At 37.7% G+C, this 72,089-nt stretch overlaps 1 protein-coding gene across 1 annotated transcript; it reads left to right on the top strand.

The window, feature by feature from the left end:
• The first annotated feature begins 12,291 nt into the window (after positions 1 to 12,291).
• LOC121416732 (probable serine/threonine-protein kinase roco4) lies at positions 12,292 to 71,622 on the top strand. The gene is made up of 16 exons (XM_041610192.1): positions 12,292 to 12,352; positions 22,070 to 22,134; positions 23,092 to 23,158; positions 25,390 to 25,454; positions 26,299 to 26,374; positions 33,879 to 34,000; positions 37,620 to 37,718; positions 40,038 to 40,139; positions 41,631 to 41,831; positions 44,982 to 45,095; positions 46,210 to 46,344; positions 46,695 to 46,901; positions 48,659 to 48,850; positions 65,772 to 65,910; positions 67,311 to 67,471; positions 71,503 to 71,622. Exons 1-16 carry the CDS (start codon positions 12,292 to 12,294, stop codon positions 71,593 to 71,595), a joined length of 1,899 nt encoding a protein of 632 aa, XP_041466126.1. The 3' UTR covers positions 71,596 to 71,622.
• Positions 71,623 to 72,089: the final 467 nt, after the last annotated feature.

Here is a 72,089-nt window from a genome sequence, read left to right as displayed (position 1 = left end):
TATCCATTCTCTTTCTTTTTAATCTAAATATAATCTATGTCTTTCAGGATCATGATATGAAAACCCTTTTATAACAAACATGATAAAGGAAAAACGCGTCTCAAGTTATACATGGTTCATTGCCGCAAATATACCAATCATCTTCGCTTGTTAATGTTTAATCATCAACATTATCACTGATGTTATTATTCGTATTATCATGTCCATTAATATCACTTCAAAGTTCTAATTATCACCATCACTGTTATCATCATCATTCATTCATTATCTATTTCCAATCGTCCTCCAGTATCAATTTTATAGTTTATATCATTAAAAAATATGAAAGATAATGGTAATGATTATGGTGATGTTGGTAATCATGAACATTAGATCCGTTATGTGAAATAATTTATGCGATTTTACACGCTAATCGCTCCTCGATGATGGTGAAAGGATTCTTTTTAATAGCACAACAGAAGTCGGGATGGTAGTTACTGCATACACGTACTTTAATACACTACATTATTACAAAAGATTCCCCATCGGGCGGGCCAACGGTCTTTTGAAGTAGGTTTATCTATTGAAATTACGACAATAATAACGACAGCGGATATGGGGAATTAAAGACTGTGAGCGTCTAGCTGTCCCATTGTTTTATGTGTCGAACCCGCTGAGCATGCTATTGTCAATGATTCTCTACTATACGGGTGAGTGATCTTGCTTTTTCATGATCATAGGCCTGGGCAATGACTAAGAACAGTTCGATGAGTATCAATGCCAAGCAATCCTGAAAGGTCAATAATGTTCAATTCTCTTGATGGAGAAGCTTATATCATGGCCCTATTTGCTTTTGCTTTTAGGCCAGTAAGTGTACTAACTAATATTAGTTATAAATAAATAATCACATTCCATCTATTTTAGAGTAATGATCTAATGCTAATATATCACTCTACATATCTCCCTGCAGCTTACGGCCCCATATCTTCACCCCATACAGAATTTTGAAGCTTAAATTATTGAACATAATGGCATCCTAGTATTGTAATGATGTAATCACTGCAATATAGATAAAAACATTAATTTAATTCTACTCACATTGATTTTACTTTAGAACAAATTCACCCCCTCTTCTATTTCTTCTGTTTCTCCGTCGTTATTCTTCTTTTCCACCTTATTATTCTTCTTGTTCTCATCCTTCGCCCCTTCTTCATCTACTCTTCTTACTCCTCCTTTTCTTTATCTTTTTTTTCTTCTTCATATCCTTAATCGTCTTTCATTCTTTTTTCTCCACCTCATTCTATTCTGCTGCTTCTTTCTTTCCTTCCTCCCCCTTTTCTACGTCTCATCTCTTCTTGTTCTTCTGCCCACCTGCCCTTCTTATACGTCTCCTACTGCTTTTCCTTCGTTCTTCTTCTTTTTCTTCTTGCATCTCCTTTTTTCTCTATCTTTGTTTTTCCTCTCCGTATCCTTACTCATCTCTCATTATTATTCTTATCCCTTGTTACTGCTCCCCAATTCTACATGTACGTCTGCTTCTCCTTGGTAATTCTCAGTCTTCTACTCCTCCTCCTCCCACCCCATCGATTTATGAAGATAAAATTCTAATGAAATAATAGAAATGTTAACGAAGATAATACTTATAATAGAGAAATGAAGATGATTGCGATAGTAACAGCGGTGATGACGATATCGATAACTATGAGAGGTTATAGACCATGTACAGCACAAGGTATCAGGAGCAATTTTAAATATGAATACATGACGATTTCGATACGAAATATTCATCATAAATCTAGATCTAGTACATTAATATACACTTATCTTTGTAGAATAATGAAATCGCCGCTCAATATCGATAATTCTGATGATCGCTAAAACATAAAAGCATACGTTGTACAGTGTATTATGATATTGCCTCAAAAAATACCTGACATTCGATGGAATTCTGTGCTTATATCGCTCATTTCTCAGCACTTTTACGATTTTTCTTTCACAGGGCTATTTGGCAAATATTTTTAATTTATACAAACAAACACTTCGTTGGTAAAATTCATTGGATTCTGATCGAACTAATTTTCTGATCGTTACCACAATTGGTATTTATCTTCAATTCCGAACATTACGTTTAATACGTTAAACCAATTAAATGAAGTTATACTTTGGTCTGTTATATGTTGTACTCTCATACCCCGAGAGGGGATCGATAGTGTGAATTAAATGTAAATCTAAATCAGGGGTGGATCCAGCCTCCGCCAATAGGGGGGGGGGGATTTTTTTTCACCCATATTTCCCGATCGGCCGCCCAAGGTTGATATTTGTTTATTTCTTTGAATTGGTTGTCCCAGTAGCGTAATGATTATTAAAGTTATTTTCTAAGTCTTCGCCTCATCTTATTCACTCGCCTTCCTCCTCTTATGTTTCCCCCTTCTTTTTTCTCCTCTCTTTTACTTTCTATCCTTTTTTTGCTCCGCCAATAGGGGGGGGGGGGCCCTATGTAAATGTAAATCCAACCAAGAATTGTGTCTATACAACCATGGACCTATTGCTGGTAGGTCCATGATACAACATAATGTCTAAAGGTCGGATCCATGACAGGGGGAAAAAATTAGGTTCGCTTTCAAGGGGGGGGGGCACTCTTCTGTTTTGGCTGCAGTTTGCATTACAAATTTTAATTGCGCCTCTCATAATGGGGGGGGGGGCAAGGGGCAGACCCCCCCCCCCCCCCTGAATCCCCCAGTGATAGAAGGGTACAGGAAATTTGAGGATGCTGATTCTTTCATGGCATACAATTTTCAAAATAGACGACCACAATTTTGTAAATATCCAGTCCACGCGCATGCGTGCTCTCATTCCGAAGACGCAAGTCATGAATTTGGGGAAAAAAGGTTTGTAACCCCCCCCCCCCCCCCCACCTGATCACGACCTCTGCGAGAACACAACTCTGCTTTCTCATGAATATTGATTTCGATGCAGAGGCAGAAATCGGGATGCGCACGCATTTGGTCAAACAACAACAAAAAAAGATTAATATTAATCGATGGCAGCCGTTTTTAACACAATCGGACATTGACGTCGAGGGACATGGAATCGCTTATCTGGAGAACTCCTCTCAAATTTCCGAGTTTTTTCCCATTCTTTCAACTGTATTTCCTCCATGTTTTTTCACCATTCCTCTTGTTCCATCCCAATATTATTTTCTTATTTCTCTCTATTTCCCCTTCCTTTTCTCTCCCTTTGACTTCTTAGTTTTCTTTTTCCTCTTTTCACAATCCCTTTTGGTCCCGCTTCTTTACAACATGGAGATAAAGAAAATTAAGAGACAATATGTTATCCTGGGGAAATGGTTGCCCGTCAAAAATTTTAAGAAACTATTTAAAACAGTTTCTAATAAATCTTTGTAAATCTTTGATCTATCTATGCCTAATAGTGTCAAGCTGTTCCGGTCATATTTATTTTATCATTCTATTTCCTTCGGTTTTTTCGGGGGGGGGGGGGGCTCTCGACACTTGTTTGAGATGCGAGTAATAATTAATATTCTAAGTCGACGTGAATTCTACGAATGGCTTGGGCCTACAAAACGAAAATATGTGGAGTCTTATTTTCCCACCTAAAACATCATGAATTGACTCTCTTCCAATTGCAAAAAAAAAGGTTTTCATGGTTATTGCAGCAAATTCGTAAGATCAGTAACGATTTATGACATGTGCGTGATTTTTTATTAAGCTACCGTGGCTTTATGAATGCACCCGAACTTCCATTATAGATGCGAACCACAGTTCAGAACAGTGACCCGAACTCTAGATCCGACAGTTATTATGAACATGATGAAGGCACACATTTGTTTTGGTCGTAGAGGGAGCTATTTAGAATAGATTCTTCGGCCTTTCGACAGAAATTAAGACTTGCAGGAAAGACGAACAAAAGAACGGTGGCATCAAAGGGCCTTTGATGGCGACCGTTCCTTTGAAGACAAGGGAACGTTGGGCGGGAAAGCCGAAGCGAAAACCCGGATGCGGGAAGAACGATAAAGAACGGTGCATGGACTTTTGACAAGCTACCTTATTTTCTCAATTGAGTTAGTTAACATATGGTCAATGAGTGTCATTGTTTTTGCTGTAATCCTGGTATAATCTGTTATATTAATTTGCTGTAATGAAAATAAGTTATGTATATCACTTAAACGGTTTGAATCGGACGATCCAGATGTTTTCAGTAAATCACAGTTTGTATCTCCCATGAAAATGATTGAGTAATTAAAAGTATCCAAGAATGATAACAAATTTTCATATTGAAGATATAAATGAACATTGCTATTAGGTGGTCTATACCAAGTAAGAAAAATGATTGGGTTAGAGAATTTTGGTCGAATAATTAATTGGATGATTTCTAAGGAATGTACAACATCATATTTAATAAGTTCAAAAGACAAAGAATTACGTATATACACGGCCACTCCGCCACCATTCCTATTTCTGTCTATTCGAACAAGGTTAAAATTATCAATATTTAGTTCACTGTCAAAAATAGAATCACCAAGGAATGTTTCAATTAATGCAAGAAATGAATATCGTTACTATGTAAAAACAATTTGATTTCATCTATTTTACGGAGAAGACTCCGGACATTAAGATGAGCAAATTTAAGGCCTTTTTCCTTTCAAACAGTCAACATTTAAAGGATTTTGAACATTCATTACATGGGTGGAATCATAATCAGATATATCATGAACATTTTGAATATCATTTAAAAAGTCATCATCAATACCAAAGAAGGGTAAGTGGTTAAAAAGACATTTCGAACATTCCCAATTAAAGAAATGGTGAGAAGGATCATTGTAAGTTTTAATACTTATATCAGTGCAACATATATCAACCCACTTTTTGCACTTTGTGCACTGTAATGCCCTATGGTTATTTTTTTTACAATTTTAAGGCAACTTACACATGAAAAGGTCCTAACCATATAACAATGCGAATATATATATATATCTAAAGTAACTTAAAAACAACAACAACAACTTACAGGATTAATTGGATTTTAATACAATTAAAGAAGAATGCACCAATGCATAAAAAGTCATTAGTTATACTGAATTAAGCATGACATTCATTCGGAAAAGGATTTATATCAAGTCCAATTCACTCTCTTCTTTGATGACACGTTTAATAGTCTTTCCTCCACTCGCTGGAAGGAGAGCTATAATTCGTCCGTCGGAAGTCCAGGCAGCTAGGACTTTTGTCAGAGCCTTAGTCTTTTTCAGAAGCTCTGCATTTTGCTTCGTTAGATCTTCGTCGATTCAAATTTTTTTCCTTTGAGGTTACGACGTTTTGATAGAATGAGACTACGAGTCCGATAGGAGACGAACTTTGCTATTATGACCCGTGGCCTAGTCAAAGACTTGCTGCTGCGAGTCACTCTACTTGATTGCGAGTCTGACGATTTCTTTGTGCTCAGACGATGTGATCTTTCAATGTCATCCTTGGGTATTGAGAGATTCAAATTTTCACGAGCAAGTCTGCAGATAAGGTCATCGGTGTCCTCTCCTTCGGATTCGGGGATGCCATAAAAACGTAGACAATTACGCCGACTGTATTGTTCTTGGTCATTCGCTGTCCATTGAAGCATATGAAGAGATTCATGTTGACCGTCGATGGTGTTTGATAGGGTAGCGATCTCTTTGTCCTTAGTTGGGGTTTGTTACCCCCCTACCCCCCCTTGTTTCTTCTCTGTTTTTTTTATCTTACTACTAGATCACCCTACGGCAACAATGAGCCTTTCGGACTCTCTTCCTGAAGAGCCTCAGGCGACCACTATTTCGAGGTCCAACACCGGGGTCTTATTCCCCACCACAGGTAGTATAGATAGCGAGAACAGAGTCAGAGCTCTCGTGGGCTCTCAAAGGGGTGGAACCGTGGACGTGCGTTCACGTGCCCCGCTTAATAAGGCCTTAACATGCCCGCACGGTGATGGCTAAGGCTTCCGTCCCGGAACCTGAACCTTTATCGGGGAGCGCTGCACTAGTACAGAAAACGGCGACTCCTCTAGGGCTGTTAGACCCACCGGCCATCGGGTCACCTAAAGACCGGGGGGAGAGCACGGGTCTCTCCACCACCCGGCAAAGACTAGGTTCGATGCCGCGTAAGACCCCGCAAGGGAGCAGCGGCAAAGGGCTGCCAGCCCCTAGTCGGAAGAGGCACCTGAGTCCGACCGTGTCGGACTCTCAATTCAATCTGACACCGTCAGATTCGCTCGGCTAGCTCTCCCCGTGGGAGAGCTCCGGCGCCGGAGCGACCAAAGAAGAAGAAAAAGAGATCCACAGACGTAAGCCCCGCTCCGTCGGGCGGTCTGTCCTCTGATTCTTTTGATGGCCAGGCCTCTCAGCTTCTCAAGCTACTCCAGAGTGCCTTTCAGCACTGCGGGTTTTTACCCCCAGGCTTGCCTGCTTCAGCCGACGGTACTACCAACCGAGCGGATCAAGCAGACACCGGCCATCCAACACACCGAGGTGCCTCTAGCGATTCTCACGAACCGCCGGCTCTCGAACCCACGCAGGCTACGCCCGTGAATGCTCAGGTTCGGCCTCCCCCGGAGGTCCGTCCCCGCGAGCCCGGCCATGGCACACGCCTACTTCCCTCGGGGCTCCGCCCGGCGAGGAGACGTGGGTTGGTTCCCCCTCTCTGGAGGCGGAACAGGCTGTTTCGGGGACGAGTCCAATCTCGATCCACCGGGTAGCCCAGCTCCCCAGCCATCGGCTAGCACAGCCCAGGACGCCATGGAGATCCTCCACAAATATCTCCCGCATATCTATCCGGCTAACGAGCCGTTAGAGGGAGATACGGGTTCTCTTTTCTTCTCGCAGCCGCGGAAATCCGCCCAGGGTATTCCGCTCACGAATGATTTCAAGGCTGCATACGAGAGGGCGGCCGCTCAGGCCAGCTTGCCGGCCTCCCAGGGAAGAAAACCGGTATCCTTTGGTAAGAGCTTTGCCTTCACAAAGGATGGCACCGAGGCGTTCTTTACCCCTAAGACGTTTTCCTCCCAGCTTGACCGCATCGGGGCACGTTTGGGGACCCGTTTCTCATCCAGCCATTTTGCTTCTGTTGAGAAACCGGATGTTAGGTATAAGGCCTTGACTCGTTCAGCCCTCAGACTTACAGCCTTTCTCGGAGCCTTGCTCGGCCTTCGAGCACAGTCTTCCGAGCTGGAAGTAACCGCACCAACGACGGTGTCCTTATTGACGAGGCACTCTTGTCCTTGGTAGGCGAGTTATGGATGCAACTGGCCTCTGCAGCTACTACTGCATCCAACTCAGGTATAGCTTGTGTCCTTACTAGATTGGGCATTGCGTCCAAGGACTTGCTCGAGTTCCTTCCTGGCGTCCCCCAATCGAACAAACACTTGTTCGGGGGCGAGGTTGCATCTCTTCTACAGGAAGAGATCGATGGACGCAAGCAGGCCTCTGGGCTTGTCAAGGATCTCAGAGCCTCGCGTCCGACGGCTCCACCCACGAAGAAGTCGATCTCCAAGGCTCGCCCTTCCTCTCGTCCAGTGGTGCCCCAGTCTCAACCCCGTGCTCACACTCCACCAAGCCGCAGAGCTCGCACTAGACCTCCACTGAGTGCCTCACGTGGTGGTCGGGGTAGAGGCAGCCGGCTGGCCTCCAAGGCTCCGGCTAAGCCCAAACAGTCTCTTTGATGGGTTTCCCCCGAGCGCTGGGACCGGTCAGCGGTCGTCTCCGTCATTTCCTTCCTGCATGGGAGGAAATAACGGACGACGCATTCATCTTATCCGTCGTGCGAGATGGATACTATATCGATATAGAGGCCTTCCCGCACGACGCAATTCGATCCGCCCCTTTGACCGTCCCCCCCTTCATCAGCAGTACATCGAAACAGAGATCGGTGCTCTGCTGGAGAAGGAGGCAATCGAGAGGGTCACAGACAGTCCTCATCTCTGTCTCTCCTCTAACTTCGTCGTCCCCAAGCGCTCGGGGAAACTCAGGATGATTCTGAACATGAAAATGATCAACGAATTCATCCAGCCAGACCATTTCAGAATGGAAACAATAGCTTCGATCCTTCCGTCTCTGAAGGCATCGGATTGGGCTGCCTCCCTAGACCTCAAAGACGCCTACTTCCACATTCCCATTCATCCCGCCTTGCGGGACCTGTTGGGATTTCGCTTCAAAGAAGCAACTTGCAGATACCGGGCAATGTCTTTCGGCTTACGCCCGGCGCCCAGAGTTTTCACTCGGGTGGTCACCGTTGTGACCAGATGGTTCCAACGTCTCTAATTCCAGTCTTCTTTCTAGACTGATGAGAGCGTTCTTCCTAAAGCGACCTCCGAAGAAAAGTCTGGCTCCTTCCTGGAGCCTCCCGATTGTGTTTGACGCCTTGGCTAAGCCTCCTTTTGAACCTCTGGCCAAGAGCTCCTTGCATGATTTGTCTATCAAGACTGCCTTTCTAATCGCTGTAGCATCAGGTCAAAGACGCAGCTCTATTCACGCTTTGTGCATTTCTCCCGGTCACATCTGGTGGGAACGGCGTGGAGTCCGCTTGATTCCAACCCCGTCCTTCATTGCTTAGAACCAGACTGCAACCTCTGGTTCGATTGAGTTCTTCCTAGCACCCCTTCCAGTTCTTTCCTCAGTTTCTGAAGACAAGGTCTGGTGCCCAGTCAGGGCTTTGAAGTGGTATCTGGATAGAACGAAGACGCTTCGCAACTCTGATCAGTTGTTTGTCACGTCACGCGAGCCGTATGCGGCAGCGTCGCGAGACACCATCTCTCGCTGGATCGTTGATGCGATCAAGTCAGCTGGTGATGATGCTCTCCTTTCTGACATTCGGCCGAAAGCCCATGACACTCGAAGTATCGCCACTTCTTGGGCTCTTTTTAATGGAGTCGCCTTGGACGACATTCTAAGAGCTGCCTTTTGGCGCTCTTCTAACTCCTTTACTTCCTTTTATCTAAAGGACATTCCTTCGGGAGAGGCCTTATTTGCCTCCTCTGCTCTCAAGGCAGCGGCCCCCGTGTCTTAATCTCCCTTTTGCGCACTTTTTTCTAGACATGCCTCCCTTCACGTGAATCCATGTTGGTCTAGCATATCAAATGGGTATATCCCAGTTATTGATAGTAAATTATGAAAATACCATGATTTTCTTATTTACGAGATAACTGGATATACCCATTTGAACCCTCCCTCCGACCCCTCGCCTTGTGTGACAACATGTCTTGCTTGCAGGCTCATGAGAGGAAATGGACGCCAAATTGCGCGATGATCTTGGGATTATGCAGCGCGCGCGCAGGAAAATTGTGTACTCTATATTCGGCACGCAGGTTCATTGTAATGAACTAGCAAATCAAATGGGTATATCCAGTTATCTCGTAAATAAGAAAATCATGGTAAGTATTTTCATAGTCCGACGCTGATTTAGAGTAAGGTGGCGCTGATTATTCTTGATTGGCGCCAGTGAGATGCATGCAGCGCACTGCTACCGGTGAAGTCGTTGGGAAAAAGGTAGTTTAGAAGAAAAGATAAGTAAGATGATATGACTGTGCTTTGCTGGGGTAGTCTTTTCTTTACTCTTTCTAATGATGTATCAGTGTATTAATTTTTTAAGCAGCGCCTTTTCTTTCCTTTATTTTTATTTTTTTCAAGCGGCGCCTTTTCTTTATTTTACTTTTTTTTTCATTTTGAGCGGCGCCTTCGGCGCCCCCTGCGCCACGCCCTGGATCCGCCAATGGGTAAGAAAATGGTAGGCCTTATAATTCTATTATTTATACAAAAAAATAGGAATTTAAAAAAATTCAAATTGCCAATTTTTTTCTAAAAAAATCACCCGTTTCATAATTTATCTTTAAAATATCCTCTTTAGAGCAGGAAATAGGTAACAGAAATTGAATATAGTATGACAAATTCTTGATAACAGTCACCAAGAGAATATTAATTATCATGGTTAGTTTTATCCACAGATCAGAAATAAAATCCTGAAGCTACCAGTAATAAAAATGTCTTTTTCCAAGCATGCTACTTGTCCACTGGTATAAAATTAATAGAAAAGGCATTTGATAAGGTTTTTAACCTGTAAAGCAAATAAAAAGAAATAAAATGTAAACTGTATTTTCAAAAGTGTATTAAAGTTACAAAACAGGTAGCTTGTCTACAGGCCAGCAGCCACCTCGCAGAGAATATATTCCAATCTGAAAACACAGAGGATACATAGATCTATTTTTTGTTGTTGACTGCATGTTCAACTTCTTGTTTTTGTTAACAATTGGAAGAGTCTAAAATACCCATCGAAGATATACAATTTAGTCATCAGTCTCATCGGACAATTTTTTTCAGTTGAGTGTTTAACTTAATTAGTTCAGTGTGTACATGTAGTGCCCCCCCCCCCTCTTTCCCTTCCTGTTCAGTAGTCTCCAGTCTTTGTTAACACAGGAGGGTGACCCAGGGTTCTACATTATGTTAGGTCATTAGGAGATAAAAAAAGGCTAGTGAGCAGTCTAGGCATGGCCTACCTCAAGCGAGGGTTCGTATAGGCTCCAATACACTTCGCTACCGCTACCGTCCGCTCCATCTATCCGATAGTGGAGCGGAGGGTAACGGTACCAGTGGTGAAGTATACTATAAAGGAGCCTATACGCAGTGGCGTAGCTAGGATTTTTTCCCGGGGGGCACTGGGGGTCCTTGCTTTTTCAGGGGGGGGGGGCACCGGCCATTTTTCCGGTGTGTGTGTATGTGTCACAAGGGCGGATCCGACTTTCGCCAATAGGGGACGGGGCCCGAAATTATCTTCACCTATATTTTCCCCGATCAGTCACTTCTTACTTTTATTCTTATAAAACAACATAAACATGAAATAATCTCATAAGCCTTATGAAAAGTGCGAGCGCGAAGCGCGAGCGATTTTTTTTTTACTTTCATGTATTTTTTCCTGAAAATTTAATTTTCTGGGCAATGTAATGTGTGATCCTGAACAAGATTCGTATATGTAACTAGATGGTTACTGCGAACGCCAATATATTTCAATAATGCGAGCGCGAAGCGCGAGTAAATGTTTTTTTTTACATTCCGACCTAGAAATTGGTCATTCTAATTTTGTATTGATAAATGGGATAGGTATGTAACTAAACAATTGATGCAAGCGCAGAGCGCGAGAGGAAGAAAATTGAGATTTTAGACCTCAAATTATCATAAATAATGCGATCGTGAATCATGAGCAGACAGTTAGTGATATTCTGATGTGAAACTGGATAATTTAAGTACATTTTAAATAAAGAACATGCAGGCTATCGCGCTTGTTTTCGATTTTGACCTAGAATCAATCTGGGCAATCTGAATACATTTGTTTAATGGAATATTATGGAATACACGTAGACAATATGAACTTGGCAAATTAAACAATATGACCACGCAGCGTGAGCTTAAAATGCTGATATGAAGACCATAAAACAGACATTTTACAGACCAATTAAATTTGGAAATGGAAAAAAAAAATAATGAAAGCTCGATGTCCGAGCTAAAATATGTTTTGTATATTGTCTTCAAAACTTGTTCATATCAGCCTATTGAACAAGATATGAATCTCATCAAACAGGCAATTCTGGCGCGAAGCGCAAGCAAAAATGTTACATAGTAACATGATTTGTTTTTTTGATTGCAAGTCTTCTTCCTCTTATTTCCTCTTTGTTTTTTTCTTCTATCTTCTTCTTCTCCTTTCTTTTCTTCTTTCTCCCTTTTTCTTTCTTTTTTTTTTGCTTTGCCAATTTTTTTTCTGGGGGGGGGGCACACCAAATCTCAGGGGGGCACGTGCCCCCAGGCCCCCGTAGCTACTCCACTGCCTATACAAATCCTCGCTTGAGGAAGGCCATGCCTATAGGCTCTAATATCTAGCCTATTTTTTATATCGTACCATATGCTATATTTAATATAGGCCTGGGATAGGCCCTAACTTATTCTTTTAGACACGTAACTTAGTTGAGGCCTAGAAAGTCTAGGGCCTGGCTCTGACGGTTAGTGAGTGACAGAGCTAGATAGACTCTAGGCCCCAACTAGAGGGTCTAGTCTATTCGAATCTAACTTTAGGCCTACACTAGATCTAACTTGTTAACCTTAAGGGAACAGAGCAAAAATATTATAGCGTGAAGCCTGCAGGGGGCATGGGGTGAACGCTAGGGCATGGGGTAATCAGAATTAATCCCCCATGCCGGATGCAGCCAGCGTGAACGGTTGTTACTAAGTAATTACCCCGTTCAGCATGCAAGCGGCAAGGGGTCAAAGCCAGGCGAAATTCAATTTAATCCCCCATGCCGGATGCAGCCAGCATGGGCCTCATTACAACCCCATTTAGCACGCAGGCAGCATGGGGTCAGATCATGGCGCATTTTCAAGTTAATCCCCTATGCCGGACACAGCCAGCATGGACACCCACTTCTAGGTAATTACCCCGTTCAGCGCGCAGTCGGCATGGTGTCAAAGTAAAATGCATTCAAAGCTAATCCCCAATGGGACGCAAGCCCCCCCCCCCCCCTGTTTACAGTGCTTGTCGGGCAGGTTCATTTCACGCCCGTCACATGTCTTTTTACACGACCCACTTCAGCTCCAAGTCCGATCCCGGGGCAGCGGGCCCACTGAAACCATTGGAACAAGATAGCTTCTGTGAAAACAGATAAATCAAAGAAACAGATCAGCGAAAGTTTGAGAAAAATCGGACAAATAATGAGAAAGTTATGAGCATTTGAATATTGCGATCACTAATGCTATGGAGATAGCAAATTGGCAATGCGACAAAGATGTGTGATGTCACTTGTGAACAACTCTCCCCATTACTTCAGTACATATTTCACTTGAATTGCCTCTTTTATCACATCTATCCATAACTCATACTGTTCTTTCTACATGAGGGCATGTAATACATATTTTTTAAGAATACATCGTGGATAAGAGTTTGTATCATCATAAGAAAAGCTAAAAGAGACATTTTGAGGGTATTTTATAGTCCACCAAAGGGAAAGTTGTTCATCAGTGACATCACACATCCTTGTCGCATTGCCAATGTGAGGATCTCCATAGTATTAGTTATTGCAATATTCAAATGCTCATAACTTTCTCATTATTTGTCCGATTTTTCTCAAACTTTCTTTATTCTCATTCTTTGATTTTTCTGTTTCTACACAATCCTATTTGTTCCAAAGGTTTCATTCCCCTTTAACTGGAAATACGTATTTCCAGTTCAGTTCCACGGCTCGCTTCCAAATAACTAAATAAAAATATTATGCCACCCTCATAAACCCAAAATCGGGAAGTGGGTAGGTATGTTTTTTTCTTCTGTTGTAATACCTTTGCTAAAGCGCTGAACCTATTAATAAAATCACAGATGGAACTACTACATTCAAACCTGTCCAAAAGCATATCAAAATACATTTTTAGCCTAATGGAAATGAATGAATTCAACGTTGACTAAAGAATCCCCCCCAGTGGACATTTCTTCCACAAGAAGACGCATGGTATTTCGGGTCTCCTTAAAAGAGAAAGAGGGGGGGGGGGGGGGGGAGATGAAGTGACTCCGTTTTCCCCTCATTACATTCGCGCATTCTGGAAAATATTTGATGTTGTATATAATTGCTCACTCCATGACTCTCCTGCATTTTTTTGTCGGAGTACCTCCCAGGGGAACTCGGCAAAGCAACAATTGTTCTGTCGCTTTCAGTTGATTTCATATTATTAATTTCCTTAGGTAGGGCTATAAAGCCCACTGATTTGATTCTTCATGCTTTATATACATTATTTCGTACGATAATAATTTGATATTATCCCTTATGAAGTGCAAAGGTATTTTCGCTTTCTTTTGTTTTGTTACATGTTAATGTTGTGTACAAGTCAGCTCATTGCTCGGGGGGAGGGGATTTTAATTTACGACTGGATACCATGCGCAAAAGGGATGTCTTTTTCAAGATCGAGAGTGTCAGAAAACACTGGATCAATGTAAAGGGTATATATTTCTATATTTCTACACGGTATAATAATCAAATAAATAATATCATGAACATACTACAGAGACGTAATTACTCTCGTCCACTCCAAGCTCCAATGGGTTTTGGAATAAATTACCACTCAGGCTATACCAATCCTGTATTCTTGGCACCATGTACTCTTGTGAGCGGCATCTTCATTCGACAAATTAAAATAATAAATAAATCATATTTTTTTTATAATAGTTAGAATTTATTTTTGTCTCTATCGTTTTAATCGTTCAATCTAAAAGTACAGAGGCGGCGGAGTTGGTAGGAAGTTTCAGTCCTCACCCCCTTCAGCAAACACGTACAAGTAAAAGCCAAAGTCTATATAAATTTGTGATTTTGTTGGCCGGTCCACTCCCTCTCACAATCAGCTCAACCCCTCTATTATAAAAAAACGCTCAACGGCCCCTGTTTTTTTTTATTTAAAAAATCAGATATTTTGGTTTTGATGCTAATCAGGGTAAGCCCCCAATGCGATTTTGTTTTTGTTGTAATGGGGGAAAACTGGCCAGGACGGTTGTTATTCTTATGTTGTCTACCGCTTTACAAACAGAACATCGGAGAGAAGAGACAAACAAGCAGCATGAGTGTAGGTCAGAACACTTCCATGGGGGGGGGGGGCTAAGTCAAACAAGAATAATTATAAAAAAGCTATCAGTTCGACAAGGGTCTGAGGACCGAGTTGTGACAAACAAAACGTGTTTTTTAAAGTAATCTAACCAAAAAATAAAGTCATGTTCTAATTCGTTCAATTAGATATTCATGGAATTTTAGCAAAAGCGCACTTGTCTATTCCCCCTTTTATCTCTGTCTCTCATTCTCTCTCGTTCGCCGTGACATCTTAGCATTTTTTTCTAGAATTGCCCTAAATGATTCTTCCTTCATCCTTATATGATTTTATCACCTAGGGGAAGCGCTTTTACAATATGAATCACTGATGGATGTTATAAGCACCTGTGTTGTCGGTAAATGAAACAAAGTTAGATACTGGATGTTGGTCGAAAAAAAGGGTATTCATAAAAGCTTTTTGTATTGCTAAGTACGAAAAGCATTCAACAGGTCGTCCTGCTGATAAACACTAATCTTCCTTTTGTTCGGGGCGTTGACCATCTGTATCCTGCTCTTTTCGGAAGGAATTTGTTTGAGTGGCCGCCCTGACATTCTTTTGTTTGGGTAATGCCGATATATCATGAACTACATGGACGTTTCCCTTTTGAAAAGAGCATAAGGTGAATGGTGTGCTAAACTGCTTTCTTTTATCCCTTTTTTCAAAATAATGAGAAGGATGATGGGGAGGGAAAACGTTCAAAAGTGCACCGAGATCAGCTCAAAGTACTAAGACATTACTCTCGTACAAGATTTTTATTTTTCTGAAAATACAATTAGATATCATTCTAGAGATATATCTCCTTGGTGAAACAAATAATAAAACGAAAATGGTGAATAAACGCATAGCGTATTACGTGACGATCTTGCAGAAATGATATTAGCGTATCTATCAGAACAACGATATGGATCAAATTACGTGATCAGGGGCATGTTGTAGAAATAGTTGCAATCCATCGTAACTTTGAAAATCATGCGTAACTTGATTTTCAACCAATCAACAGCGCGCATTTGGGACTTACGGTTGTCTTTTTTGGCTTACGTTTGAACGCAACTCTTTCTGCAACGGCCCCTGGCCTAGTGCGCGCGTACGTGCTCGTCACAAAACTTATTTTCCCGTCTGACTCCAACGAAAAAATCGAGTAAAGTCGAAATGATTTCCTTTTTTCAAGATTTTCCCTACGTAGGTGTATATTTTTCTTTTTTATTGAAATAGGTTTATAAAGAAAATAGTGGCAGAGGTTTTAGTACATAACGACTTCGAAAAAGTTGAAAAGCTCCATCGAATTAAACCAAACAAATCTTTGGCTTTTGTAGAATTCCGTCGTAGCACGTCGCACACAAATGGTTAAAATTTATCACGGCAACACGCAGGGGGCATGGTGGATTATTTTCTAGAGCAACTGGTGGTAGGCTGCAGGTGGAATGGTGGATTAAATTGGAAAGATTTTGCACGGTAGCACGCAGGGGGCATGGCGGATTGTTATTTAGAACATCCGGTGGTAGGCTGCAGGGGGAATGGTGGATTAATTTATAGAGATTAGACGCTGCAGCACGCAGGGGGCATGGCAGATTATTTTTAAGAGCAAGTGATGACCGCCTGCAGGGGGCATGGGCTTCTTAATTGGAGCGTGCTTGAGGGGGAGCCTGCAGGGGGAATGCTGTGATATTTTTGCTCTCATCCCTAAGATTTAGACTCTAGAAAGACTATTAAGCTGACTAGATTTAGAATTTAGAATCAATGTCCAATGTCATGAAGATGAATTAAAACTGTTTTCTGTCGTTGTTCATTCCACGCATTGTTTACATTCATCCGACAGCGGAACCTTAAAATCAATGTCCTTTGTCGTGAAGACTATTGAAAACTGTTTTCTGACGGTATTAATTCCATGCATTATTTGTCTGTGTCAGACGCCGGAACCTCCGGCTAGCTCTGCGGGCCTTGTACGGCTAAAGCAGCCGGAGAGTATCCAACCAATCGTTGCATAAAATTGACGGCGATAATAATTCATTTAAAAGATCTACAAATACTTTAATAGACGCTTTGAATTTTAGTCAGAACGTGAGATATATATGTTATCTATGATATAAAACAATGAAAATTGGATACATACCAAAATATGACTCTATCCCGTCAAAATGGGAAGCCGAAGACCATTTTTCGCAAGAACTGGCTGCGGCTGAAAAATGACGACTTATGCCAAGTTTATGCCTACAGGCTCGTTCGTGACAATTCAGTTTATGTATATCGCGTCATAACTTGACATAAGCTAAAACAAGGTGAGTTGTTGATATCGAAATCTGAAAAACTACTGACCTCAGACTTCACCTAGACATAAACCTGAAAATTAATAGAATAAATGAGTTTTCCTACTGATGTCCCCTTACATCAGCTCTTACAAATAACCCTCGGAAAGTATTTTTTTCAAGATGGCGATTGGTGGACATCTTGTGTTTTATTTGAAGATTATCCTTTATTGCAAGATTACAACATAAATTGAATCAACATACCAAATAGCTCACAAATAGCTTTATCATTCATGATTCTGGGGCAAAGGGTTCAAAAGTGAATATCTCAAGATTGTTTCATATGGCGGTCATCTTGGATTTGACCTGAAAATGACCTTATTGCAAAATAGATGGCAAAAATTGACAATACTCATACCCAAACCCTAAACAAAAATATAACTCATCATTCGGGGCAAGAGGTTCAAATACACTGTTTCAGAATGGCATCTGGCGGCCATTTTCGGTTTTCCTGGAGACGACCTTATTTTACGAATATTGTAATATAAATGAATTCTACACACACCTAAAATTAGTTATTCCTCATCATCTCGGGGCAAGAGGATAAAAAGTTTGGTTTTTAAATTGGCATCTGGTGGCCGTTTTGGTTTATGAAAATAAGCAAATTGCCCAAACGGCAACTTTGGTCAACCAAGCTGAATTCGTTCTACGACCTCATAGGAACTTGACTTAAAAAAATAAATAATCACCGTAAAGAACATTTCTAAGTTCGACTATTAACCAAGGTAAAGTTTTCAAAATGTCATCATGACCTGGTTCATGAAACTTCGGAATAAGGGTAATTAAGTTTTACAAAATATCCTGCCTGAGTTTAAGGTCACATGGCCAAGGTGAAAAGTAATTTAGGGTAAATGAATGTAGACCATTTCGGGGGAATCGAAATCTTAACCGAGGTTAAGTTTTTGTAATGTCATAACTCAGAAAATATATCGAGCTAGTTCATGAAACTTCAACATAAAAGTAACAGTGTATCACTAAAGACCCTGCCTCAGTTTCACGTCGCCCGCCTGACCAAGGTCAAAATTTACTGAGGGTCAATGAACCTAAACCATGTCATTGTTTTTTGAAATTGTCATCATAAATTTGAAGTATCTACTTCATGAATAAGACAAATTAAACGTTTTTGGAACATCTGTGAGTTAGAGGACGCAGGACCAAGATCAAAGGCCATTTCGGGTCAATAAACTTTGAAAATATTGGGGTTTTGGGGAAAGTATTATAATTACTATAAATTTTATGGATTTAGATCAGGAAACTTGTACATAAAAGTAACCATGAATGTCCTGTGCTCGTTTCAGTTCACATAACCAAGATCAAAGGTCATTTATGTCCTTAAAACGTTGGCCGTCTCCGGGGTATTTGAAGCTCTATTCCATAAGGAGTTTTAATTCACTTTGGTGTTTTTCAGTAAATTTATGTTTTAATTAACCACTTTCTTCTAACCACAACGCGTCGATTATGGGGGGGGGGGGAGGGGCAGGGGGGGCGATCGCCCCACAAATGAAAATATTGGGGGGCAAACATATCGTTTTGCCCCCCCCCCAATAATTCCGCATGTGCTAAAAATAAAAAAAAAGACTGTAATGTTACACAGAAATCAGCAAGCGAGATTGAGATACACAACTCATTCTTCGTCTACAATCGTGCTCAAAATGTCCACTTTTCAGATTGATATTCCACTTTTCAGATTAGAATATCAAAAATTTCAGCTCGCGCTTCGCGCTCACATCATTTCTGTAGCAAAAACCTATACTCTCCATGATTAAATAGGTGAATATGGTCCCGTTTTCAGTTCTAAACCTCAAAAGAACTCCCACTTCGACTTGCAATAATCTTTTATTGGATATATACATCTTGTTCTTTATTAAAAACGTCCATTAAACTCAAAATTTTTCGATCGAAATATCAAAATTTTCAGCTCGCGCTTCGCGCTCGCATTAATCTGCTGGTGAGATATGTATATATATATATATATATGTGTGTGTGTGTTTGTGTGTGTGTATACATATATATATGTACACATATATATAGGCGTGTGTGTGAGTTTGTTTTGTGTGATCGAGCGCTTTTGGAAAATTGATTCATGATTTTGCCCCCCCCCAATCTGAAAAATGGATCGACGCCCCTGCCACAACGGTTTCATTTCAATATTTACGGTACTGTCATCTTAGCTGAATTAAATCACCTTTTTAAAATATGGCATTCATTATCATTTTTTTTGGAATAAACCCTCTGTTGAATGTCAAGTTTCGTCAATTAAACATTTTTAATTTTGGCAGTTGAACATGCAACACATTAAAGGACAAGTCCACCCCAACAAAAACTTGATTTGAATAAAAAGAGAAAAATTCAACAGGCATAACTCTGAAAATTTCATCAAAATCGGATGTAAAATAAGAAAGTTATGACATTTCAAAGTTTCGCTTCATTTCACAAAAACAGTTATATGAACGAGCCAGCTACATCCAAATGAGAGAGTCGATGATGTTTCCACTTACTATTTCTTTTGTTTTTTTATTGTTTGAAATATGAAATATTTTGATTTTCTCGTCATCGTCATGTGAAATGAAGTTTCATTCCTCCCTGAACACGTGCAAGTCCATTATTTTAACATTTTGTGCTTCAGGCAAGGAGGTCCTAATCGTCAAATTCGTAAAAATTGAAATATTGTATAATTCAAACAATAAAAAACAAAAGAAATAGTGAGTGAGTGACATCATCGACTCTCTCATTTGGATGTAACTGGCTCGTTCATATAACTATTTTGTTGAAAATAAGCGAAACTTTGAAATGTCATAACTTTCTTATTTTACATCCGATTTTGATGAAATTTTCAGCATTGTGCTTGTCTGATTTTTCTCTATTGATTCAATTCAACATTTTCCTGAGGTAGACTTGACCTTTAATAATTCCAGAAAAGTACATTTCACATCACATCTGATGTTTATCCATTGAAAAAAACATATGATATTTTGTCATATTTTTAAAGACCGTAACTCTTTGATGATGAAAGAGCTAGATAAAATGCAAAAAAAATTAAACAAAACTAGTAAAATTATGTTATTTTCAATAAATGTGCACAGAGGGAGTGAACCTGTATCCACAAAATGTACCTTAAAATCTGAATGCATAACTTCATGTAACGTTATAAAACTAGTCAACTTTAAATGACCCCGTGGTGGATTTAGCTCTTTTGGAACAAAACTGTTTTTAATTTTGGTCATTTGGAATGGAACTCAAATTTGCAATAAATAAGTACAATATTCCCATTTTTGTGTGTTTTCAAATACATTGTGGTGCATTTTATTCCGATGTCTATGATACTAACATTTATGTCCAATGATCAATTTTGGTCCAAAACTGGATTAAGACCCCTTCTGGAATTAAGCTCTCCATGTGTTGAATTGCCATCTTAACTTTTAAACTTTTTGAATCTACACATGTAGTCCATAAAACATAGCTATAACAAGTACGAACGATTGTTCTGCACACGTGTTAAGTCATATGATCATGATCAAAAGTCATTTTGGGTCAGTGGACGTAGTATTTAATCATCATAGGAGAGTTGTTTGTCTGCATAACTGAGTGAGACTCTTTTCCGACGGCGGCGCCGACGGCAACATCAAATCTTAACCGATGGTTAACGATTAAGTTTTCGAAATGACAACATAACTTAAAAAATATATGATCCTAGTTCATAAAAGTTAGACATAAAGTTAATTAAGGATTATTGAACATCCTGCCTGAGTTTCATGTCATATGACTTAGATTAAAGGTTATTTAGGGTCAATAAACTTAGACCATGCTGGGGGAATCAACGTCGAAATCTTGGTTACACTTTGTAATTCCGAAGCACGTAAATTCCTTTACCTCGATGTTCGTTAATCAGAAAACGTAAAAAGGTTTGTTAATCCGAACATTTGTGGCGTTATTCCGAAGGTTCGATAATCCGAAAACGAAATAAGGCTCGATAATCATTTCGTTTTCGGACTAACGAACCTTCGGAATAACGAACTTCATTTCGTTTTCAGACTTACGAACCTTCGGAATTATGAACCTCACTTCGTTTTCGGACTAACGAACCTTCGAAATTACGAACTTCATTTCGTTTTCAGACTTACGAACCTTCGGAATTACGAACCTCATTTCGTTTTCAGACTAACAGACCTTCGGAATTACGAACCTTCGGAAAAACGAACCTTCGTAATATTCAAGCCTTCGGAATAACGAAGCTTCGGAATTACAAATGTATGCGGAAATCTTAACCCAAGATTCAGTTTTTCAAATTTGTTATAACTTTGAAATTTTATGAGCCCAGTTCATAAAACTTTGCCATAAAGGTAATCAAGTCACACGACTATAAAGTTTGAAGGTCATTTACGATCAATGAACTTTGACCAAGTTGGGGGTATTATTTGTTGAATGACTATCATAACTTAGAAAGTTCATGGATGTTATTTATATAACTTGACTATAAGAGTGATCAAGTGTCACTGAACATCCTGTGCGAGTTTCAGGTCACATGGCCAAGGTCATTTATGGTCAATGAACTTCGGCCACGTGGGGGTATTTGTTGAATAATCATCATAACTTTCAAAATGTATGGATATAGTTTATAAAATGTGGACATAGGGGTAAGCAAGTATCACTGACAAGACTTAGGTTACGTGATCAAGGTAAAATATCATTTAGTGTCTATGAAGGTAGTATTGTATCACCATATAAATTGTGCTCTTTTTAAAATAATTATTTTATTGTAGTTTCCACAGTCAACACTGTTGCTACATGTATATTGAATCGCGTCATGCAGGTGAGACTGCCAGAAGCGCTTTACTTTTTGCAATAATTATTCAATAGCTGTGTTCAAGGTCAGCACTGCTGCTATATCGAATCGCATTATGTAGGCGAGACTGCCAGGGGCGTTCTACTTGTATCTTAGCTGTATGGATGATGATACATGTATGTTACGAAAATGATGATTAGGATAGTAATAATGTTGATGATTGTGCTGGTGATAGTAATGAGGATGATGATGATCAGTCTACGGAAAATGATGACTAATTCGTCCTCAGAGATCTTTCCCATGACACTTATTGTTTGTCTGGTCTTATCCTTATGTCATTATATGATTTATATGATTCGATTTTCACAGACCGCGAATACCATCAAGCACTTGCAGATGAAGTAGAAAAGAAAATGACCGTAACTCCATCACAGGTAGATATGTGAATTCTCATTCTATCACTTTGAATCATAAGACTTTCCAAAATGAGATGTCGAGTAGGGTTTGATTGTAACATGAATAGGAGGACACAAGATCAGTATATAAAAATATTTTTGCATCAAGTTAATTGGTTACATCAAAAATCAAAACGGATAAAAGAACACGACCAACTACATATGATATGCTAAGCAAAAACAGAATGACACTGGCAATTTCTATGTACATAAAGATAATTACAAGTTATAAAGAAAGAAAAAAAGGAGGAACCTAAAACCACTTGCAAGCTTCGTAACCCGTTCGAGGAGCTATCACATGTGATACTACTTATCCACCCAACACGCCAACCCGCCACAAAGATTCATCGCTTAAGAACCCCACCCACATCCAATCATAAATTGTCATCAAACAGTCACGGTAGACTTTCCATCCTCAATAACACCTGAAAAACAACATGTGCACTATTTATTATTGAACGTACATGGTTAACTAATGTAAATGGGAGACGAAGCTTGCTGTGTGCACGTCTGCGCTCATTACATTTTTTTTGCACCGAAAGTTTAAAAGAGACGAAAAATAAACTTGCTGGACATGTGCATTGGTAAAGATACGTGTAAATCAACAATCAGTTAAACATGTTTTCTTATACAAGTAGTCAAAGGTGTTGTAAAAATGTTTTTTAATAAACTTGTTTTTTTAGCAAGATTACAGAGAATCGGCAGATCTTGTGTTAAACCCAAAGTTTATCAAAGTTAATTTCAATGTTATTGCACATTCTTCTGGTAACAAATTTATGAATACATTTGTTCATCAGCATGTTAGGAAAACAAATTCTTTGTTCAAAATATTTTTTTTATTTTCATGACTGAAAAGAGGTTTTACGAAAATGATAAATACACTTAAATTTCTAATGATTATTTCAAATTTCAAATTATGATGTATTTTGTGTACAGGATCAAGAGAGTTTGGAGTTGCAAAATGATGATACCGTTGACGGAGGCATACATCCGGAAGAAGCAGGTTTGAGCATATTTCTCTTCATCGGTATAATTATTGATAATAAATTATCATGGAAAAAACGCGTATCTAAAGTAGCCATTAACGTTAAAACAGAAAGTAAGCTATCCTACGAAGGTTAGAAGGCTGTGTCAATGGAAATACTTTACTCACTTTATATAATGCTATGGTTTAGCCAATTCTAGATTATTGTTGTACTTTCTTGGGTACAAATTCAAAGAAGATATCGAAAGATTGAATAAGTTACAGAAAAGAGCAATAATTATCTTATATGCCCGTGTCTTGACCCCTTCGGAATATCTTCTTCAACTGGAAAAGATTTGTAGATAGAGTTTGCATTTTTAGATTTATTTTAATGTTCAAATGTATGAAATGCATTGCTCATACATGTTTGCCTAAGTTATTTACTTTTAGGAAAGAAATTCATTCATACTGAACAAGAAATTCCTATTAAATTAAGTTACACTTCATATAACTTCTGAAGGTTTCCATGGCGAAGAAGAATAGTGTAGTAGGTTTCACGGTACACCGTGTATCTTTCTTGGGCAAGTGTTGGTCCTGAACCCAATCTCGACGTTTCGACAAGTTACACTTCCTAAAATGTCATATTAAATGATTCAAACACTCATTCCATTATCAAGCCTTCTAATTATTTGAAAGTCTTCAACTTAAACCTCAAAAATAAATTCCCTTACATTTTTGAGAAATATTTAAAAGATAACCTTTTACTCAAATTTCAGCTTCTTTTTCCAATTTTCCCCCACTGTGGAAACCTTTCCGCGGCCCCTTTCAAGGTACTTCGGTATGAGTTAGTTCTTTAAAATGTTCATTGTGGAAAATGCACTTTCGCGCCTGTATGTAGATCCAAACATGGTACATGTAAGAACAGCGCTGGTCATCTAATAATAAATTAGATCAAACAGACAGAAAAACTTCACTAAACCTTGTTTAAAAGACAAATTTATTCGACTGCCATTACTTTTATCACGGTTAGGTCTACATGGATACACAATGTAAGCATATATAACTATGTTTCATATTGTGTCTTAAGTGATAAAAAAAAACCAAGCAGAGTCTCGCGGGCCGGATTGAGAAGCTCTGCGGGCCGTAGTTTCAGAAACTCTGGTCTATGTCATCAAATCCGTGTTTCCACTTAATCGGCTTTTTCATAGCGTGTAAACGCGAGTAACTTGCATCGACTCGTGGTCCAGAACTGGCAATTTGCACAACCAAAGTAGTAGGTTCTGAACCGTAAGCCGATGCAGAATCGGCTTTTTACGTGTAAACAGAAAGCCTATTATGCATCTGCGATTGGTGTGCATTTTATTTACTTTACCATTGTGACGTAATTGTAAGCGCACTGATCCAGCGTTGCCTTTATTATGTGTGCGTATCATTTCAGGTTTTTGCATTGGCTCGCTGTTCTAAACCGTGAGCTGTCACAGCGTGTAAATGCAGTGCAAGATAAACCAAAAACTGGTTCTGAACCAAAAGCCGATTAAGTGTAAACACGGTATATAAAAGAGCATAAAATATGTTATAACTCGTTTTGTGTACGTTTTAGGTCATTTTAAGCATTTAAATTTTTTGTGCGCGTGAACGTTTGCTCGCGCGTTTTTAGCATAATGACATTGCACAACATTGAATCACTGTTTGTTTGCTGAATATGCAATAATAATTAATCCAAAACAATATTGAATACATCGAATGACTCTCTACGAGCACTTAACGAAAAGGAATGAACATTCATCAAAGTGTGCAGCAAGCGCGCGCGGGCGCGGTCAGGATAGGCCGTACATAGGTAAAAGAAGGCTATTAAATCATTATTTATTGTAGCTCCTCAGAGCAAACGGCTACCCCCAATTTTCTTTTTTCATATTGGAAAACAATCAAATCTGACGTTTTATATCTCACATTTATGTCACTTATGGACCTAATTTCTGGTAAAAAGGCATTCTTGCGAGAATGGTGATGCCATTTTATTATATTTTATTAGGATGGTAATATAATGTTAATAAATACGATGATGACGATGGCGATGGTGATGAATATGATTGTAATTTTAGTGATATGATAGGTATTTGAAATTACTGAAGTCTGGAAAATGATGGCAGACCGCCTAATTCGTCCCCATGACGAATGAACTATTGTTATTATGTAAACAATGCCGTTCTTTGAGACTTATTGTTTGTCGGGTCATATACTGATGTCATTATATGATTTGATTTCCACAGACCACGAATCCCACAAAGCACCTACAGATGAAGCAACAAACGTACTGAGTGTAACTCCATCACAGGTAGATATGTCAATTTCCTTTCCATCACTTTGACAACATAGGACTTTCCAAGGCTATTGTTTTAATATAAGACGTCGAGTATGGTTTGATTGAAACATGAACATGATAACACAAGATCATTGTAAAGAGCACTGTTTTACCAAATAAAAAAATCAAAGCTAATAAAAGAAAACCACAAGCTGCATATAATAAGCTAAATAGAATAACGAGGACACTGATATCCCGTATTTACGCAATTACTTGCAATGAAATGTAAAAAAAGGTCAGGAACTTGAACCCTTTTGCAAATTTTGTAACCCTTTTAGAGGATCTAACACATATCCGTCCATCAACACCTTCACCCACAATCAACCTTCGACAAATTAGACTTTTTTATCCGCAAAATCACATGAATATCTGCAATCCACAAACTAATCATAATAATAAACGTACATGGGAAGTTATTGTAAATGGTAGATACGAATGTCCAGGTACACATTCAAACAAATTATTGCACTGAAAGATTAAAAAAGACTAAAAATATATATACCTGACAAGTGCATTAGTAAAGATACGTGTAAATCAACAATCATTTAAAAATACTTCCTAAACAAATACTTAAAAGATAGTAAAGGTGTCAGTTCGTTATAAAAAAAAATATTTGAATAAATAGAAAAAGAAAATCAATCAAGCAGAACACTGAAAATTACATCAAAATGTAAAATAAGAAAGTTATGGCATTTAAAGTTTATTATTTTTCAGAAAACAGTAATATGCACAACACAGTCATATGAAAATGATAAACATAATTATGACTTTCTAATGATTATTTCACATTTTAAATAATAATGTATTTTGTATACAGGATCAAGAGAGTTTGGAATCGCAAAGTGATGGTACCCATGGCGGAGGCATACATCCGGAAGACATGGAAGAAGCAGGTTTGAGCATAATTCTCTTCATTGGAAAATAATAATTAATTAAAGTGTTCGTAATCATGTTAATGATGGAAGCAGACTAGTGATAAACAATATTGATAATTGTATAGATAATAAAGTTGATGAATGGCCATTATATACAACTCAATCTGTTATTTTTTTTATAATGATGCAGAATATGCAAGATTGTAGCTTCCTTTGCAAATCCGGAGTGCTTTCTTATATAGTTTAAAGAGCGTAGTGAATTATAATTCATTCCAGTAGCTCAAAGTTGTATGAAATTTAAAATGATTATAATAATTGTAATAATAACAATGATAATAATGAAATTAATAATGATACTTTTTATTTGGCGCAATTTACGGCTACTATTGCTGCTTTACTGACTTCAGTAACTCTATGGTCATCTAAGTGAGATTTAATGCCAAAAGGAAAACTCTTTTTGAATTTTCCTAGGAGGACAACTTCCCTAATGTGAACAAAATGTTTGTCGACCTTCAGTGATCTATACCACTTATCAAACATCATATATTGTTCCCTAGCAAATTCAACATACGTCTGGCCTGTTTGTCTTTGCATGTTCCTAAATTTATGTACGCTGTACGCGTCTGGTACCAACTCATATGCATTGAGAATTGTTTCTTTTACTAGCATAGTCACATGATTGCGTTTCAGAGAGTGAAGAATAGACTTTTGCAGCCTTTCCAACGAAAACACTTTGAAAGAGAAGAGTCCAGTATTCCTCAGGCCAATTCAGTCTATTAGCCACTTTTTCAAATGACACAAAATATGTATCAACTCCCTCTTCATCAAATTTTGGCACGAGGCGAATGTTTTTAGCAACATCAAAGCATTGGGGAAATTAATCTTTAACAGAGTTAGTATTAGTATTTACATGAGCTAACTCCATTTCTTTAAACTTTAACTACAATCTCATTTTCTCCATTTCAATGTTTTCTCTGATCGTTCCTTTTAAAGGTTTTCTTTGATTCGTTCCTTTTCAGCATTCTCCTTCATTTTCATTTCCATTTCAAACTTTGCCAGTTGAATCTGAGCATCGTCTGAAACAATGACAGACGTTTCAGACCCCTCTGTAAGCTTCATGTGACTAGCTAACAAGTCAATTATCTCTGTCTTCTTTAAACATGGGGCTTGAGATACACCCTAATGATGACAAACTGTTATCAAATCATCTTTCTTCAGTGACTTCAAGTGATCATATGACAGTTCTGTCATTGCAAGAAATTCATTAACATGAAATGTAGCCATGGTGGAATATACAGTAATACAAGCAAGTAATAACACAGTACAGTATATTCTAGAACTTTCCAACAATTTCCAAAATGTGTTTTCAATTCAAAATGACTTTGTTTCAAATTTACTTTCTGTGCAAATTGGAGTTCGATTTTAAATTGGCTTTTTGTGCAAATTAGCTTTATTTGTTACTGTACTGCACCAAATAATATTTTTTTAGTTTTAGTGTGATGTCATTTTCTTTTATTACAGGAAATTGATTATACATTAAGCAAATCAAAAATTATAATGGTCTTACGTCTCTTGAAATACTGATGATCATCAAAAGTAAAATCCAAGTTGCTGGCGAAGATTCCTTAAATTGATGTTCACAAAGATGATGATGATCAAACTGATGTTGGAGCACGATTAATGACAAGAGTCACTGTAACGAGTTGAAATGTTCGTGAAGACGATGTTAATGATGATTAACAGTCAATTTTCAGCAAGCCATGGGTTGAAAAGCGTTCCAACTGGTTGATGATATTAATAAAAACTTATAAAAGTGCAAACAGTTCAGTGATGGCGTGTAAATAATTTCACAGAAGATAAATACTCCAGGTGGAAATAAAGTATGCTCTGACATAAAATCTGGCGTGAAACTCTGAGCTCTGATCTGATATGATGATATCCTTGAAGAATTGCCAGCTTATATAGAAATTATTCACTCTTCTGGGAGCTTCTAGTATTCACTATTCTGGAATCTTCTATTATTGTCTACAAAAAAAAAAAACATACTGCCCATTTCTAGAGCGTCTACAATTAGAACACTCTTGAATGACCTTATTGAAAATGAACAATGTCAACAAAATAGCTAAGCCTATTGTTCTTTTCACTGCTTCTTGGAAGCTCTATTGTTCCAGTCTCTATTCAGAAATTATGACAGAATTCCTTAGCCTGTTGTGTAGCCTTCTTTATCGTGTATCTTTGCAAATTCCATGAATACCAGAAACTACTAATTACATATAGTGCCTAATAAAGCTTTGCTGCCAGGACATTCTGGAATATTCTTAATCATTCTATGCTATGAATACCCGTAAAGAGAAAATAACCAAATAAATGAATGTAATTGCTCTAACAATTCTACTTTTATATAACACTCGACATAATTGGGGCAATTTCCAAAATTGCACCTATTCAATTGAAAGAATAAACTATAGTAATACATGTAAAATTAACAATAACAATATAATTACAACATGAAAACAAATCATTACAATAATTGGAAAGCCGTGTTTAGAAGGGCTTTCTTTTGGAGACATGCACGTTTAATAAAGGTTTCGATAATTTAAGAGAATTAGGTAATGAGTTCCAAAAGAGTGGTAAAAAAGAAAACAGATTGCCTAGTTAAATCTATACGTGTCAAAGGAGGGTGGTAACTGTTACAATTTCTAGTTTGATATGAATGATACAAATTATTCATTTTAAAAAAATCTTAAAGAAATATTGAGGTATATTCATTTGTGGTTTAAATCCCTCTGTAATAACTCCATAGTTAATGGTAGATGTGATAACAGTACGATACAAAAACTGAAGTAGGCAAACATTTTGATTTACCTATTACCCCAATATTTTTGGCAGTTTTTATTACAGTCCTGTGTGAAAGTTTGAAAGTTACAAGATAAATTGACATCCAAAAATACCTATAAATTGTACATTCTGAAGTTGAGTATAAAGTTGTTGTATAATTTTAAGCTTGGTTTTAAAATATTCACCATTTTATTATCGACTGCCATCCACTCATTGGTCTTTTTAAAGCTGTGTATTCATATGTCTAAACAGAAAATTAATCTTACTACCAGACAAAAAGACACACGTGTCAACTGCAAATAACACAAAATTTAGAATATTTGAATATTTCGGTAAATCATTTATAAATAACAGGAAAGGGAGTTGAACCCTGGGGCACTCCATATCTCACTGTCCTGGAGCTAAGCATTTGTTAAATATAGTAATTGTTTCTCAATTGGTTCAATAATCTGTGATCCATTTTAGTGGCAAGCCCTTTATTCCATGGTCATCGAGTTTTTTTAACAAAATAGAGTGGCATAAAACATCAAAGGCTTTAGAGAGATTAATGAATATTGACAGAATGTGTTCTTTGTTACTAGTAGAGTTTTGTTTTTTATGTATGAGCTCCAGGACAGCTGACGATGTGGAGTGCTCCTTCCTGAATCCATATTGGTTGTTAGATATTATATCGTTTTCATTAATAAAACTAATATTCATGTAATACAAACATTTTCAAGTATTTTAGAAAATATAATTCATACAGATATTTAGAAGGTAATTGTTCATATTTTCTCGACTTCCACTTTTGTGTATGGGAGTGACCTTAGCAATCTTCAAATATTTGGGAATAGTACCTGTTGATATGCTTAAATTAGATATATTACATAATGGAATGCATATCAATGATTTTGTTTCAATACTTTAACAACTATTGAATCCATACCAGGACTAGAGTCGTTTGACATACGTGTAGCTTTCACAAAATCTTATATTTCTTTGCATGCTAGTGGTTAAAAAAAATAGATGTCAGGTTACGTTGTGGAATGTAATCCCTAAATGAAAGAACATATGACGAGTTAATAGCAGTATGTTGATTTATTAATTTTGACCCCTAACATGGTGAAGATGACCAGTATGAATTTTTCACCAAGTTGAAATTCGTTTCTTGTGATCTCACCAATCACATAAAAGTGAAAAATCGGACTTGGCCAATTTATCGAAGGAGCCCCAAAAACATGACATGTCCTGCATGACTAATAGTTAAGGGACTAAATATTGAAATATTCTTTGCCGATATATAATTGCATTTCATATGGACAAATAGGGTACTAAGGAAAACTACAAATTTAGGAGAGCAGTAAGGGATTGATGTCTACATTTGAATGAAATTCCTATGCAATTCTATCATTTTTTGGGGATATATATATGCTGTTGTCAATAGATTGTCTTATGTCTTGTCTTTCAAACACATTTAAAAAAGGACAAGTTTTCTTCAGGTTTCAGCAAACGCGGAACATTTCGGTCAGGGATTCAAATAAAAGGCTTCTTTCTAAATTCAGTAAATGTCCTTTTCATGATCTTTGCCATAATTATCAAAATATTCTGTCAAAATTAATTAACTTGATGTTTTTACTTTCGCAAAACGAGGCTAAAGGCGGTGGCGTCGTCAGCTTTGTTATCTTTACAAATGTTAAGTTTTGAAATATCGCTATTACTTAGGAAGTACTAGGACCTATTTCATGGAACTTGGACATAGGGTAATCAATTATTACTGAAGGTCTTTCCTGAGTTTCAGGTCACAAGACCAAGGTCAACGGCCATTTAGGGTCAATGAACTAAGACCATGTTAGGTGAATCAATATCCCAATCTCAGCCTAGGTAAAGTTGTTTAAGTGTCGTCATAAATTAAAAGTGTATGAACCTACTTCATAAGACTTAATCAGACTTAAGCTTTACCTAAAATGGTGCATCGCTGATGATTATGCCAGAGTTTCAGGTCACATGACCAAGGTAAGAAGTCACTTAGTGTCAACAAACTTTGACCCTTTTGGAGGTATTTTGTCATTGTAATAACTCCAAATGTACATGAATCTAATTCAAGAAACTGGAGCAGAGCGAAACCATGTATTCTTAAATAGCATGTGCGAGTTTCAGATCAAATGATTAAGGTTAAATTTAACTTGGGGTCAATAAACTTTAACCATATCGGGGTATTTATGGAATTGTTATCATAGCTTTGTTAATTTATAGATCTCGTTCATGAAACTTGGATACAAGAGCAATCAAGTATCATGAAACATCCCGTTCGAGTTTCAGGTCACATGAACAAGGTCAAAGCTCATTTATGGTCAACAGACTTTTGGTAATGTTGCAGGGTATTTGAGGAAGTGTCGTCATAACTTTAAAAGTCTAAAAGTCTAGTTCATGAAACTTGGTAATAAGAGCAACCATGTATCCCAGAACACCCTGTGTGTGTTTCAGGAACGAGCCCAAGATAAAACATGTTAAAGGTCAAGAACTCTCGCCACGTTAGGAATATTCGTCGAATTTGCATAATAGAAAGTGTATGGATTTAGCTCACGAAACATAGACATAATCATCATCGGCATCATCACCATCATTATCATCCGTGAAAGTAAAGTCCATCGGATTAGTGTATCGTCGTAATTGTAAAACTGTGCAGAAGTACCTACAGTGTTTTGGACGCTCTATTTTACGTGCGGTTAAAAGGGTAGCCAAGAAGGAATGATTGTTTTGAACACATCTTAGGTCACAAGATCATGGTCAACGGTAATTTTGTGTGAATGGAAATAATATTTTATCATATTACCGTTTTTTGTGAAAATTTATTCAATAGTTGTTGTTTTTTTAAATGTCATCACTGCTGCTACATCGAATTGCGCAATGCAGGCGAGACTGCCTGAGGCATTCCACTTGTTTTAATATTGTATCTTTCGCATTGAATATTTTTTTTCATATGTAAAATAAAACAATTGAAGAGTTCAAATGCAAAAGAGGTTTTCATCAAACTTTTTTTTTGTCTCTCGGTATAGACTTCTAGTTGCTCTATGAGATGATATCAAATAAATGTTGAATTTCCCATTAAAAAGTAAACAAAAGTGATAAATTAAAATCACGTGACCAAGGCTTCGATCAATTTTAGTTTGTTTCCAAATAAGTCAGATCCACACTAGGAATTTTTTGAAAAGAATATGAAAACAGGTATATTTATTTCATACCCAAGTTTATGTTCATGTATTAGGGTCCATGAACAATTAGCTCGCATAAGAATATTGCAGTATGGGAGAAAAAAACAAGATCTATTTTGAGTGGATCTTACACCTTATGCAAACGAAATCTTCTTAGGTGCTCATGTGTGTTACGATACTGCAACAAATAACAATAAAAAGTGATAAATTAAGCTTTGATTTTCCCTTTTTTTATTACAGGAAATTAATCATGTACTTAAACAAAATAAAACCAAATAATCTTACATTAATCTCGTGAAGTGTCTGATGTACAATCCAGGGTTATAGTTCACAGTTATGATAGTCCAATATATAATCCAGGTTGGCTGGGAAGGTTCCTTATTAATAATGGCGATGATGAAACTGATGTTGAAGTACGATGAATAACAAGAGTCACTGTAACGAGTTGAAATGTCCGTGAAGACGATGTTGATGATGATTAACAGTCAGTTTCAGCAATCCATGGGTTGAAGAGTGTTCATTAAAACAGGTTGATTATCTCGATGAGAACTGAGAATTCCTCTCTCAAAATAAATGCAAACAGTTCATTGATGGTCTGCAAGTAATCCACAGAATATAAATATTCCAGGTGGAAATAAAGTCTGCTCTGACATAATGTCTGGCGTGAAACTTGTAGCTCTGATCTGATATGATGAAGTGATCTGGTATGATATGATGATGTCCTTGAAGAATCTGCTAGCTTGATATACTAATTACAACTATTCTAGAGACTTCTAGTCGGCCTGCATAACAAAAGCCTTTACAAACACGTTGCGGAATGTTCTTGATCATTCTAAACTATACATATCCTTTAAGAGGAAATAACTATATAAATGAATGCAATTGCTTTTACAATTCTTCTTATATGTAACATCTGTCAATAGATAATACCAAAGAAAATTGGAAATTAACATTAGAATGTTAATAAAAGTGGCAAAAAAGGGATTGGACCCATTTCAATTTGCTTGCCAAAGGGGTTAGATCAACAATGGTATTTTTTTTTGGGGGGGGGGATAAAGACAAGTAGATATATTTTATACCCTATTTTCAAACGACAGGGTAGTGTATCGTGACATGTTAATGTCTCATATGAAATCGCAATATGGGAGAATACAAAAAAAAATCTTGATATGGTCCAAATTGATCGTAGTCTTTATCATTATAACAATAAGCACCATCGTCATGGTCTGGATTTATTCTCTTGATTACCACGAATGTCATCAAGGTGATCATTTTGTAAATGATGTTTGTTTCTAAAAAAAACTGAGCCGACAGACTATCTTTATAGTAATGGTGTTCTAAATAAAGTTTTTAATGATGACCAAGCCAACTAACCAAGACAACCCTGCAATCTGAAATAAAACTAAACAATGTTTAATGCTGTATTGTTACATGTTCTATGTAAAAAAACATATGCCTACTTTCAGCAATTTATCTCTATTGTCTGATTATAGCTGAATCTATCTCGGGCGGCAAGGAGGTGCCCAAGGCTGGAGAAGAACATGTAAATGTTAGTAAGCCAAATGAAATTGCTAGCCTTGTCGAGGAAATGCTGAATGAACGGGCTCGCTTGAAGGTAAGGTTTTTTTCTTATTATTTTGGTTTGAGTGGCGGTTAGTATTTTTTTTTACTATTATTGCCATTGGCTCACTCAATTCTCACATACATTGTAATGATATTGTGACAAATCAATATGATTTGTACCAGGCGCGTACGCAGGATTTTAGAAAGGGGGGGGGGGGGGTTTCGAGCTGATTTTTTTTTTTTTTTTTTTTCAGCGCTGCAAATAAGACAATAACATTTAAGTGGGGATGGGTATGTAACAGTGCGGTCATGACCCGCGAACGAGCAGAAATGTTCTCGTTTTTGCGTTGAAAACATAACCTTTTTTTTCAATAGTTTGTTGGTATCATATACATGTCCTTCGGATCGTAGCACTCATGATATGGCCAACCGCGTAGCCAGGATTTCATTTTGGAGGGGGCGGTAAATGCACGCGAAGCGTGCCAACACTTACAGAGCGCGCGAAGCGCGCTCCCTAGGGGGTGGGTGCAGGGAGGGGGAGTTTCCCCCTCCCGCGCAAAGCGCGAAGCTTTTAGTGTTTCATAAATTAAAATGAAAAGGAGCCGTTTCTCTTGTCTCTAGTACCTCCAATTCGGTTGACTATATTGTGATTTTGAACCTTGTTTTCAAAAGTGATTGTAAACGCACAAAGAGGTATACAATGGAGGAAATTAAAATGATAATAACTCCGCGCGAAGCGCGGAAGCTAAAGTGATTTATCAATTTTTCTTGCCATAAAAAGGGTCCCGAGAAAAGGGTATTCTCAAAGATATATTGAAACTTTCTTTGGAAAGATCAGATTTGATTATAAACAACTTAGCATCAGTGCATATTTTTAACTCGCAAAACAGAGGAGAAGATTGGTAGAGGAAGATATTCCTCCCCGCGATGAGCAATGAAACTCTGAAATTTCAAAGGGCGGACGTTTCATCAAATGTAGATTTCTCTAATACCCAATCGTCTCTAATTCAATTGATTTTCTAAGATTATTGAACTTCATTAAAAAGAAAATAGTGCGCATAAAATTGAAACTTCTGTGATTTATTGAAATTATCTATCTATATAATAAAGGATGATTATTTTTTTTTACTTATCCTGAAGCGTTCATTTTGAATATGAAGAAACTTAAGTGTTATTCAAAATTTCAAACTGAGGGCGCAAAACTGGACAGGAGATGAATGTATACAGGGAAATGACATGAAGTTTAATACAATTTGATAAAAAATATTGTACTTTTTTATTTAATACGACAGGAATTCCATACCTTCCTCTCTTTAAATTAGGAACCTGTTTGCCCCCAAATTATGGTTGTTTATAGTAATGAGCTGAAAAGCGGGAGAAGCTGACTTTATGGAGGTGACGGCAGAAACTGATATAAAGATTTTACCCGCTCGGAGCCGACCAGACCAGAAGTTGCGCGATCAATTGAAAAAAAAGATAACTTCATACATTTACTTCGGCCTAACCTTACTCAAATTCATGCCCTAATGTATACAATTTTAACTTTAACTGACAAGAAGCACATAGCTGAGGTGGAAAAACAGGGTTAGAGAAAAGGTGGGGGAACAATGGAGAACTTCAATATTGTCATTTAACCGCGCGCAGCGCGGAAGCAAAATTCATATCTGAATTTAAAGCAAGAAGAGTGAAGGAGTTTCCCTTTTGAGAAAAAATAAAGAATAAATAGAAAAAACACAAAGCTACCTTTTTTCCCTTTCCTTCCTTCCCTTTTCCTTTTCTCTCCTTTTTTCCCTTCTTTTTTTTCTTTTTGGGGAATTTTTTTTTTGGGGGGGCACCGCCCCCCCCTGGCTACGCGCCTGGATATGGCCTTGATCAGAACACTAGAAACTTGAGAAATGTCACGAATAATTACGAGCGAGCGGAGCAAGCGAGCCGAAATGTTTGCGTTTTTCCGTCAAAACATACAATTCTTCTCAATAGCTTGTTGGTAATGATTACATATTAGTTGATGATACATGTCCTTCTGCTCGTAAGTCTCATGATATGGCCTTGATCAAGAGACTAGAAACTTAAGAAATTTCATAAATGATTACGAGAGAGCGGAGTGAGCGAGCCGAAATTTTCGCGTTTTCCCGTCAAAACATACATTTCTTGTCAATAGTTTGTTAGTAAATCAAGTATTAGTCGATGCTACATGTCCTTCTATTCGTAACACTCATAATACGGCCTTGAACAGGAGACTAGATACTTATGGAATTTCATAAATTATTACGAGCGAGCGGAGCGAGCTAACCGACATTTTAGCGTTTTCCGTCATTTTGGTTTTCATATTGGTAAAACATATTTTGTAAGAAAACGTATGTCTTTGTCTTGGTTCACTTGTATTCATAAGTATACATCATGATAATCATGTATGGCCTTGTTAATGGCGATACCGTGATCATGTCGGCGACATGCGGAAATAAAAGATATAATAAAATAATAATAAATTTTTTTCTGTGTTTTTCGTCGGAAACATGATATTCTGTTCATTATTGCTGTCATATACATTATTGGGTAGGGGAACTGTCCGTAACCAGACCAAGGAGTTATCAGACTCTTGCCCGATAACCCTTGACCAGAAAAAAAAAGGAAACGAAAGGGGGGGGGGTGTGAACCCCCGAACCCCCCCCCCCCCCCTTGCGTACGCGCCTGATGTGTACATTGTGACATAATTTTGTCGTGCATATTTGTAATTAAAAAAATAATAATAGTATATGAACAAGTTTGTCATAACTCTTCTCAAAAGAGCTCGACGTCACCTTGAACATTCAGAAATGGCTACATGTATCCTTGAATGAAGATGTTCTGTGGATTGTGTCAGTGCAAAGTGCTAACAAAATTGACAACTTTTTCATGAGAACAAATCCGTGTTCTAGTCGGGCAGCATACATGTAGCTCATGACTTGTAAGTTGATTGGTGACAACGCAAAGAAAATGACTTGGTGTCAAATTTCTAAAGGTCATCTCGACCATGTCGCGATCACCGTGCAGTCAAAAGGGGTTATTTGTGTCGAGGGAAACGTTAAATTTTTTGTATTGATATGCTGAAAAGTTACGATCTGACACGCCTTTCTTCGCGCTTTTGCCAAAGTGTACCGATCTCGAAAGAACTCGTAACGAAGCAACACGATTACACAACGAACAAAATTGCCTGATATATTCCCTCGTCTTCGTTTCTATTCGCACGCCCTATCAAACCATTGTTCACTGCTTCTTTGTCTTCGGCCGCAATTTTCTGAAAGAGGTGACCCGAAAAATCGATATCCTTTGCATGTCATATTTTTCCTTCGCTTACCATTCGTTGTTAAAAATTGACCACAATTACTGATCGCATGATTTGACGGAAATTTCATTTGCATTCGTTGAATTCGCGTGCATTTCGTTCGTTTTTCCCATTTGTCACCCTACGTCCGCCTACATTCGGTCAAGTGTGAGGTGGCTTTCAAGCCAAAGCAAACCGTATCGCCCTTAATCAACAATTTAGATTATATTTATTTACTTTTATTCTGTTTATATGCTGTAAATGAGCTTATATTCTGGTTATGTACATTCTTTGTATTTGTCTTATGGAAATAGTTTTAGCATGTTCTCGTTTATTATGACTGCATTATTTTTTCTTTATGTTTCAGGAGGAGGGAACTGATAGTACTCATGGTGGTAAAGACGAGGGTGTCTCCCTAAATATATGGGACTTCGCTGGACAAGATGTATACTACACGACTCACCAGGTGATTCAATATTTTTTTCTAAGAATAAATAAAGTTAATCATTCATCTATCATGTTTATTACAAAGTCTCGTAAAAAGTACATTTAAATATGCTGATAATAAGAAATATAAATATCAATATATAGCTTATATATATAAAATTAGGCCAAGTTGATGTAAGGTGAAGGTTGTATACAATGCGTATAAAAAAAACGGGACACTTTTGAAAATTCTAAAAAAATTGTTTAAAATTATTATATCTATATTTTGATGTTAATAGATGCTCTAAGATCTTATCTCTGAAATGCCATTTAAAAAAAAATAAATTTTGTTCATGCTTGAGCGAACACGGGACGTTTTTGTCGGGGGTTCAAAAAGAGGCTTGCGCCAAAATGGCAGAAATGAGAAATATGATGATTAGACTTTGGGCTAATCAGCAGACTTCCTCTTGATGTTCTCATGATCTTTGCCATTATTTTCGAATTATGCTGTCAAAATTCATTTACAAATGCATTTATTTACCTGAATTATATTGTTTTTCATTTAAACTTCTTTTATCTTTGACTTTTCCTTCATAAGTAAGAAAATAAGATACTTTTTTGTCAAACCAAGTAAGGAGATTTGCATTATTAATTGGGAGAATTTGTAATTATTCAAATCCTTTTATTATGTGAAGTAAATTATGTAATAGGTACCTTTTATAATTATTAGGTGAAACAAATTATGCTATGGAACCTATAAAAGACATGAATCCTATTTTCAAGGGGTTATTGAATCCTTCACCGAGTTTAATTATATGCTTGACAGGAAATACAGGAAAGGATTCACGTCTTTCAATGACAATGGTGTATTGAGTAAATTTTGAAGGAGGAATGGCAGATCGGAAAAAAGTATTAAAAATTTGTGAAGCGTGCAAGCAAAAGTTTCCACTTTTTTCAAAATATCAAATCTTGTGATTTTGACATAATATTCGGAAAATTATATCATATTTCACTTTCTATGTTTTCTGTTATTTTCGTTTCCACTTTTTTTCCTTGGTCATATTTTTTATTTGGGGGAGAAGCACCCCGAGCTCATACTCTCAGTATGCCACTGTTGGAAGGCACCATAACCTTTGAAGCACACAATGGAAGGATTTGAAAAAAAAACACGCTCTCCCATACATTGGTTAAAAAATGTTCTTACCTAAAGAAGGAATATTCATAGCTAAAAGAGAACATAATTAAAAAGGAACAACAACAGAAATATTCAAGCAAATAAGTAGATTTGGAAATGAATTCTGACCGCATGATTCGAAAATTATGGCAAAGATAATGAAAAGGTAAAGAGGAAGTCTGCTGAATAACAAGAAGTCCGACCAGCATATTTATCATTTTATGCCATTTTGGCGCAAGACCCCTTTTTACCCCAAACAAAAACATTCCGTGTTCGCTCAAGCATGAACAAAACTAAATTATTTTAATGGTATTTGAAGGATAAGACTCCAAAGCACATATTGACACCAAAATATAGAGATCATAATTTGAAATAAAAAAATTATATACTTTTCAAATCTGTCCCGTTTTTTTATACGCACTGTAGTAGTATTTACTGGAGAAAAACCCCAAAAAGTCAATTGACTAAATTGAAATTAGACCAAATGGTTAGTAGACGAACTGACTGTAGTCGAGGTAGGAGACAAAACGTAAATTAGAAAAAGGGGTTTTAGACCGAGCGGCAGTTTTCAACTTTTATTTTGACGTGAAAGTATTGTTGATTATTCCAATGGCCAATCAACCACTTATTGGATGTGGTAAGAACATATTTGTTATCGATTACAATTTTTTTTCGAATCCATAACTGCTTATGTTTTGTTTGGATAGCGCTTTAGGAAATGTGCCCCTTTCAAACTTTGTGATTACCAGAAAATGGATGCCCCCATGAAGTATTTGCTGTGTGCTACAATATTATTGACATTTATTCGTAACTAACTGTCTGATAAAAAAAATCATTGACTACCTTTGGATTGCTCCAGTTAATACTTTAAAACCTTCACCTTATGAACTTGGCCTAATATATATATATATATATATATATATATATATATATATATATATATATATATATATGTATATATATATATATATATATATACGGCCATTTGCTAGGTGCTTCAGATATAAATACATTTATACATGATTTGTAACATTTTTTCTTCTCCTGAATGATACATCTATATAGATGATTCAGCGCCTGGGAATACTTGTAGGTAGTATATTTACGCAACACCTGGTCTATAAAAGATACATCAGTAGGCATTGCTTGAATAATCACCTATTCATCATTTCGATTCTATTTCAGGTTTTTCTAAATTGGCGAGCCATCTATGTGGTTGTCTTTGATCTGAGTAAAAGTTTGGATTCAATTGTCCCCCCAGAGTCCAGAGACGAATACTATGAGATGGTATTTCTTTATTTTACTTTACAACCAGCCCATACCCCCAAAAACTTTAAATAAATAAATACACAAGTAAATAGTGCTTACGTGTAGCTCATTTAATCAAATGACATATCTTTAGCCTTTATGCTTTAGATTCACAATTTATTGCTGCTTTTCAGGTTTGTAATAAATAAAAAAAAAAATAAAATTGTTTACACGTTTTAATATCATAACCTCACACCCATGCATGCATTCTAAAAGAAGTCTGGAACGACATGGCGTGGCCCTGTCGTGTTATGAATTAGTCACATAAATTTTTACTTTGAATTGTTTGTCGTATCACTGGTCCTATCATCAAGTTTCCTTTTGATACTTGTTATTTAAGTGGCGGAGATCATCATACTTATAGGGGGGAGATGTAAACAAAGACGGTGAGGGGATACTCGACTTGGAAACATTACATGTTATGATGTTCAGTAAGGAATACTTCTGTAAAATGGGGGGGGGGCTTGGGGCCATAACCCCTAAACAAATTTCTTGAAAAAAAAGTTAGAACAAAAGAAAAAGAAAGGAAAAGGAGAAAATATTATATTTTCTGGATAACATGTGATAATCTGTCCAAAAAATATTTAAAAAATGGCTCAATCGCTTCGGTCGCACACAAATCCTTAGACATTTTGCCCCATACTCCATGTCTGGCCCCATAATTTTATTTTTTAAGGGCAGGGTCCTGCGCCAGTGGTAATGAAATTGGTTTGGATCAAATAATATCGCCAGTAAAAAAGTAATTTTAATTGATTCAAGCAGCGTTGAATCCCAAACTATAAAGGCACTGCAAGATTGTAAATAGTAGCCCGCAGGCTAGTGAGAACATTTCTGAAAATGTTTACAAATCTTAATCTTGTTATGAATAATGCATAATTAATCCAAGTACAGTTTTATAGAGCACCACATGTTTAAACACACAAATCAATTGTTGGTCTCAATTTTTTTAAAATCTACTTTAGATAGAAATGGACACTCTCCATTGATGCATTTTGAAGGTTCGATATCTCAATTCCACTTTTAAATACTGCTGTAACGCTAGAGCTGTCACCCAACAACATATTTGATACACGAATGACGTATTTATGACGTAAATAAGTGGGGATATGGCAATTTACATTTCACCTTCGCCTAAAAACTTTTTTTTCAAAGTTTTGATATCTTACATTCCTCTTTAATTTAAACAGTAATAGAAAAAAAGTGATATCACAATTTCAGCCTACCTAACAGTGATCTAGAGGGTCCATACTAACTAACGATGGTAGCAACCCTTATCTGTGGTGTGTGTTGTACGAACTCATTTTTTTCTCAGGTCCTTGCTCCCGGACTATCATATGTAATCACATTTCTAGTCACAAGCAAAATTGGGCATTAGCCAAAATAAATGCATGGTCACATGACCGCTCTCAACCAATTATTTCATTAAGATCCGATCCATCATTCTCATTATTTTCAATAACCCACTATCAGGCTAAAGGAGGTGCCAAGGCAGAGTTGACATGTCTCGAATTCATCAACTTCTGGTTGTGCTCCATCTTTGCACATGCTGTGCCACCCCCATCAGTCTTGAATAAGAACACATCCAAAGCCAAACAGAAATCTCCACCAATATTAATTGTTGGAACGCATCGAGACAGTGTGACGGGGGATGCAAATGAACAAAAGAAGAAGGTAATTACTTTCATGTGCATTCCTAATACAATTTTAATTCTGTTAACATAAAAAGACTAATAAAGTTACATGTACTGTATGGTATACAATTTTGTTTTCGTGTATACACATTGGCAAATATAAATACACATCTTCTTGACATGATGATTGTATATCTGACCATCATTGTTTATACCAAACATGGACTTACAGATAACAATCCTTACATATTGGAAAGTAGCAAAATTTGTAAATATTTATTTCTTAAAGATATGTTTGTATTTTCCATTTGTATTTTGACGACTTTTAGTGGTATGTATGTGTCCATTTATTCAAAATGTTCGGTAAAAGGATAATTATCCATGCATGTAAATTTCCTCCAGTTCTTAACCTTACTCAACTCAATAAAAGATGTGATTCCATTAACCTTTTTGTGTCATACTATTGGTAGAGAAAAGTACTAATATATAAGTGAATTCCAATAATTCCTTATTGGAAACTCATTAGATTGAATTTATTTTAAAAATGATAGAATATCATTTACAGGCCTGGGTGGGTTTTAAGAGCAATGAATGTCTAAGTTTATTGTTAGTTTTTCACTTGCCCAAGCAAACATGCATACTTTTATACAAATCACTGTCATTTATGTTAGTTTATCAAGCCAAAGTTAGGCCAAATACCTGATAATAACCTTTGTTACGTCTTGAAAACTAACCCTAATAATTAGCAATGTAAGCCTGTATATCGACATATGTATGTTGTGTGTTGGACTGAATGTACCACAGGCATTACTCCGGAGGGGGGAGGGGAATGTATCCCCCATTTTTCTGAAGGGTTGGGATGGTACATACTATCAGCCCCCACACAGAGGCAAGTTAGGACAGCAATATTTCCAACAAATTTTAAAATTTCTTCCCTTTATATGAGACTTATATGCTCAGAAAAATTGGAATGCTGTGCCAATTATTCAAAACATTTTATTTTGCAATCTTTTTATTTTTTTAGCATCATCTTCTTTTTTTTAAATATTTATGTTATGGCCTGTGATGGCGTAAAATCATTTCTTAATCACACTTATTCCCGATTATCATGAACCCATTTCAAATTTTCATCCTACCTTTTACCAGTAAAAACTGGGGTGTTTAATCATGTTCTAAAGTTTACAATATTGGTAATCTTACCCTTATCAGGCTTTGTAATGTATGCACATTATTTCAAAAGACTGAAAGATTTTTAAAAGGCTCACTCACTTCGCTCATTTGCCACATTTATTTGATAATTACATACCCCTTGACAGAATATCTTGATAATTACTCTTGCATTTAATTATTAACTGTTATTCAGTAGGTAATATCATAACAAAGCAATAACAAAATAAGCCGTCGAAAAAAAAAAACCCTGATCGGCATTTAACCGAAAGATGGTAGTGTTATGAACACATTGCACGTGATAATTATGATAAGCACACGCCATTTGAAAGAGGTTTGGTTTTCGTCTTCCAATTCCTGAAAAAATCGCTCCCTTGCATTTTGAACTTTTAACTATTATATTATGTCAACGGTTTTATACCCGATTATACATAGCCCAGGCGCGGATCCAGGAGGGGGCCGAGCCGGCCCCGGCCCCCCCCCCCTATTTTTTGACAACCTGCAGAAAAAGTGTACTCTTTAACTTGATAGAAACTACGAAAAACAGAAAGAAAAGTAAGAAAGAGGTATTATAACCATGATGTGTAATTTACATGCAGCCTCGTAACGGCCGGCCCGACCCCGAAAGGAAATAAGAAAAGGGTGAGGGGAAGAATCGGAATAGACTTTATATATAAAAAAAATCGCTCGCGCTTCGCGCTCGCATTGCCTGTGTAATGAATCCCATTCAAGAGGGTTAAATGACACTTAATATACCCAGTTCTTATATCAATTTGCTCACAATGTTTTAGCTCGCACATCAAGCTTTTATTATTTTGTTTGATTTACACAAATTGTTATATCAACATTTTCAGGCTCGCGCTGCGCGCTCGCATTGTTTGATTTGTGAGATACCTATCCTCTTTGGAAATTCTTTCGAAAATTTGTCAAAATGCTCCTTTATCTGTTTATCATGTCAGTATATCAAAAAAAAAAGCTCGCGCTTCGCGCTCGCATTTAATTGTTTGAGACACACAGCTTGTTCCTTATTTAAATAAATATGCGCTTAGACTGTCCAGTTTTCAGGTCGGAATATAAAAAATTTGAGCTCGCACTCATTTAATTGGTGATACTTGTATCCTCTTCATTAATCACTAAAAACAGTCCTAATTGAGTCCCTTTTCACGTTACTATAATAAAATTTTGGCTCGCGCTTCGCGCTCGCATTGATTACTTGGATACTTATCTTTGTTCATGATTATAAAAACTGCTCAGAATCTTCAGCTCTAAGGACATAAAATATCAAAGAATTTTAGCTCGCGCTTCGCGCTCGCATTATATATTAAGACCACATGAGATACCTTATCTTGTTTATAACAATAACAACTAACATATACTTAAAACTTCAGTCTTTTTATAGGACTACCCCCTGAAAAACCAACAAAAAAATCAGATTATAGCGGCCAATCAAGAAAAATTTTGATGAAAATATTTTTCGGCCCCCCCTATTGGCGAAAGCTGGATCCGCCCCTGTAGCCCTTGGTGTGGGGGTGTCCCTCAATTGTGTTTATATTTTCAGGGCAATATGTTACTACCCCCCCCCCTACGGCTTGGGCCGAATTTACGGTGGTGGCATTTATGTATCCTGTAAATCGTAAGCAGGTCTGACTAAAGCCATATGGGGCTGACGTGAGTTATCAAAATTACTTAGGATAATTAAATCTTTAAAAATGGATTATATTTTACTTTGGCACGATTCTTATTAAAATACTTAAACCTTATGCTTTAGTTTTGAATGAAATGCCGGTCCCAGGGTGTTTTTCATGAAATAAGTGTCACACATTTTATCTGACAATTCCTGTTTCATTCGACAAATAAGAACTATGCATCTCTGCCAATCAAAATCAACCAATTTATCTGACAAAAATATTGATGAAATGCTCCCCAGCTGTTAACTTTGACAAAATAGGCATATTTAAAAACTCATTAAACTCAGTATCCTTTTAATATATACACACATATTTGGTTTTCATTTTCGTCCCAGATTAAATCTGCTTTCAAGATTATTCGGAACACGATCAAGGGAAAGCCATTTGAATGTCATGTGGTCCCCCAGTACTATGCCGTTGAAAACAGCTTAGAGGATAAAGATGAAGAGGTATATGAAGTATAACCAGATAGGTGTTTCATAAAGATGTTCGAAAGTTATGAACGACTTTAAGAACGAATGGTGATCTCCTCTCAGTCGCCATAAACTTAAAAAAGGCTGGTTTATGTGTTCGAGAAGTTACTTACACACGGGTTTATGAAACACCCGCCAGGTGCGGATCGTTGGTAAAGTTATGTATAAATTAAGGCACTACTGGAGCATGTTCGCAGGCTCCAAGTCAGCACATAGGGATATACAGATGTGAGTGTAGCGGTAGGTTTTTTAGCACGAATGTAACTTTAGAACCCTTAAACCCATTAGGTGCAGCCGAGTGGGTTTAGAATAATACCATAGTTACCGCAAGCACACTAGTCCTATTTTGCAACGACTGAAATTGCGAAGTCAGCGACAAAAATCACGAATTTCACAACTGAATTCCCGTGTGAGCGACCGGTCTTCAGAGTTTAAGATTAAGCATGAAGGTTCACCTGTGAAGTTATTTGTAACTTACGAACGGCTTTATGAAACACCGGGTACGTTAATTTTTAAAATAAAAATGGGAGGCGTTTTTACTTTTGATGACAGGGCGATGTTAAAATCCACGAGAAAATTGTTATCATAAGATGTATTCTCTCAGACAATGCATTATGAATATTCATGACCGTTCGAGTAGCTCATGCGGTGTGTCAGTATAGATAGGTCCAGCGCCTCATGTGTAGTTAACAACTACTTTTAATTTTATAATGCTCGAAGAAGTATTGTTCAATATTTGTAGTCTGCTGTGGATGAAAGAAAATGAAAGAATATACAGGCCTCGCAAACTCAAAGAAAAAAAAGCCTGAAGATTCCGGTGTTATGGCCATGCTTTTGAAATATACGTGTTATGCTACATTACATATCTTGTCATTTCTGCTAGCATACTGTTCATCAACATAATTATCTTTCATTGAGAGTATTGTGCAATACATATACATATATAACATATAGGGTTATCTATCTCTGCAATACATGTCCATCTTTAAACACCTTTATATATGCATCTGCATTTCTTTAATAAGCTTTGAATAATCCATATGAATCTCGTTCACTATTATTGATGTTTTATATTGTATTTCCTTTTTAGCTGATTGCATTAAGGACACGTATAAAAGAGGTTGCTGAGAAAGAGCCTTATATGGGTGAAGAGATTCCTATCAGATGGCTTTTATTTGAAAAGGCACTAGCAGCAGATAAGATTCATTATATGTCTTTAGACGAGGTAAATTTCAGTTATTAAATCCACATCACGTGTGTAATACAGTTCAGGGGTAAACGAGTTAATATTGCTTTGATGACGAGGACATTATTATAGTTTTTCATAGTTTTTTAAAGGATAAAATAACAGTAACATGGCCTAAATGTGCATATTTTTGGAGATGTAGCTTGCTTTTCAGCTTCCACTTTTCACAAAATAAAACCCCCTTTTTAGAAAATCTATTTTTTAGCATAAAAATAAAATATCCCACCCTTCAAACGCAATCGCCTTTTAAGATTACGAGCAAAATAGTCACTGATCAAGCAATACAATGTTTCTTAAGAGAATTTATAATCCATGTTTTATTCTTCCAGACCAAGGAACTGACGCGTAATGTCGGGGTGGAATCTGAGCATGAGCTTTTAGCCATGCTAACCTTTTATCATGAACTTGGATACATAGTTTACTATGGAGATATTGATGACAAAGAGTCTCTCCTCAGAGACATAGTCATCTTGAATCCCCAGTGGCTAATCGATGTCTTCAAGCAGGTCATAACAATCATGGACCCTAAAGAACGGGTAAGTAATTCAAAGACCTTGGGCAATTGATGATCGAAAGGCCTCTTTTCAGAGACACTTGAATCCCCAATGGTTAAACCATGTCGTCAATTTATAACGATCTTTGACCCCAAAGATCTGGTGAATGAAATAAATTACATTCGACATTTAAAGGTCAAGTCTACCTTAGAAAAATGTTGATTTGAATCAACAGAAAGAAATCAGACAAGCACAATGCTAAAAATTTCATCAAAATCGGATGTAAAATAAGAAAGTTATGACATTTTAAATTTTCACTTATTTTTAACAAAATAGTTATATGAACGAGCCAGTTACATCCAAATGAGAGAGTCGATGATGTCACTCACTCACTTTTTTTTAATAATACAATATTTCAATTTTTACGAATTTGATGATTAGGACCTCATTGCCTGAAGCTCAGAATGTTAAAATAATGAAATTCCAAGTGTTCAGGGAGGAATGAAACTTCATCACATACTGTATGACATTGACGAGAAAATAAAAATATTTCATACTTCATGCACTGGGAATAAGAGCTGCGCGTCCTAAGAATGTCCCTCTGAAATAGGGTTCAAGTAATTCCAAAATGAAGTATTTTCAATGAAGTATACATGAGTAAAAAAGGTTATTTAATATTAAACCTTTTATGAAAATTAAATTGGTCTCGCTTATCAGAGCGGTCTTGAATAAGCACCCTGAATACGCGATATTGGTGTATTTCAGGCAATTCCAAGTTTGCAGTAGAGCTATATATTTGCATTGTCTTAATCATGTTAATATCAACTTTACCATCCATGTTCTGGGCAGGGACATTTCCCTAATCAATCCAGGCTTATCAAATCACAAACTTGAGCATATGCAGAAGGTTAATGCTCTTTTTGTAATGATTTTTTTAATGATTGATTGGGGATCAGTGCACCAACTTGAAAGGGAATATGAATGATGGATAAGTTAAATAGGCGGAGCATTGAAAAGCAAACCACTTAAAGGAGAAGTCCACCCCTACAAAAGGTTCAGTTTAATAAAAAGAGAAACTCCCACAAGAAAAACTAAAAAAAAAAAATCAAAATCGGATTTAAAATAATAAAAGTTATGACATTTTTAACTTTCGCTTAATTTTACAAAATAATTATGTGCACATCCCGTTCGGTTTATGCAAATGAGGGAACTGATGACATCATTCACTATTTATTTTTCATTTTATTATGATATGAAATATTCTTATTTTCTCTTCATTGTCCTGAAAAACAAAGATTTATTTTTTCCTGAACATGTGAAACTACTAATGTTGTGGCTATTTACAGAGTATGACGGGCCGTTAATGCCATGAGCCGTCATTCATTCACCCATTCGAGAGAGTGAATGATTTGTACGTATTTTACCACCACTCACTCGGGAGAATGAGTGAATGAACAGTTTTATCCAATCAGAGAGCTAGAATTGTTATCGAGACCCCCATCACTGAAGTGGTTGTATATTCACTCGAGTGGTTGTAGTTCACTGGAGTAGTTGTACATCCACGTACAACCACCTCAGTGAGGGGCTCTCTATAGCGACTTTAGCTCTCTAAATTGGGAAAACTGTTCTTTTACTTACTCTCCCAAGGAGTACGCAGGTGGTAAAATATGCATGCTCGAGTGAGTGAATGAGTGACGGTTTCTGGCATGAACGGCCCTTCATAACAGAGACCCCTTTCTGGCAACGTGTTGTTGGTTTTGGGAAGGCTTGTCACATAGTGATTTTTTTTTTTATTTCAGGATGGGATCGTGAGTGATGCTTGGACAACCCTTGAAGATGGCATCCTAGAAGATAGGTTGATTCAACATATGTGGACAGGTTTCCTTGAGCAGAAGGAAGCCTTGGTCCAACTCATGGCCAAGTTTGATCTCATTTGTGAGGCTCCAGTAGAACAGTTCCGACCAGAAGAGGAGAGAACAAGAGATGATAAAGTAAAAAGCTCTTTTCATTATCATTAATAAAATAAGAAATTCAGTGAATGTGATTTACTAAGGGTAAAGTTTCCATTTAGCAACATTAATGAAATGAAAAATTTCTAGTGAATTCACTAAACAAGGAAACTCTCTCTTGAAGGATAGAAATTCTTCTTTTTCTTGCATTGTTTCTAGATGAGATGGAAGTGTTAGTCAATTGCATGAACAAGTTTGAGCTCCTCTGTGAAACTTCCTTAGAACACATTTAGCAACAATAACGGGATTTAATAAATACTGATGTAAGATTTTTGCCATGCTAAAGGGTGAAATGGGTTATGTGCTTTAAGTTGAAGTTTCCTATTATTCATTAGATTTCAGAGAATATTTTGCTCTAGGGGGAAATTTTCACTGGAAGTGCAATTACCAAATGAAGTTATTTGGTAACTGCTTGATAAGGGAAGTTTTCTCCTTTGAAAATAGATTGAGCAGTTATATCTGGCAAGAAGGTTACCTTGGCCAGAAGCGATCTTAATGTAGTCCAATTCCTGACTAAGATTGATCTTTTCTCCAAGCTCCATTAAGGTAGTTCAAAAACGAAAACTTGGCAGAAGTAGATGATATTAAAGGTAAGGCTCTTGCCATGCTTATCAATTCAATTCAATTCAATCATGGTTTATTTCGTATAAAAAACAATACATGTTACAAAACCAGAAGGCTGAAATTAACATGTTTACAATAAAACATTCACAAGTCACGGATAAAAGCAAACAATTACAATTTACGATGTACAAAGATAATAAAAAAATGATGCATCATTTTTCTCGAAAATAAAAAGCCAAACCGGCATGATGAGTACAGCATAAGTTGGAAATTACCATTTGTATGGCTTAAGTAACATAATTTCAAGGGCAACTGTCACTGTTACACACTTACCTATTACAAAATGATTTTTAGTGAATTTGCTAAAAGGGAACAGTTTCCAACTTATGCTGTATTTATCATGCCTATTTGGCCTTTTATTTTCGAGAAAAAGGATGCATCATTACTCTTATGGCCACTTATATATATATATATATATATTATATATATTTTTGTGAAGTTATACATGTACAACAGCTTTAACAACTCTTTTTATTTAAATATTGTAAAGAATGAAGAGAAAATGGTAGGCGTACCTTAAATCAAGGTTCCCTGAGCTATCTACCCTTTTAAAAAATTGATGATGCCGATAAAAAATGTCTCTGCCGGGAATCAAACCCGGGCCCCCACCCGATGAAGGACATTATAGTTGGTATAGCGTAGAAAATTTGTCTCTCTGATGATCATTGGATCGCAGTCGCCCTAGCCACTAACCCGTCTCTGTGGTCTAGTGTTTAGGGCACCGGCGTTCAAATCTGGGGGACCGGGTTCGATTTCCGGCGGAGATATTTGTTTGGCATCATCAATTTTTCCAAAGGGTAGCTCTGGGGAACCTTGATTTAAGCTACGCCTACCATTGTTCTCTTCATCCATTTCTTTACAATATGTATATATATGTATATTTATAAATGTGATCAATCTTGGCGATGTACGTGTACGGGTCTCCTTCATAATTATATTTGAGATCAGTAGTATGGAGAGGACAATAGCAAGGTCAATACCCGTCTTCATCAAGCTTTTGGGCACATACCCTTCATCAGGATCTACATGTAGACCAATATACAAAAAAAGGCCTACTTATAACAATTTTACAAACAATGCAATGTAATATAAAACGGAGATAAGTAATTATAGTCCATAAAAAAATAATCAATTATTCATGCAAGGTAAATGGTAAGTCAATATGTAACGAAGTATAGAATATATAGTTACCGTAGGGTCCGTAAGTATAGTGTTGTTGACAGTAAAGTTAAGTGTGAAGTGAGGTCAAGTGTGGAGTGGTGAAATCATTAAAGGGTGACGGGGGTCGTTTATTGGTCGGCGTTTATACCACGTGGTCTTAATGTTTTGAGTTTGTGTATCCAATGAGATTCCCTTTTCATGATGGTGTCGTGTTTCTTGTTTTTTACTATTTCGATGGCAGTGATGTTAATGTTGTGTACTGTATGTCCGGGAAGGTTGAAATGTATGGTGTATGGGAGGGTTTTGCTGTTTGGTCTTTTTTTTGTTGTAATTGGTTACTTCTGATCTAGTGTTATTTAATCATGTGTATAGTGTTGTTTCAGTCTTTCCGACGAACACCTACACTCAAAAAACAAATCAGTAAAAAATGACTGGTTAATAGGGTCAGCTGGGAGCAACTGTTATTCTAGTCATATTTGACTATTTTCTAGTCATATTTTACTAGAAAAGAGTTATTTCTGACTAGAATATATGTCAGAGATGTGAATATCAGTGATTGCCATATCAGCTGCTCCCAGCTGACTACTGGTCTAGTCAATTTGACTGATTTGTTTTGAGAGTGTACAACTCGTTAAACAGACTATTCACACCCTGGACGAAGACAAAAAAGTAAAAAGTAATCTAATCCCTGCCAATGCATCCTGCCCCAACATGTACTTCCTGCCCCAAATCCACAAACCCAACAACCCCGGACGACCCATTGTATCGGGATGCTCCTGCCCAACTGTTGAAATATCTAAATACCTAGGCTTCCATCTCCGACTACTAGTAACAAGACTACCCTCCTACCTCCAAGACACGACAGACTTCCTAAACTACAAAGACAACATAAACAATTCTCACGCCCTGTTACAACCGATAATAGGCACCTTTCGCAAATCTCTACAACGCGAGATTAGAGTCGGGTAACTCAAAAGTTAACGATTAATCATAGACTCGAATTTCTAGATTGATTATACATTACAGTCAATACAATCAAACGTAGAAAACTGTTTTACAATCATTGCCAAGCTTTGTGTTACAGGCCCTATAGATCTTGCTTTTCGTGTGCAAAGCTCTTTCATACGATACCAGCATGCCATGCCATTTGCCTGCCTAAGCTCGCGGCGGGACTGTACCTGTATCATGGCTATGACTCCAGCTGGCTGGAGACATGCGAAATGTAGATTATGACATGGATAAGAAAGTGGTTTTTCAAACAAATCGAGTACATATTGAGTAAGGAAAAACTTACCGAATTAAGGCTTAGATATAGATCATTACAGTCCATCGAATCGATATTGCATTTAATGTGCATTATTTGTGGATCACTGGCAATTGATTCTATGGTTCAGATCACCTCTCAAACCGAATCCTTTTCAATGCGTTGACATGTACACAGCATGCAACAGGCCATAAACCGTCTAAATTTGCGGAGTTTTTTTCTTTTGCCAGCACCTTCTACATAAACGATATGCCTCTAGCACACAATGTAATGGGCAGTATGTTTTACTTTTCCGCAGAAATGGGGGGTTTGCCGGGGGTACACTTCCATTGATGAGTGGATACCAGGCGCGACCATGGGGTTTCGAAAAGCACCCTAAACAAGGGAAGGTCTTTTCCAGATTATGAAAATGCATCTCTCAACAATTATTTGGGTTGTGACACGTAGTGGAAATATATCCCTTTTCAGTATTTTAATCATTGTTTCTCACACCCTCATAACGCTACATAGGCCTATACGTATACCCACTCTTTCCCTTTTTACGTGTGGTCGCGCCTGGTATCCACCATTCAATGGAAGTGGGTCCCCCGGGCGGCCTCTCGAGCTCTGGGAGGAAGCAAATTTGGATTTGGAAAGTCGTCCTAAATCAGATATATCGCTGTTACCATAGTAGCAACCAGAATTTTGCACACGAAACGCAAATTGAATGTTTCCGTTCCAGATGCGAAACGAAAAAAAATCTCATGTCACACAATTTGCATTACAGGACGGAGTTTAACGACCATGACGACGGGCCCAAAAGTCTCTTCCAAAATGAACTACCGTTCTAAATAAGCGTACGCGTCCTCAAACGAAAGGTCGGGAATGTCGCACCAACGCATAATGTCGCAGCAACGCATAATGTCGCAATCTGCGACATTATGCCAAGAGCGTCCGACGCATAATGTCGCAATCTGCGACATTATGCCAAGAGCGTCCGACGCATAATGTCGCAGTCAACGCATAATGTCGTAGTTTTTCTAACGCATAATGTCACATGTCGCAACGCATAATGTCGCAGCAAATCGTTAACGCATAATGTCACATGTCGCAACGCATAATGTCACAGCGGTATTTTCTTCAGGACTTGAGCTACAGATAAGATATAAAACATGCTTTTACTTAGTATTTTGAGACACGAAAAAGAGAATGAAATTATTTTGAAATCAGGATTACTCTTTGTATGGATATTTGTCGCTATATTGCCATTTCGTCTACTGCCTTTTCCCCACTATCGCATGGTCTGATATCATTTCGTCTACCATTAGTTAGTCAACTATCAACATAGTCCAATAACCATTTCGTCTAATTACCATCTCGTCTAATAGCCAGTTGGTCTAATAGCCGTTGTGTTTATTATCATTTAGTCTAAATTGTATTTTTTTCAGTTGGTCCAATATCCATTTTGTCCAATATCATTACGTCTATTACCTTTTGGTCTAATAGCCAATTGGTCTAATAACCACTTGGTGTACTCTCATTTTCGTCCATGTTCCATTTGGTCTAACTTCAGTTGGTTCGCTATCACTTTGTCTAAATCCATTTCGGCTAATACTCATTTGGTATCGTTGCCACGGGTCCAATCACCAATAGGTCCAATCATTGGTTCTAGGACAATTACCCCATGGACAATCACCCTTCCGGACAACTAATCCCTGACAATTTTACCCACCCGAGGACAATTACCCCCTGGACAATTACCCCCTGAGGACAATTACCCCCCGAGGACAATTACCCCCTGAGGACAATTACCCCTAGACAATTACTCCCGGACAACTACCCCCTGTAAAACTACCCCGAGGACGATTACCCCCTGAGGACAATTCCCCCCCCGGACAACTACCCCTAGGGCAATTTCCCCGGACAATTACCCCCTGGACAATTACCCCCGGACAACTACCCCCGGACAATTACCCCTTAGGGAAATTCCCCCCCCCCCCCCGAGGACAATTACCCCCGGATAATTACCCCAGAGGACAATTACCAACGGGAACAATTACCCTGCCCCGGGGACAATAACCCCCTAGACAAAGGGAGTGCACAGAGTTAGGGCCTAAATAGTAAAATTACAAGTCGTTCTTGTGTAAATTATCTTTGCATATTTTTTTTTTGCTTACTGTATTAAAACTAAAGCCACATCTTAATCTGGAATGTGCACCAAATGTTTCATAATTCTTAGCTTCTTGTTAGATGAATTGTTTTAAAATAACAGGTTTATAGGTTCTTCTTGTCAAAGAAGTGTTGATGGTTTGCGTTACCGACTTTCAATATTTCTACCTGTGAAGGAGTCTTTTTAATGTTTTATCTATTTTCCTGATTTTTTCCTGAAATTAAACCCCAAATTAATCAAGAAAAAAATCAGATCAGTTGGAATCAGAGAAATTAGGCATTTGTGATTATGTCTAATCGTGTCTTTTCATGAATGTTCAATTGTTCTATGAAAACTTAGTATGTGGGCCAGTTTACACATTTTCTGATGTACATATGCGTAGCTATATAGCGCAAGCCCCCACCCCCATTTTTCATGATGCAGAAGGCATTGCTAAACAAAAAAAAGAAAAAAGGCGGAAAAGGAAGAAAAAAAAGAAAGAAAACGAGAGAGAGGGAGCGAGAAAAAGGGAGAAAGAGCGATATAAAAGAGAAAGTTATTAACATAAGATAAAGTAGAAAATATATTGAAAACCTGTGCCACCGACCTAGACCATTATAATGGTTCACGCCCGGGGGGGGGGGGGCACTCAGTATATAATAATGTGCAGCGGAGGGGACCCCCATTTTTACACTCAAATTTCCGTTCCAAGGCATAGCATCTTTGTCTTATTGAGAAAAAGAACAAATAAAGCCGCTCCAAGGCAAAACATTTTCTTCTTATCGAGAAAAAAGAAGAAAGAAATCCGCTCCAAAGCTTGTCATATTTTTCGTTAAGCCGTTCCGGTCGCATTGATCTGCTACAATGAGCTGCAATTTTGGTGAAATGCGGCCGCAGAGCGCTGTCCGACCATCACCTCTGCGCTAGCGCACCCGGCAGACGTGCCGCCGGGCGAGCTACATCATGCACGCATGTCCGTTCCACAGGGATGCATCAGCACTGACACGCTAGCGATCCGTTCCAAGGACCCCGTTTTTGTCTCGCCCGCGGCACACCCCTACCACTTTTTTGGTCGAGTGCCCCCTTCCCCACTGGGGTCACGCTTGATTCGATGCCAGAGAGAAGGTGGGGGGGGGGGATTTTCCGGGGTAATTGTTTGGCGGTAACTGTCTGGAGAATCATTGTCCTCGGGGGCATTTGCTGGGGGGGGGGGTAATTGTCTGTGAAATAATTGTCCAGGGGATAATTGTCCGGGGGTAATTGTCCTCGGGGGTAATTGTCCGGGGAGGGGTAATTGTCCTCGGAGGCTAAATGTTAAGAGGTGGTTGTCCGGAAGGTGATTTTCTGGGGGGTAATTGTCCTAGAACCGGTGATAGGACCTAATGGTGATTGGACCCATGGCAACGATACTTAGCCGAAATGGGTTTAGACAAAGTGATAGCGAACCAACTGAAGTTAGACCAAATGGAACATGGACGAAAATGAGAGTACACCAAGTGGTTATTAGACCAATTGGCCATTAGACCAAAAGGTCTGATATTGGACAATATGGATATTTGACCAACTGAAAAAAATACAATTAGACTAAATGATAATAAACACAACGGCTATTAGACCAACTGGCTATTAGACGAGATGGTAATTAGACGAAATGGTTATTGGACTATGTTGATAGTTGACTAACTAATGGTAGACGAAATGATATCAGACCATGCGATAGTGGGGAAAAGGCAGTAGACGAAATGGCAATATAGCGACAAATATCCATACAAAGAGTAATCCTGATTTCAAAATAATTTCATTCTCTTTTTCGTGTCTCAAAGTACTAAGTAAAAGCATGTTTTATATCTTATCTGTAGCTCAAGTCCTGAAGAAAATACCGCTGTGACATTATGCGTTGCGACATGTGACATTATGCGTTAACGATTTGCTGCGACATTATGCGTTGCGACATGTGACATTATGCGTTGCGACATGTGACATTATGCGTTAGAAAAACTACGACATTATGCGTTGACTGCGACATTATGCGTCGGACGCTCTTGGCATAATGTCGCAGATTGCGACATTATGCGTTGCTGCGACATTATGCGTTGGTGCGACATTATCGGTTGTAACACGCCCCACTCCCAGCCCGCACCATATTAGTAACAGCTGACGTAAAATCACTTTACACCAACATCCCACACAATGAAGGAATACAAGCATGCAAAAACGCCCTGAATTCGAGACAACACCTACACCCACCTACAGACCAACTCATTCGAAATCTTGAACTTGTCCTCACACTCAACAACTTTAAATTTCAGGAACAACACTACATCCAAATCCAGGGCACTGCAATGGGCACACCGCTCGCCCCATCCTATGCCAACATCTTCATGGGCAAACTTGAGAAGGATATACTAACCAACTCAAGGCATGCTATCATTGCAGGTTCCTGGAAACGATACATCGACGATATACAGTTCATGTGGTCAGGCTCTCCTAGACTTCTTGCGAAATTCCAGGACACCATCAGCACTACACATCCCACTATAAAATACACATTCGAATCCTCAAATTCAGGGGTCTGCTTTCTCGACACACTCCTTCCCCCAAAAAATGGCACACTTCATACAACAAGCCGACAGATACACACAGTTATCTTCTACTAACTTCTTGTCACCCGAAACACACCTTCCGCAGTATACCATTCAGTCAAGCAACCCGCGTGAGACGAATTTGCTCTGGTAATGACAGCACAAAGTACCATCTGACCAAACTAGAGAAGCACCTCACACGCCGTCAGTACGACAGCACTACGGAACAGATCCAAAAAGCCTCCATCATACCTCGAGAACAACTTCTCATCAAAAACAAGAAACAAACTTCTACGAATATCCACTTCTCTGTCACATACACACCAGGCACATCAACAATACCCTCCATCATCCATAAACACTATCCACTCATCGAACAAAGTGACACACTGCAAACCATCTTTCACAGAGCCCCGATGACATCCTTCCGCCGAAGTAGATCACTACGCGACTTACTAGTAAACGCTAAATCACCACAAACGGAAACAGAAAATCACAACAGAAACAATCAAACACATAATCATCATAATCATGTCTCCCAGTACAGTGGTATCAGTTTAATCGCAGTAACTGAAACTTGGTTCACTCCTGACAAGCCATCATCTTGCTTTGACTTACATGAATTCACTTTACATCGGGGTGACCGTGTGGATCGAACTGGAGGGGGTGTCGCGTTGTACTGTAGAAAGGACATAAACTCACGTCTGGTGTACAATGATTTGGTTCCATCACACCTGGAAATTATTTGGGTAAAACTGAGTTCATCTTCGACTGTTCATCTAGCGAAGAACATTTATGCATGTGTTGTCTATGCTCCGCCTCGTTCTCCGTATCGTCAGGAAATAACTGAGCACATTATCCAAATGACTGATTTGATCAACTCTACAGAGGAAGCCTTGATCATAGTCATGGGAGATTTTAATGATCTCGTCACAGATGTCATTGAACAAAATGCTCTTTTGACACAAGTAGTTATCGAACCAACCAGGGGTGATTCAGTTTTGGATAAAATCCTGACTAACCTCCCTGACTTGTTTGAAGACCCTGTGATACATGCCCCGATTGCTTCTAGTGACCGCCGAGTTGTTGTTATGCGCCCACATGACTGTATCCAACCTCTCAAGACTTCCAAGTTAAAAATACGACCCTTTCGTGATTCTTCTGTTCGGGAGTTTGGGCAATGGATCACCGACTTTAGCTGGGAAGAGCTTAACGCCACTTGTGATCCTGACGAAATGGTAGAAATTCTCCACTGTACGCTCATGACGCAGTACAAACGTTGCTTTCCTGAGAAATCTTTTAAACGGAGAGCAAGAGACAAATCGTGGTTCAATGCGAAAATTCGAAGTCTGATTAACCAGCGTGAACTAGCTCATAGAAGTAGAAACTTTGATCGATACCATCAACTAAGGAATAAAGTTCAACGTGAAATTAGCAGAGCTAAATCAACCTACTTCCGTAACAAGGTCGAGCATCTGAAACAATCAGAACCAGGAAAGTGGCACAGACAGATACGGTCTCTTACTGGAATGACCAAGAAGCCGTCATTTTCCCTGGGTCCTGAGGATGAATCCCCTCGTCAGATAGCAGAGAATCTTAATGTTCATTTTTCCCAAGTCTGCAACGTGTTGCCTCCATTAGACTTGTCAGCCCTCCCAGCGTATCTCCCAGCCCCTTCATCCCCGCCGGTAATCCAGGAACATGAGGTCTATAAGCGTCTTAAACGCCTCAACTCATCGAAGGCACCTCATCCCAATGATGTTCCTACTCGTCTATTCAAGGAATTCGCATTGGAAATTTCAGGACCGTTGACCAAGATATTCAATGAATGCCTGAAAGTCGGTTATTTCCCTGCGAAATGGAAGTGTGCATCGGTTTGCGCTGTTCCTAAAACTCAACGAGTCACCTGCCTTGACCAGCTTCGTCCAATCTCGATCACCTCTGTCCTGTCGAGATTATTTGAGAGCTTTCTGGCAGACTGGTTGATGACTGATCTCAGGCCTCACATTGATCCGTCTCAATATGGCAATATGAAAGGAAGCTCAATCAATCATTATCTTGCAGATATGCTGGATCTCATCTACAGGAGTTTGGAACGCAGTGGATGTTACGCCAACATTTGTACAATTGATTTCACAAAGGCCTTTGACCTTGTCAATCACACCAAGGTTATTGAAAAGTTGATCAATCTGGGAGTAGATGCTTCTGTTTTACCTACCGTCTGTAGTTTTTTTGTCGGAGCGTTATCAAATGGTTCGACATCAGGGATACTCATCTAGTCATCTGCGTCTCTCTTGCGGAGTGCCCCAGGGTACGAAACTTGGGCCTATCCTCTTCCTTGTACTCGTCAATGATGCTGCTATAAGTACAAGGTATCGTTGGAAGTATGTAGACGACTTAAGCGTTGTGGAGGTTTTACCAAAGAACCAGCAAAGCTCCATGCAGGACCATGTTAATTTGCTGAGTCAATGGTGCATCTCAAATGACGTTACGCCTAAACCCGAAAAGTGCAAAGTCATGCAAGTGTCCTTCCTGAAGGTCCCTCCACCCCAGCTAGACATCACAATCAAGGATGTTCACTTGGAACGTGTCAACTCGTTAACCCTTCTTGGTGTGATGATTCGTTCGGATCTCAAGTGGGATGATCAAGTCCAACACATGATTTCACGCTCTTCAAGAAGACTGTATATCCTCTGCATTCTAAAGAAATTTGGTGTTGATAAGCATGATCTCGTAAATATCTACAAAGTGTACATTCGTCCACTGTTGGAGTTTGGTGTTCCGGTTTGGGGATCTGCAATCACTAAAACACAAAGTGACGAAATTGAAAGACTCCAAAAACGAGCTCTTCGTATGATTTTGTATCCGTCATCTCTTTCATACTCTCAACAACTCACTCTTTTTGGCCTCTCTTCATTATGTGAACGCAGAAAGGATCTCATCTTGAGTTTTGGACTTGGTCTTCTCAAATCTCACCGCCATCGAGACATGTTACCCCCCACACGTCAATCTGTTTCGCGACACAGTTCGGCCCTGCGTAATGCACATCTTCTGGACTTACCGCGATGCAGAACTCAGAGATACAAGAACTCAACTATCCCTCATGTCACAGCATTACTGAATGCTGCTCTGTGATATGTGCCTCTTTTATATGCCATTGAACTCAATGTCTATAAGTAAATTGTGTGTAAAAGTATGACATTGTTTTCTTCCCTTCACCTCCTTTTTCATAATTTACAAGTCCCCCCTCAGTTTACATTGAAATCGATCAACATAATACATATCCCAATATTTTTGTGTGTTTTTACCGATCATTCTATTTTCTCCTTACATAGCATTATCCCCTTAATTATATTTCTGAACCTCGAGTGCAATATTTAATCTTACTATTATGTTCTTGTTATATTTTGTTAATTCGTAGGTATATAATTCAATGTATTTTTCTTTTTTTCTGTTAACTTTGTATGTGTCAGTCTTCGGGCTGTTTTACAATGTCTTTCATAATAAACCGAATTGAATTGAATTGAAATTGAATCATAACACCAGTGTCACGACATGCACCTTTACCACTGACATGTCAACACCAGAGCTAGGATTCTACTTAATGCAAAGCAAAAAAAAATGCTCATTCCACCATCACATCCAAGAAACAACGACATTCACAAGTTCAGTCACTGGACAAAAATTCAACATACGCGATCACATAAACTGCAAATCCTCATGGGTCATCTGCCTCCTAACATGCACTAAATGCAACATGCAATACGTCGGAAAGACTGAAACAACACTATACACACGATTAAATAATATACAAATAGCGAATAGGCATGAGTGCAATGGTGCGAGATTTCGCATGAGGTGAAAGAAGGATGCTCTATTCAACGAGGCGGTAGCCGAGTTGAATAGAGCGTTTCTTTCTTTCACTGAATGCAAAATCTTGCACCATTGCACGAATAAGAATATTCGCTATTTGAGTTGTACATCGCCTCGGAATCTAGCGAGAATATGAAAAAAAAGTGTTTTTCCCTCAAGTAATCTATGAAAAGGGAGCAAAATATCAAAAGCAAAAAGCAAAATCCCATAGGCGCACATAATCTTGGAAAGCATTGCGCACTTAGCCAGCGGGCTGTACGCGCATTGTCACATTATTCAATGAAATCGCATTGTGACGTCACCTCTAAAGCCGTGCAATGGTACATTTTGGACGATACATTTTGGATGGTACGTCTTGTGTGCAACGGTACGAATGTGTGACATTCAGCCTCCCATTTGATCGCGTACAACAAGCTATAACGTAGGCGTTGTACAACAATAGATCAGAAGTAACCAATTACAACAAAAACAAACCCAACAGCAAAACCCTCCCATACACCTTACATTTCAACCTTCCCGGACATACGGTACACAACATTTACATCACTGCCATCGAAATAGTAAAAAAAACAATAAACACGACACCATCATGAAATAGTCGATTTGACATTTTCCGAACCTAGAAATGTTCTTTCCGATGAAGTTTTTTTCTTGATTCGTGATCCTATGGGGTCCTAGAACAAAGCCAGCTTGGTTGCCCAAAGTTGCCGTTTGGGCAATTTTGCTAATTTGCATAAATCCAAAATGGCCGCCAGATGCCATCTTGAAAACCTAACTTTTGAACCCCTGTCCCAAAAATGATGAGTAATGACTCGTTTTAGGGGTTTAGAGATGTGTAGAACCGATTTCTGTAATCATTTTTTTGCAATATAATGTCATCTTCAGATCAAATCCAAGATGGCCGCCATATGACGCCATCTTAAAATATCAACTTTTGAACCCTTTGCCCCAGAATCATGAATAATAACTCTATTCATGAGTCATTTGCTATGTTGATTCAATTCATGCAGTAATTTTGCATAAAGGATAATCTTCAGATCAAATCCAAGATGGCCGCCAACCGCCATCTTGAAAAATTACTGTCCGAGGCTTATACGTGTTAGAACTAATGTAAAGGGATTTCAGTAAGAATACTCATTTCTTTTATCAATTCTCAAGTTCAAAGTCAAGGTGAAGTTACATCTTAGATGTCAGATTTCGATATTAACTGCTCAACTTAGAATGAATCCTCTTTAGGTTTGGGCTATGGATCCATTTCGAATGTATTTTCATTTTTTCTAATGTCCATCCATACCTTTGTACTGAAGATGCTTTTAGGGTCTTATTTGAATTTGAAAGTGTTTTGTCAATATTTTTTTCTAAATCAATGTGTCCAATGATTGGTAGGCATCAGTTCGCCTTAAAATATTAATGGTGTAGCGCTAGGCCTTACTTTTCTAGAGTGACTATACAGGTCCACTCTAGAGTGGCAGTCTCTGTAGAGCAAATTTTTACAGATGAAGGAGGATGGCGCTGAGACCGTATAGAGATGCTACCCTAGCCTTTCTCCTAGGTCTTTGGTCTGCCATTTTTTTTTATTATTTTCTGACGTCTTGACCCCTGTACTTAGTAGCTCTCCATAGAATGGCGACTACCATCTACACCCTCATAAGTGTTAGTGTCTATGCCGGCAAGTTTTTTTTTGTCTCGTTTGCAGGTGTCTTTATAACGGAACTGTGATATACCGATGGGGTGAGACCAATCACACAGCTCACCTTACCTTGGCGAATCCAAGAAGGGATTCGCCAAAGTTTCATGCGGCAAACATGCCCCAACCACTTGAGGTGCCTTTGACTAAGGAGCGAGAATAAGCTTTTGATGCCAGCACGTACGCTGAAGGGCCTCTGTATTTTTCACTTTGTCCTGCCATTTAACGTGCATGACACGTCCGAGGCAGCTGACATGGAAGGTGTTTAGTCACTTTTCTTGGTCGGCGTACGTTTTCCAGGACTTACTTCCGTGCAGGAGCTTGGCCATGACTGTGACAGATTTTACAATCCTGATGCTTATATGCTTGTCCTGTGAAAGGGGGCTAGAGACATATAGTCGGTCCAAGGTAGGTGAGGAGTCCACCACAACCAGACTTGTGTGTGCTGTTGATATACATATCTGGAGGACAGTCGGTGTCTTGAGTCTATCAGGATTTCTGACTGTCTCAAAGGCTGATGGATGATCCAAACCCCTTACAAAAAACTTGAGAATTAATAAAAGATATGAGTATTCTTACTGAAATCCCTTTACATTAGTTCTAACACGTATAAGCCTCGGAAAGTAATTTTCAGGATGGCGGTTGGCGGCCATCTTGGATTTGATCTAAAGATTATCCTTTATGCAAAATTACAGCATGAATTGAATCAACATACCAAATGACTCAGGACTAGATTTATTATTCATGATTCTAGGGCAAAGGGTTCAAAAGTTGATATTTCAAGATGGCGTCATTTGGCGGCCATCTTGGATTCGACCTGAAGATAACATTACATTGCAAAATAGAAAGCAGAAATGGATTCTGCACACCCCAAAACCCCTAAACAGAGGTATTACTCGTCATTCTGGGGCAAGGGGATCAAAAGTTAATTTTTCAAGATGGCATCCGGCGGCCATCTTGGATTTGACTTGAAGATGACCTTATATTGCAAAAATGATTACAGAAATCGGTTCTACACATCTCTAAACCCCTAAAACGAGTCATTACTCATCATTTTGGGGAAAGGGGTTCAAAAGTTAGGTTTTCAAGATGGCATCTGGTGGCCATTTTGGATTTATGCATATTAGCAAAATTGCCCAAACGGCAACTTTGGGCAACCAAGCTGAATTTGTTCTAAGACCCCATGGGAACACGAATCAAGAAAAAAACTTCATCGGAAAGAACATTTCTAGGCTTGTGTATTGAGCCCATGGGACTATCAAATCGACTAAAAAAGGGAATCTCATTGGATACACAAACTCAAAACATTAAGACTACGTGGTATAAACGCCCACCAATAAACGACCCCCGTCATCCTTTGATGATTTCACCCCTCCACACTTGACCTCACTTCACACTTATTTTTACTGTCAACAACACTATACTTACTGACCCAACGGTAACTATATATTCTATACTTCGTTACAAATTGACTTACAATTTACCTTGCATGCATAATTGATTATTTTTATGGACTATAATTACTTATCTCAGTTATATATTACATTCCATTGTATTTACCATTGTTATTAGTAGGCCTATATTTTATATATTGGTTTAGATCCTGATGAAGGGCATGTGCCCGAAAGCTTGATGAAGACGGGTATTGACCTTGCTAAGCAGTGGCTTACCGTGGGTCACAGAATGGGGGGGGGGGGCACCAGCAAAAATGTCGAGTCACTTAGGGAGCGCGCGAAGCGCGCTCAGTTGTCAGGTATTCTGACCTAACAGAGATATTTTAAGGACATGCAGGATATGTATCTCACTGATTAAATAATGAGACCGCTAAGAGTGAGCTGAACATTTTTGATATTCAGAGCTAAAAAGAGACATTATAAACAATTTTTTGTAATCATGATATGTAACTGTGTCGCTAAACAAACAATGCGAGCGCGAACCGCGAGCTAATTTTTTTTTATATATTGAACGTAATTAGAGAAATTTTTAGGACTATTTCAAAATACATTAAGAGTATAAATATCTCACCACAGTCATCTAATGCTAGTGCCATCCTTTGCTGATTTTGTAGAATTACATCTAAACACAGTCATGAAACACCTTTTGTAGTCACTGTAATCATGATTATCATACGCATTTAACTAATCAAATACTGCAAGGGCGAAGCGCGGGATAAAAATTTATGAAATTTTGACCTGAAGAGGGGCATTCTAAGGCTTGTTTGTATGTATTCTCTAAGACCGAATGTATTTCACTAACCAAATGATGCTAGTGCGAAGCGCGAGCTGAATTTTTTTATTTATTGACCCCAAACATAGATATTTTAAGGACTATGCTTTTTGTGAATCCATTAAGAGTATACCTATCTCACCATAGTCATCTATTGCCAGTGCCAAGTGCTTGCCGATTTTGTTACAATTACATCTAAACACCCGAAGTACTTTTTGAAGTCATCATTGTAATCATGAGTATCATACGCATCTCACTAATCAAATACTGCGAGTGCGAAGCGCAAGCTGAAAATTTAGGATATTCCGACCTGAAGAGGGGCATTTTAAGGCTTGCTTGTAGGAATTCACTAAGACCCTACGTATTTCACTAGCCGAATGGTGCGAGCTGAAAATTTTTGATATTCAGATCAGAAAAATTGACATTTTAAGGACTGATTTAAGGAGTTCATGAAGAGCAGAAATCTCACCAATTCACTAATGCGAACGTTAGCACGGACAGGAAATGTTTTATATTAAGACCTTAAAATAGGGCAATCACTTTAAGTAGTCATGAAAAATAAGAATATGTCACTACATAAAGAAATAATAACTCGAATTGCGAGGAACTATATATGTGTATATTGATTTGAAAACGGGAGGTTTTAGTACAACAGGATTATATATCTCGTAAAACAGTCTATGCGAGCACCAGGAACATCGAAACAAATAATGTTTCATAAAGTAATGAAAAAATGCTTCTTATGTAATATAACATACAACATAATATAATATAACATTATAATGAACAATAATCTCTTCTTTACCCACTACGTTTCTTCTCCCTTTTCCCTCTTTCTCCCTTTTCCCTTTTATATTTTTTTTGGCCAGCCGATTTGGGGGACACGTGCCCCCCCATGCCCCCCGTAGTTACGCCCTTGTTGCTTTGGCCCTCTCCATACTACTGATCTCAAATATATATATATATATATATATATATGTGTGTGTGTGTGTGTTCCAAAAATGATGACCACAAGAGATGTAATGCTATAAAGTGGAATGTTTAATTGCTTAAAATTATTTTCAGGATTTTCCCCTTGTTTTTTTAGTGTATTGACATTCACAAGTTACTATTCATTTATCTGTTAATTAATCGTTTATTTTATTGATTTATTTGTTTTATTTATTATGCTATGTATCAGAATGGCAGCGAGAGGCCCTACTCTACATTGTCATTCCACAAGTATTTTTTTTAATAATGTACTTTGAGGACAAACTTTCCCTTTGGCACATTTACCTAATTTTTTTTGAGGAAGAATTTTCCTTAAGATATCCATAAAGTTTAGCAGTTAATTATTCATGGTTTGGTTGTTCTGATAGGTGTCAGATGACGCAGAGAGGGGAATTAAAAAGCGCTATTACGTTCCATCGAGATTGCCTGTCAGTTCCTCTCCAGAGGATATTGGACAGATCAAATCTTTCACAGACTTCTATATTGACTTCAGAGGGTTTCTACCGGGTGAGCTATGATCTGTTGAAAAGGAGTTGTAATTAAAAAAAAGTCCTAGTAATGAATTGATTGGCTGAAATATGCATGTATCATAAGGTGCTCCATTTCTGTAGCTATGAGATAATCGAGGATACTCATCGGATATATTTATAGTCCATTTTCCATCCTTACCAATTTTTCTATTCTCCGCTGCCGCCTATAAATCACAAGATATGCTTTCAACTTTGGCCCCTCTTCACTGGTTTTAATTTTTTTTGTGTATAATCTGCTATTTGTCTTAAGAACCATTTATTTCATTTCATAATATACCCATGTCAACTAATGCAGTTTGCTTGTTTATATGTGAATTATGGAAATAAACCGCCTTCGGACACTCCTATTGCCCTGGGTCCGTATTGAGAAAAGGTTTCAATTTGAATTCAACTTTATTCAATTCCAATATTAAAAACATTTAACAACACATAATAAAAAATGCAATTCAAGATAAGATAAAGTAATTCAATTGTATGTATATGCATATAGAAAAGAAAAAAAAGTATTGAAATTAGGTATAGCTGTGAAAGACCAAAGAGGTCTTGTCAAGACAGTTCCCTTAATAACATAAGATTTGATTAATTAATAAAAGGAGAGAACAAATTCAGTGAATTAAGCAAATACAAACTAATTGCGTCTTGTACCAAAACAAACCCAGAACAAACATACATGGAAAGGGGAGGAGAGAATGAAAAGCAGAGCGGGGGGGGGGGGGGTGAAAGTAAAAAGAAGACCAAAACAAGTTCCTTTAGAATTCAACAACAGTTACGTTTGAACAAATATTGCTTTAGATTGTGCTTAAATCTGTCATAAAATGGAGTTGAGGTTGTAGGGAGTGAATTCCAGATTGTAGGAACATGGTGCCTACATGAATAAAAAGCAAATTCTGTATTCAGATTCCATCTGTGGTATTCATCCTGTTTCTAGTATTCTAAGCAAGAATTAAATTGTTCTTTACAAACATACATGTATCTGATATGTATTTAGGAAGTTGAGTGTTTTCCTGCCTAAATATGAGAATTGCACGCATATAGTCATTTAACTGGTATACATCTAATATATTGAGTTGTTTACATAGTGGGCTAGAATCGGCTTGATAATGAGAAAGCGTAATTATTCTGATAATGCCCGGATGTAGATTGCTCCTTTCACAACTCTCTTTTAAAGTACTGTGCACTCCCTCTCCAATATAGAGCATATATTTGAGGACGGCTGCGGTCAGAAGCCGAAAAAATCGACTTGACTATTAAAGACTTTTTCCTATGTGATGAGCAAAAATTAACTTATCTGTCATGTTCTTATTATCATTATTATTATAATTATTATTGTTGTTAGTATGCGTATGATTGCCAATGAACGATTTTTGCTGTCCACAGATGGTTTGTTTCATCGTCTAATGAGTAGAGCAGTGCGGTGGATGATGGAGAGGTATGGTCAATCGGTTGAAAGCTTATTCTATCGTCAGATCACTCTCATGGTTGATGAAGAACATCTTGCAATACTGGAGATGTTGCCACCTCACGAAGCTACTATCAAGGTATATTAATTTAATACAGCTTTATATGACCCCTAGATAGACCTCTGACATTTCATCGGTGGTTTGATATCGATTATACATGTACAGCTTATTTTGCAATGACATTATTTGTGCGATTTTGCATCCATACGATTCTGCCTATTGCATGAGCCTTAAAAGGGAATGGTACCTTTGGAACAAATAGGCTTGTGTAGAAACAGAAAATCAAAGAATAAGAATAAAGAAAGTTTGAGCAAAATCGGACAAATAGTGAGAAAGTTATGAGCATTTGAATATTGCAATCACTAATGCTATGGAGATCCTCACATTGGCAATGCGACAAGGATGTGTGATGTCACTGATGAACAACTTTCCCTTTGGTGGACTATAAAATACCCTCAAAATGTCTGTTTTTGCTTTTTCTTATGATGATACAAACTCTTTATCCATGATGTACACTGTTAGAAAATTTATCCTCAAAATAAAAGAAGTTCCTGCAGCAGAGTCTCGAGAACACCTGTAATCTTACCGATTTGCGTAATCTTACAAGAAATTGGTATTTGGAGTATGGAATCTTACAAATTTCCTTGAATAAAACATCCTTTTCCCCTTTTTAAACAGACCTGTTCTGTTAAATTACAGAAAAATTCCTGTTTTATGAATTTACAGAATGATTCTGTTATTGCTTTCTGCAAAATCTTCTGTTTATTTTCTGTAAAATCACGTTTTTTTAACAGTGTATTCTTAAAAAAAATATGTATTACATGCATTCATGTACAGACAGAATACATGATTTATAGATAGATGTGATAAAAGAGGCGATTCTAGTGGAATATATACTAAAGTAATGGGGAGAGATGTTCACAAGTGACATCACACATCTTTGTCGCATTGCCAATTTGCTATCTCCATAGCATTAGTGATCGCAATATTCAAATGCTCATAACTTTCTCATTATTTGTCCGATTTTTCTCAAACTTTCGTTGATCTGTTTCTTTGATTTTCTGTTTTCACACAAGCTATCTTGTTTCAATGGTATCATTCCCTTTAAGATCGCCGAGGTGCTCCAGGGCTACACGTAAAAAAAATCATAAATTCTTTCACTTCATAAAGTATTCTGTCTATTGCACACATTAAAGGGGAATGAAACCTTTGGAACGAATTGGCTTGTGAAGAAACAGACAAATCAAAGAATAAGAATAAAGAAAGTTTGAAAAAAATCGGACAAATAATGAGAAAGTTATGAGCGTTTGAATATTGCAATCATTAATGCTATGGAGATCCTCCTATTGGCCATGTTGGCAATGCGACAAGGATGTGTGATGTCACTGATGAACAACTTTCCCTTTGGTGGACTATAAAATACCCTCAAAATGTGTCTCTTTTTGCTTTTTCTCATGATGATACAAAATCTCTATCCATGATGTATTCTTAAAAAATATGTATTACATGCCCTCATGTAGAAAGAACACATGATCTATGGATAGATGTGATAAAAGAGGCAATTCAAGTGAAATATATACTAAAATAATTGTGAGAGTTGTTCACAAGTGACATCACACATCTTTGTCGCAATGCCAATTTGCTATCTCCATAGCATTAGTGATCGCAATATTCAAATACTCATAACTTTGTCATTATTTATCCGATTTTTTTCAAACTTTTGTTGATCTGTTTCTTTTATTTTACTGTTTTCACACAAGCTATCTTGTTCCAATGGTTTCATTCTCCTTTAACATACATTATGAGTATATTATACAGTGTTTCCCCAAAAAACGAAACCGAGATTTATCGATGATTTATCATACCTTTATCACAAATACAATACACCAATGACCTACCATGCTAAAGCTTAGATTCTCTTTTTTATCTGATATTACTTTTCATTATTATTTTTCATTCACGCATGAGTAAGCAAAAACAATCTGAAGAGGGAATACCAAAAAGTCACTTGGAGGGCTGCATCTGGGGTTCAAAAAGAAAACCATATTAAGAAAACTTCAATATCTGTTTTTTAATTTGAAGTCTCAGTTCTGGTTATTCGAAATATGGCTTGAATATCGATAATTTCATAAAATGAAGAGGTTTCACATGCTAGCGTTCAGACTGACTCGACACTCCGACTCTCACAATCAGCCATGCATTAGGTCCTTTGTTAAATGTGTGAAAACCTCTGTAAGAAACCGGTGATAACACGTTTGTTTGAAATTATGGAAATACAAGCATTATTTTGTGGGAATTGATTTTTTCTTACTTCTCGACAGATCTCGGCAGATATTGATTTTCTTTTAAGAAATACAGATACCCCCGACAAATCAGTGTGTGGTACCCTTTCTTAAATTGCTTCTTAAATTACTTTTGCTCACTCACGCTTTAATGAGGACTAATACAAGTAATTTCGGATGAAAGAAGCGATTTACATTTGGGGGTCATTAGTCTATTGTATTTATAAAAAAATCATAACTAAATCATAACTTAATCTAGGTTTCGTTTTTTTCTTGTGGGACGAACTGTACACTACATTTATCAGATGTAGCACGCCGTGCAATAAATGCCTATTGTACAACGGAGCAGGAGAGCCGGCAGTACCAAGGCTAGTCTAGTTCTAGACTATTTCAATTCAACTCTAGTCTTCGTCATATTGTACCATCCTGTACGTGCGTACGCCCAAACCAAGTAAGCGCACAAATCCGAGAATAAAAAAATGTTTGGAACGTGTAAGTTTCACGGGCCTAGTTACAACTGACAGGCAAAATATATTCATTCGATGAATAAATATAATTGACAATCTAACACTGATTCTAACGGCGGGGGGGGGGGGGTACCTACTGAACTTTATGTGTTTTTTTCCAAATTCGAAAGATATCACTACTTTGGAACTATTTTTTCTATTTTATCGTTTCCGGTCAGATATGGGATGTCAGACATATATTCCACTGGTAGTAAATATTCAACCCCCATTATATTTTATGATTTTTTTTTTAATGCCAATTTATCACACGAGTTTGTGGGGAATGAATTAAGCCTGTGATTGCGCGATCACTCGGCTTTGGCGTACGCACGTACGGGGTAGTACGATTCGGCGCCGGAGAATAGAATTCAATTGAAATCTTCAAGAACTAGACTATAACATGGGCTAAAACTGCGCAATAACTGCATATGCGTACCTGCATCACTGCGCTACATAAATCATGTCATTATTTCAAATGCAAAAGAAGATTTTTATCATGAGAGTTACTCAAATGCCGAATATGGGTGACATTGGCTGTCAGTTGCAGGACCCTATGATGATGAGCAAATAAGAAAAATTTATCGAAGTCCTCAAGTGGCTGAATTCATACCCCTGCAAAATCTTGTGAATTGTGAAAATTCCTTTCTCCAATAAATTTTTAGCTGCTAAATGCACTTGGCCTATGACAAGCTGCATGCTGACACAATGTACCTCAACTAAACCTATGTCATGTTAAATCTTGGATCTACAGCTTTATCAAAATTATAAAATCATTCGGGCTCAAACAGGAATTAAGTGTGAAATAAGAACTTAATTGTATTAAAAACATCGTTCAGCATTTAAGCTCATAAGTTTCACCTACTTTACAAAATATGCTTAAACATCCAGACACATGGCCTAAAAATAATGTTTTGCCTTCTTTATTAAAAAATAAAATTCAGTCAATATTAAGGGCAGTAATGGCCAAATAATAAGTTTAGTTATGTACATCATTTGGATAAAAGTATCTACTATTGGTGGACCTGCCGACTGACTAATGTTTTAAATATTATAAACGCGGAAGTAAAGATAATGTTTTTGTAAACAACCTGGCTACACTTAGATCAAGTTGCTCGCTCATGTTCGGAACGATAGCACCCATAAACTCAGAAACGTCACCACTCACTAATATAGACAGCTGAACTTTATTGACAGGTTCTTTTATAAGTCATATTCCTTTTGAATGCAAAAACGTATAGTCAGTAAATATTGTCTATGGACAAGTGGCCGGTAGTACAGGTTTGACTAAATTTCTAATCTTCTTTGATCTTGGATGTTTTAGGTGACTGTTTACCGAGATTCTGATGAAGAAAGTGATAATCATCCACCTCCCGCTCCAAGTGCCGTCAAAGATGTGAGTACATGTACTTGGTAAAGATGATGTTTAGTTGTAGAACAATACAAGGAGAATCTGCAAGAATCTGATTTGAAAACGCCTCAAATTTTCTGAATTTTATTGGAAGATTTTTATGAGAGAAGATGTGGGAAGTGTTTTATTAACTCTCTTTTCATTGATTTGTTCTGAATCAATATAATGCAAGGATTTCGGTAGCTCTTAACAGTTTTTATTGAAAACTACTGACCTTTTGTTTCATGAATTGCTACCCTGATATCTCATTATAACTTTGAGTGACCATTTGAGACCACCCACCCTAAAACCACCAATGAGTCGCCAGGTAAGGTTAGCTGTAAATAACCAAAAGATTAAATTGGTCTTCATAAAGCAAAATTTATAGAATATGCTCATCTAAAAGGGTAATAGTTCTTCTTTATACAGTTAACGATTTCAATTTGTAAAGAAGAATGGAAAAGAGGATACAAGAGTTTCTTTGACACATGTTTTCGAGTACAGCTTGGAAATTTCATTGA

This window comes from Lytechinus variegatus, chromosome 6, assembly GCF_018143015.1.
Source record: "Lytechinus variegatus isolate NC3 chromosome 6, Lvar_3.0, whole genome shotgun sequence".
Classification (NCBI taxonomy): domain Eukaryota; kingdom Metazoa; phylum Echinodermata; class Echinoidea; order Temnopleuroida; family Toxopneustidae; genus Lytechinus; species Lytechinus variegatus.
The sequence above is the reverse complement of the archived record's forward strand: the minus strand, read 5'-3'. Positions and strand labels throughout refer to the sequence as shown.

Excerpts from the sequence above, each read along its gene's own strand:
- LOC121416732 (XM_041610192.1), top strand. The coding sequence starts at position 12,292 with ATGCCGGATGCAGCCAGCATGGGCCTCATTACAACCCCATTTAGCACG. Across the intron at positions 23,159-25,389 it reads CATACATCCGGAAGAAGCAG|ACCACGAATCCCACAAAGCA; the intron begins GTTTGAGCATAT and ends TGATTTCCACAG. Across the intron at positions 65,911-67,310 it reads CTTCAGAGGGTTTCTACCGG|ATGGTTTGTTTCATCGTCTA; the intron begins GTGAGCTATGAT and ends TGCTGTCCACAG.